Source organism: Triticum aestivum, chromosome 5A (assembly GCF_018294505.1).
Source record: "Triticum aestivum cultivar Chinese Spring chromosome 5A, IWGSC CS RefSeq v2.1, whole genome shotgun sequence".
Taxonomy (NCBI): Eukaryota; Viridiplantae; Streptophyta; class Magnoliopsida; order Poales; family Poaceae; genus Triticum; species Triticum aestivum.
The window spans coordinates 708,536,625-708,607,800 of record NC_057806.1 but is presented as its reverse complement, the minus strand read 5'-3'; the positions used below and the strand labels follow the sequence as shown (position 1 = coordinate 708,607,800).

Genomic DNA, 71,176 nt, shown 5'->3' with positions numbered 1-71,176 from the left:
CCTAAGATATGAAAATCCTACAGAGTGAAGAGCAAACCTCTCACTCGGGGACTTAGCTACAGCCCAGTGCTCGCCTAAGATATGAAAATCCTACCGAGTGAAGAGCAGACCTCTCACTCGGGGGCTTAGCTGCAGTCCAAGTGCTCGCCTAAGATATAAAAATCCTACCGAGTGAAGAGCAAACCTCTCACTCGGGGGCTTAGCTGCAGCCCAGTGCTCGCCTAAGATATAGAAATCCTACCGAGTGAAGAGCAAACCTCTCACTCGGGGGCTTAGCTGCAGTCCAAGTACTCGCCTAAGTTATGAAAATCATACCGAGTAAAGAGCAAACCTCTCACTCGAGGGCTTAGCTGCAGCCCAGTGCTCGCCTAAGTGGATTAAGGAATAAGTCGACTGCAGTGAGCGTCTTGCTTTGAGCCTGCAAAAGACATTTCGAGCCAAAAGCAATCATATTCAAACACCAAGTTCAAGTTGGGATCGATTCCAAAAGGAACCGAAAGTGCTCAGGCACTAAGCCTGTTAAAGTTTATCGGTTACAACTCCACTCGGCATACCGAGGCAAATTTAAAGCGTCAAGCTTAGAAGAAGTTTTTTACCCCTCCTGTGGAGGGCTGGAAGGTGCAACAAACTCATCAAGATCAATTCCATCTGCGATCCGAGTGGCAGCAGCAAGGAAAGTTTCCATAAAGGACCTGAAGTCGTGTTTCTTGGTGTTGGCCACCTGGAGGGCCGCCAGCTTGTCTTCTCGCGCATCTTTGCAGTGGACTCGGGCCAGACACAGAGCAACATCTGCACCGCACCGAGCCGAGGACTTTTTCCACTCTTGCACTCGACCAGGGACTGTGTTCAAGCGAGCCATCAGCGACTCGAGGTCGTTCTGGAGTGTCTCCCCAGGCCAGAGCGTCGAGTCGATGCGAGATGTGGCGACCTTCAGCCTTTGCAAGATAGTCCACGACAGCTGCAACACGGGACTCCAGTCGGAAAACATTCATGGCAACTTCGTCGTTCACCGGAGAATTGACGGGGTCAAGGTTTGGTTCCAGCCGGCTAGTTTCTTCTTCAAAGTTTTGACAAAATTCTACAAGGACGATCACCGAGTCAAAGCAAGGGTCGAATGGAAAAACCACGGTTGGAAATGATTGCCGAGCATAGAGATTTACCTTCAAGCATAAGAAACAGCTTCTTGGCAAGACCATTCAGGAAGGCCTCCAGATCTTTTTTCTTCCCAAGAGCAGCTTTCAGATTGGTATTTTCTTGCTCAAGCTTTGCAACTGAAGCTAACTTCTCGTCAACAAGCTTGATCTTCTCAGCTAGTTCAAGGTCTTTCTTCCGTTGGGCCTCCCTCACTTTACCTGCAAGTTACAGCAAGATCAGATTTTGAAACAAATGAAGGGAAAAAGCAGTCGTCAAGGTCTCACCAAACATACCTTCGGTCTCCTCCTTTGCCTTCGTCAGATTCTCCTGAACCAGTTTCAAATTCAGCTCGAGCTGAATGTGCTTGTTTTCCAGCTCAGAGTAGCAAGCCACAAGATCATAGGAGTTCTGCGAAGAACCAATCGACTAAATGTCAAATATAATTCACTTCCGAGTGAAAAAGGAAAAATCACGCGTTTCTAAGACTACAGCCGAATACAAGCATTCGACCGTAGTCTCGGGGACTACACCCAGTGGGTGCACTCAGCGTGCCTCCACTAATCCTATTGAAGATAAAGTCGACCAGTCGACCTCAAAAAAGAGATATATTCTTTAAGACTGTAATCGACTGCCAGCAGTCGACCATAGTCTCGGGGACTACACCCAGTGGGTGCACTCAGCGTGCCCCCACCGGTTTGCGAAATCCATTCGACATAGTCGAATGACGGAAAGACTGAACTTATGAAGCCTAAGACCGACTGCCAGCAGTCGACCTTAGCCTTGGAAACAGAGTCGACCAGTCGACCGGTTTGCGAAATCCAGTCGCCATAGTCGAATGACGGAAAGACTGAAATTATAAAGCCTAAGGCCGACTGCCAGCAGTCGACCTTAGCCTTGGGGACTACACCCAGCGGGTGCACTCAGCGTGCCCCCGCTAACACGGAGTTTAACTCGACACACCACTGGGTGACTACTATAAATTCTGGAAAGAAAAGTTTTTAATAGCATATCCTAACAGAACAAACGGTGGTCGACTGACCTGAACATTGCTTTGGAGGGCGGAACTGGCGTCGTAAGCTGCCTGGCTCGCATCCCGGATGGTCTTCAACTGCTCCATCATGATACCTGCCTGGCGTATCGCCTCCTTCGCTGCGCCAGCTTGGTCCTCTGGGACGTGGTGCGTCGTGAAGAGGGAGGGCTGCGGAGCACTCGTTAGTGGATCTGCGAAGGACACGGTGTGTCGAGTGGTGTTCTCCTCCTCCGCGACCAGAGTCTCAGGCACCGTCACATCCTGGGTCACCCTGCTGGCAGACGCTTTCCTACTACTTCTGTACTTCAGCGGTTCCTCATCTTCATCATCATCAGGGAGAGTGATAACAACATTGGATGGAGCTACAGAAAAGAATCAGGATTAGATCATGAGTCAGTCGACTAAAGACGGTGTTAAGAGTATAGTACCAGGTTTTGAGGTTGCTGCGTCCTCCATCTCATGGTCGTCAGCCCGGGCCGAGGTCTCAGAAGTAGCAGCACTGCAACTCCAAAGAGTCAGTCGACTAACTCCAGCGCCAACCAGAGATAAAGTTCACACAAAACAAGAAGACTTAAGCAACACGATTACCCTGATATGGTGGGGATGGACACCTTCATCTTCGGCAGGTGCTTGGTCGGCTTCGACGGGGCCGCCCTGGGCTGCTTCGACGCCTTTTCAGTCGGCGCCGGAGAGGTGGTCCGAGGGCGCTTGGTCGACCGTGTAACAGTCGCAACCCCCTCGCCGCGTTCGGTCGCAGGGTCATGGACAAGTCTCGACCGCCTTTCCGAGCGCGGTGGTGCGACCTCCTCCTCCTCCTCCTCTTCCTCGTCCTCATCGTCATCATCATCATCATCATCATCATCGTCGTCGTCATCATCATCATCATCAGCCTCAGCGGCATCCGAGTCCCACTCCTCCTCCTGGCTCTCGCCCCCGCTCGCTTCTCCCTCCTCGGTCGGAGCCTGTGCTCCATTGGGCATCGAGTACAGCTCAGTGAGGGCCTGATAGACATCAAGACAAAGATCAGTCGACCGATCAGCAGAGAAAACAGAAATAAATGTGACGAGAATATGGGAAGTGGAGCAGACATACCTTGTTTGGATCACTGTGGCAGTCGAGTGGAGGGATCCTTCTGGCTCCGCGAGGGTTATCTTTGTTCCCAGTAACAGCGGCCATCCAACTTTTCAGAGTGGTATCGTCGACTGTTTCTGGATTGACCCGAGTCACATCCTCAGTCCCGCAGTACAACCACATGCAATGGCTCCGGAACTGAAGAGGCTGGATTCGACGCCTAAGGAAAACCTCCAGGAGATCCATACCCGTCACTCCCTCCCGAACCAACTGAACTACGCGCTCCATCAGCATCTTAACGTCAGCTTTCTCCTCCGGAATCAACTTCGGAGAGGAGGGCTTGTTCACTCGGTCCATGGTAAATTGAGGGAGTCCACTCGACTGCCCCAGCGTCGACTGAGCCTGGCAGTAGAACCAGGTCAACTGCCAGCCTCTGACTGACTCGGGAAATGTCATGGCTGGGAAGGTGCTCTTGTTCCTCACCTGGATCCCCAGACCTCCGCACATTTGGACAACTCGGGTTCTTTCGTCGCCTGGGCTCGCCTTCTTCACGGTTTGAGAGCGACACGTGAATATGTGCTTGAACAAGCCCCAATGCGGTCGACAGCCCAGAAAACTCTCACACATGGACACAAACGCGGCAAGATAGGCGATAGAATTCGGGGTGAAGTGGTGGAGTTGCGCTCCAAAGAAGTTCAAGAAACCACGGAAGAAAATGCTCAGCGGCAAAGAGAATCCACGGTCGACATGGGTAGCCAGAAGCACACACTCACCCTCTTCCGGCTGGGGCTGCCACTCTTTCCCCGGAAGCCTCGCAGCTCCATGAGGGATCAGGCCCTCGTTGGCCATGTCGAGGAGATCCTTCTCCGTGATGGTCGACTGGATCCAATCTCCCTGGACCCAGCCTTTCGGCAGGCGAGATCTAGACGAAGACCCGCCGCGGCTGGTGGATCTCCCCTTCGCCTTCTCCATCGCCGACGCCTTCTTCGCGCGCTCCAGTGCCGCCGTCTTCTCCTTGACCATGGCTACCGGCGAGGCGCGTGAGGAGAAGTTGTGCGGAGGCGAGAGCGTGCGCGTTGGGCGGAGACGAAGGGGGCAGAGAGAGAATGCCGAGGCACTGTTCAAAAAACCCTCGCCGGGCGCATTTATAAGATCCCTTCCGAGTGGATGACAGGTGGGCCCGGTCGATCTAATCATATCCTGTAACAGTTGTGCAAGCGTGATACGTGGCAAAAAAAGCGGCGCGGGAATCAAGGCGTCTATGCCCCGTCCCATCCGAGCGCCGCGGTCCGCTCCGCTTCGCGCGCTCCCCCAAATTCCGTATCCCGCGGAATCCGCGAACGGCAGATCAGTCTGCCAGACGCGGGATTTCCTGCGATCTGTCGCTCGGAAATCAGCGAAGTCCAAAAAGATCACTCGACGAAGAAGAAGAATGGATCGAGTCGACTGAACAAAAGTTGTTCACTATCAACAGAGAGAATTTTTTGGTTCAAAAACAACACACAACCAGTATGCAAAAGCTAATCGGAAACAACATCAACTCCTTCATCACTCAAGCCTCAATCCATTCGGGGGCTAATGATGGAGTCACGTACCTAGGGTAGGGTCACGGACCTGATCTAAGTACCCTGCCCGAGGACACCCTTAGAAGAGATCACCTTCCAGTCGACCTACGAGGGATTCACTCGACTGACTTGAAGGACTCGACCACGAAGACTCACTCGACCACCAGAAGGTCAAGAAGCACTCTGCACTGCAACGGCCTGTAATTAAGTAGACTTTATGATAGTAAATACACTTTATGTGGGGCGTTACCTGTAACGCCCCGGACTTAATACACCTTAAACCCTTCATTACGTGGGCTGGCTGGGGTCCTGGCGCACTCTATATAAGCCACCCCCCTCCACAGGCAGAAGGGTTCGGCACCTTGTAATCCATATACACATAATCCACTCGACCGCCTCCGGGCTCCGAGACGTAGGGCTTTTACTTCCTCCGAGAAGGGCCTGAACTCGTACATCTCTTGTGTTTACAACCTCTCCATAGCTAGGACCTTGCCTCTCCATACCTACCCCCCCACTCTACTGTCAGACTTAGAACCACGACAGCCGCACCCAACCCCAAGGACCTGCAGTTGGTAGATATTTATTGGGGAAAACGACCAATAAAGCATGACTGAAGTTTAAACTTTGCATAACTAAAAAGTAATCAATGTATCAAAGGATTTGATCTGTGGGCATTTTCCATTTTCCCAAGTAACAACGTCAAACTTTTCAGGGGAAGGGTATATACAATATTTACAAAACTGAATTCTTTCCACGTGTTTTTAAATCAATGGATCCTTCATCTAGTCCTTTTGCTATCTCCTACAAATTCTTTAAAGAGTACTACTACATTGCAGCAAAATAATGCAATACCTAGAGTTAAATCTATCAATTTTGGCACATACGTACTTGCATGGTCTTCTCCTCCTCTGTTAGCATTTCTCAGTCCAAATCGTGCCTGCATGAACATGGTGGCGACAAGAACACCCAACCCCAAGGACCTGCAGCACAAGAACACACAACATACATGGTGGCGAGATGGCGTGCTTCAACTGCAGTGAGTCCCCGGCCGTGGCCGGGTGCCCCTTTGGTCGCGACGCAGCGCCTTCGGCGGTGGGCATCACGATGCGGTCATGGAGCCACAATCAGATCAACAAAACAATGTATCTACCTTGCCATGCATCCCAATACAGAATTGAGAGCTCCCGTGTGTATAATACCGACTGCTATAGTTGCTTGCCATCACAATTAATGAAGTAAAGCACATAGATAGAGGATAAGATTACATCAATAAACTAAACAAGTTCAGCTTCTATTGGTGAAAGGCAACTGATGACCCTAACCGCAATTCTACACGCAATGATAACCTAAATTTACATCAATTCAACAAGGTTTGGACCATTCAATTTTGCTTGGCTATCATGACAATTTGGATAAACATGAAACATACAGTTCCCATGACACCTATGAGCGCATCACATGTGCTTAAACATCAAGTTTATTGTAGATGGTCTAGAAGTACTACACACAGAGTGGTACATATATATGCATAGAACAAAAAACAGAGCAAGTAACCGAGGTTAGTCAGTGAGACTCACCCTGCAATCCGACGAACATGACGACGCTGGGCTTGCCCTTCTTGGGGGTGAAGGCCGGCTTCCCGGGATCCAGCATGTTGCAGAGCTCCGTGAAGACGACCTGCAGCGCGAAACAGAAACAAAGGCATCAACCTCTCGCGCAGCCGGCCGCCGCCCTCGTTGCCGCAGACGGAGGCTGCCTCCTCGCCAGATCGGGTCGGAGCGGCATCCCAAGAGACAAGACGCACACGACCAGGTGGCGGACGACGAGTCAGGGGCCCCGACCAGGTAGGCGTGCTGGATGAGGTCGATGCAGGCAGGTGGGGCGGAGGGGAAGCAACAGAGGAGGAAGAGGTGGATCCGTGACGACAGCAATGGATCCACGAAGGCGGAGGCGTCCGAGGGGTTCCGCGGCGACGGCGGCGGCGGATCCACAATGGCGGCGATGGATCCAAGAAGGCGGACGTGCGCGTCCAGATGGGGATCTATGGATCGGCTTTTGGCTCCAGAAGGGCGGCGGGTTCGTTGTGCGAGTGGGGCGCCTTTGATGTAAGACCGAGGGCGGCGGCGGCGAAGGGATGAAGGCGGCGACGAACGAGGGCAGGGAGTCTAGCGTGCGAGTCGTTCTCGCTCGAGGGCATGTGACGTCGCTCGTACGTGCGGGGTTTTTTCGCTGGTTATTTTTCGTAGGTTTTTTATCGCTGGTTAATTTTTGTAGATTTTTTTCCTCGCTTGTCTTGGGCGCGATCGGTGGTTACGACCTGAAGGGCGCGGGGGCTGGTGCAGGACTCGGTACGTGGTTTTGTCGGTTCGTGGCGGGTCAGCGGGAGGTGGGAGTAAGTACCAAAGAAGTACCAAAAAAGACCGGGTAAGGTGGGACGAAAATAAAACCTGGAACGCGACCTACCAACTAAGACATTAGGAGTAGAGATTGCTGCGAGGCCGGTGGTTGGTAAGGCGGATGCGTCCCACTCTATGGAGGTTGGTGGTCTGGAAGGGGAAAACCATGGTACGCAGGCAAGAGGGAATGAGATGGTGAAGATAGATGCAGTACAAGTGCAGGTAGCCAACAAAGCAGAAGAAATTCAGGTGGTGGACATGGGCTCAAAGCCAGGTTTTGATACAGAGAAAAAGGGGGGTAACAAAAGGAAAAAGGAGGCGTCCAAGGGCAATGGAAAAGGTTCTGTGATCGTTGGCTCGGTGCTGGGTAAAAGAGAGGCTCGTACACAGGAAGGGTCAGAGTATGCTGGTGCAGAGGAGGATGGGGCTGTTTCTGATCAGAACAAGAAGAAGAAAGAGACTGGGCAAGCGGATGGAATGAGCAACAACGACACAGATGGAGGTCAGGAAGCTACCGGGCCTGGGGCTCCCGGTCTACTGGTGGGTGCGACAGACAGCACCCGCCAGGAGCCATGACGATCATTAGCTGGAACTGTCGGGGCCTGGGGCAGCCCCGGACAGTTCAGGAGCTCGTGTGCCTAGTGTGCATGTACCGTCCTTCGATCGTCTTCATCTCTGAAACTAGGAAAAGCGAGGAGTATGTAAATAAACTTCGTAGGAGACTAGGTCTCAAGCACTGTATTTCCCATGTTGGAAAAGGGAAGGGTGCATGAATCACTCTCTTTTATGATGAGCAAGTTGAAATAAAAAAGCTCGTTGTTGGCCCCCGTTACATTGATGTGTTAATTCGTCTCAATCCCCATGGTCGTCAATGGCGGGGTACTTTTGTTTATGGTGAACCAAATGCCAATGAGAGGCACCACATGTGGGATCTCCTGCATAGAATCAAACCAGCATCCAATGAACCTTGGCTTATGATAGGAGATTTTAATGAAACTGCTTGGCAACATGAACACTTCTCCAAAACACATAGGAATGAAAGAAACATGGAGAATTTCAGAGAAGTTCTAGCTGATTGTAGGTTGCTGTACCTCGGTTTCAAAAGGCCTAAATGGGCATACGACAACAAGCAGGATGGAGGGAACAATGTAAAGGCAAGAATAGACAGGGGTGTGGCAGACCTGCAATGGAGTTCAATATTCCCGAATGCATCGATCGAGCATATATGCTCTTCCAGATCTGATCAACTCCCTTTGTTACTTAGGTTTGGACAGAGGAATGAATGGCGACCCCTAAACAAAGGTTTCCGCTACGAATATATGTGGGAAAGGATGGATTCGCTCACTGATGCGATTGTGAATTCATGGAAAGAGAAGAGGACTGTTGAGAACTTATCGGAAATAACAGAGAAACTGTCAGGTTTGCAAAGCTCGCTGAATGCTTGGGCAAAGAAGAATTTTGGCTCGATCATTAAACAAACTTCAGCGCTCAGGAAACAGTTGGAATACTTGTGGTCACAGCAAACCTCAGATGCTAGGGATAAGGAAATTAAAACAGTGGCAAAAAAGCTCGACGAGATGCTTCATCGCGAGGAAATGATGTGGAGGCAGCGGTCAAGAGCTCTCTGGTTGCGAGAGGGAGACAGAAATACGAAATATTTCCAGCGTAAGGCATCATGGAGGCGGAGGAAAAATACCATAAACAAGTTAAAGGATAAAGAAGGTAACTGGGTGGAGGACCGAACGAAGTTGCAGGATATGACCACAGACTTCTTCTTTGTACTCAAAATAAGAAGGTCTGGACCCCAAAGTTATTGTGGACTGTCTTACTGAAAGAGTGACCAATGATATGAACTCATCGCTGCTCAAGGAGTTCTCAGAGAAGGAGGTTAGTGATGCGTTGTTTCAAATTGGACCTCTGAGAGCTCCCGGACCTGATGGCTTCCCGGCTAGGTTTTTTCAAAGGAACTGGAGCACGGTAAAGAAGGACATGGTGAATTCGGTTCTGAAATTTTTCAGGGAGGGTATCATGTTGGAGGGAACCAATGACACGGTCATTGTGCTTATAGCCAAGAAAAACAACCCAGAGCATTTGAAATATTTTCGCCCCATAAGTCTGTGCAATGTAATCTACAAGGTAATCTCGAAATGCATGGTAAACCGTCTGAGACCCATCTTGGATGAAATCATTTCTGAGACACAAAGTGCCTTCATCCCAGGGCGTTTAATTACGGACAACGCTACCATTGCTTTTGAATGCTTCCATAAGATCCAGTATAGCAAACAGGCTGCTAATACCCACTGTGCGTTCAAGTTGGACTTGGCGAAAGTGTATGATAGGGTGGACTGGGGATTCATGGAAGAGGCCCTGTTGAAACTTGGTTTCGATCGCAAATGGGTGGATTGGGTTATGTGTTGTGTGGAATCTGTGAGGTATTCTATCAAATACAATGGTGAACTGCTCAAAACCTTTTCCCCTTCGAGGGGACTTCTTCAGGGTGACCCTTTGAGCCCTTACCTGTTTCTCTTCGTCGCGGAAGGACTCACCTGTCTGTTGGATAAGCAGATCTGCCTGGGAAATATAACTCCTATTAAGATTGCCCGGGGATGCCCTGGAATATCAAATCTTCTGTTCGCCGACGACTGCTTACTCTTTTTCAAAGCATCAAAAGAAGAGGCCGAAAGAGTGAAACAAGTCCTCATTGAATTCCAAAAGGGTTCGGGGTAGCTGCTCAGTTATAGCAAGTGTTCTGTTCTTTTCAGCGAGGTTTGCCCAGTGGAGGTCCAGCAAGACGTCAAAAGTGTGTTTGATATCACAGCCTCAACCTTTGAAAGCAAGTACTTAGGACTTCCCACGCCATAAGGACGAATGAAAGACTCCATGTTCCAGCCAATAATGGAGAGATTTATTAAGAGATGTTCGGATTGGTCAGAGAGGTTTATGTCTCATGCAGCGAAAGAGGTCCTAATTAAGTCTATCCTCCAAGCCCTTCCCACCTACTGTATGGGGGTTTTCAAAATGACCCAGGGTTTCTGCGATAGATACGAGAAACTGATTCGAGACTTTTGGTGGGGCAATGAAAATGGTCACATGAAGGTGCATTGGATGTCCTGGGAACGCATGATCAAGCCAAAAAGAGGTGGTGGTATTGGTTTTAAAGATATGAAGCTCTTCAACCAAGCTCTGCTCGCACGACAAGCCTGGAGATTGATTCAAAGACCGAATAGCTTGTGTGCCAGAATTCTGAAATCCAAATACTACCCCAATGGCGAGCTTTTGGACACGGTATTTGCATCAAATGCTTCTCCGGCCTGGCGGGGAATCGAGCACGGGCTTGAGCTTCTTAAGGCGAGCCTTGTTTGGAGGATCAGTAATGGAAGAAAGGTTAATATTCAACGTGATCAATGGATCCCGCGTGAGGAAGGACTGAAACCTGCACAATTTATTCGCCGCTCTAGATTAAGATGGATTAATCAGTTGATGAATACTGACGGCAATGGTTGGAATTCGGAATTGATCCACCAACTGTTCTATCGCTTTGATGCTGAAGCGATTTGCAGTATTAAACTTCCAATTTCGAAGGCGGAGGACACGGTGGCGTGGCACTTTGAGAAATCGGGCAAGTTCACGGTCTGGAGCGCGTACAGACTGGCGGCTTCCCTTCAAAACCAGGAAAACCGGCCAGCTTCGAGCTCCGCAAATGCAGCCAATGACCGGTGCATCTGGGATATTATTTGGAAAGCAAAGGTTCCTGAAAAAATTAAGATTTTTGGGTGGAGAATCGCGACAGACACCCTGCCAACCAAAATGAACAAATGGAAACGTACCCTGGAAGTTGACAGCACCTGCAATATTTGTGGCAACGGAGATGAAGATGAATATCATGCAGTGATTTCCTGTACAAAAAGCAAGGCTCAAAGGAGTGAAATGCGTAAAATCTGGGATCTTCCTAGCGAGTTGCAGTTTAGATACACTGGGGTGGACTGGCTTCAGAATCTCCTAGGAACTTGCAATATGGAAATGAGGGTCAAAACCTTACTGCTGCTGTGGAGGTGTTGGTTCCTACGTGATGACTGCATCCATAGTACATGGAAGGAATTAATCAGCAGATCAGTTCATTTTTTGGAGCAATATGAGGACGAACTGAACATCTGCTACATGGTGCTTTCATCAGGTCCAAAGGACAAACATGCCTTAGGGCATACTGAGGTTTCTTTGGCTGGGAAAGTTCGGACTGAAGTTGAAGCTTTTGCGGCAATGCAGCAGGAAAATGGTTCGGATCCTGCTTCGGGTGCTGCAATTCAGTGGATTCCCCCTGACGGCGATACTGTCAAACTGAATACCGATGCTTCCTTCTTAGCTGACAGCGGAGTGTCTCATGTGGGCGCTGTTGCTCGTGATCACAGAGGACTTATTTTATTCTCGATGTCCAAAGGAATTGATCGCTGCTCTTCAGTGGAGGAAGCTGAGGCTCGGGCTCTGCTCTGTGGTCTGCAGACCTTGGCGGCGCTATATAGAGGGCCTATTATTGCTGAAACTGACTGCTCTTTTCTGATGAAGGAACTTCAGCCTGATTCTTGTAACCGCTCTGCTTGCTTTTCGGTGCTTCATGACATCAAAGAGGAGCTAAAGAAATTCCAAGGAGCTCAGGTGAGATACACAAATCGAAAGCAAAACAAGCTGGCGCACTGTCTCGCAGGCCGAGCTAGAAGTAAAGGGGACACACAATGGATGGCTAACGTCCCGGATGACCTGAGAGCAGTGCTGGCTGCCGACTGTTTGCTTGGCCCAAGAGTAATGTAATTTTACTCTTTCTCCTAAAAAAATTCACAACGAAATGAGGACAAGTTGAAATATCTTTAGTTAGTTTGTCTTGGAGTTGATCATGAGACTCCAAGAGTTTCGAGCGAGCACTCCTCAGGACTTTGTGGGCCTTTTCAAGTATCTCATAATCCTCAAGGAGTCTAGCATGGCCAACAACAAGCTCATTATTTTTAATTTTAAAATCAACAACAAGAGAATTAGCATGATCATGATATTTTCTTAATTTAGCAAGGCCAATAGTTTGTGTCTCCTCAACAGCCAAAATAAGGCCTTGCTCTTCCTCAAGAGCAAGAGAAAGACACGTGATATCATCGGCACACTCATGACTATGCCCTTCCAACTCATGATTGTCTCATCTTCAGATTCAAGAAGAGCATTTGCTTTGCCTAGTTGTTCCAAGAGGTCCACAAAGTGCTTATTTGGCTCACCTTTAACTTTGGCCATGAACTTGTCAAACTCATTCCCTTTTTCTGGTGCCTCGACAGAATCCATCAAAGATGGGTTAGATGAAATGATTGGATTGATGGGAGGAGTTACTAGGGGCGGTAGTGCTGCTCTGAACAGGGGATTAGTACCATCGGTTAGGTGAGCGGTACTACCTATCTGGTAGTGCTGGTCAGAGCATTGCTCCCATAGGGGAGCGTACTACCCCCTAGCACAACGTACTATCGTGTGTACTTTTTTTAGATCTTGTGCCATTGGACTATGCACGTGTAGATCAAGCACCCGGTTAGTCTTCAGCACCAAAAAATCTAGGATAAGAAAAGCCCTTTCATGTGTAGCCATGTATACGTACTCCATCTGTAAAGAAATAGAAATTGTGCATACAAATCATCAGGGTCAGTTTTGCATGGAAGATTTTTCTAGTGGGTCTAGTTTGCCAGGAGGGCTTGGAGCGTGTGCGGCAAGGATGACGACGTGCGTATAAGGCTCAGAGGAGTTTGAAGTGCGTCATGGCGGGATCGTGCATACACAGGGCGTCAAAGAAATGCATGAAGATGTGCGGGCGGACACGATGTAGGGTGGAGCATGGTTGCAGCCGGATAATTTTGGTTGGGTCGGACTGGACAGTCTGATGGATCGACGTGGATGTCGTTCAAAGCAGAAGACAACATTGATTTCAGCGATGACGACATAGGAGCGTGGTGCTGATGGTGGCCGACTTCTGGGGCGTGGGAACACGTGGTGCATGTTGGGGAACGTTGCAGAAAACAAAAATTTTCCTACGATTTCACCAAGATCCATCTATGAGTTCATCTAGCAACGAGTGATCGGATTGCATCTACATACCTTTGTAGATCACGCGCGGAAGCATTCAAAGAACAGATATGAGGAAGTCGTACTCGACGTGATCCAAATCGCCGGAGATCCTAGCGCCGAACGGACGGCACCTCCGCGTTCAACACACGTACGGTTAGCGTGACGTCTCCTCCTTCTTGATCCAGCAAGGGAAAGGAGAGGTTGATGAAGATCCAGCAGCACGACGGCGTGGTGGTGGATGCAGGGGTCACCGCAGCAGGGCTTCGCCGTTCTACTACGAGAGGGAGAGGTGTAGCAGGGGAGAGGGAGGCGCCAAGACTCAAGGGTGTGGCTGCCCCTCCCTCCCCCCCTTTATATAGGCTCCCCAAGGGGGGGCGCCGGCCCTAGGAGATGGGATCTCCTAGGGGGGCGGCGGCCAAGGGTGGAGTGACCCCCAAGGCAAATGGGGCGCCCCCCACCCCACCCTAGGGTTCCCAACCCTAGGAGCATGGGGTGGGCCAAGGGGGGCGCACCATCCCACTATGGGCTGGTTCCCCTCCCCACTTTAGCCCATGGGGCCCTCCGGGATGGGTGGCCCCACCCTGTGGACCCCCGAGACCCTTCTGGTGGTCCCGGTACAATACCGGTGACCCCCGAAACTCTCCCGATGGCCAAAACTGCACTTCCTATATATAATTCTTCACCTCCGGACCATTCCGGAACTCCTCATGACGTCCGGGATCTCATCCGGGACTCCGAACAACTTTTGGGTTACTGCATATTCATATCTCTACAACCCTAGCGTCACCGAACCTTAAGTGTGTAGACCCTACGGGTTCGGGAGACATGTAGACTTGACCGAGATGGCTCTCTGGTCAATAACCAACAGCGGGATCTGGATACCCATGTTGTCTCCCACATGCTCCTCGATGATCTCATCGGATGAACCACGATGTCGAGGATTCAAGCAACCCCGTATACAATTCCCTTTGTCAATCGGTATGTTACTTGCCTGAGATTCGATCATCGGTATCCCAATACCTCGTTCAATCTCGTTACCGGCAAGTCACTTTACTCGTACCGTAATGCATGATCCCGTGACCATACACTTGGTCACTTTGAGCTCATTATGATGATGCATTACCGAGTGGGCCCAGAGATACCTCTCTGTTATACGGAGTGACAAATCCCAGTCTTGATCTGTGTCAACCCAACAGACACTTTCGGAGATACCCGTAGTATACCTTTATAGTCACCCAGTTACGTTGTGACGTTTGGTACACCCAAAGCACTCCTACGGTATCCGGGAGTTACACGATCTCATGGTCTAAGGAAAAGATACTTGACATTTGGAAAACTCTAGAAAATGAACTATACGATCTTGTGCTATGTTTAGGACTGGGTCTTGTCCATCACATCATTCTCCTAATGATGTGATCTCGTTATCAATGACATCCAATGTCCATAGTCAGGAAACGATGACTATCTGTTGATCAACGAGCTAGTCAACTAGAGGCTTACTAGGGATATGTTGGTGTCTATGTATTCACACAGGTATTACGATTTCCGGATAACACAATTATAGCATGAATAAATGACAATTATCATGAACAAGGAAATATAATAATAATCCTTTTATTATTGCCTCTAGGGCATATTTCCAACAGTCTCCCACTTGCACTAGAGTCAATAATCTAGTTACATTGTGATGAATCGAACACCCATGGAATTCTGGTGTTGATCATGTTTTTCTCTAGGGAGAGGTTTAGTCAACGGATCTGCTACATTCAGGTCCGTATGTACTTTACAAATATCTATGTCTCCATCTTGAACATTTTCACGAATGGAGTTGAAGCGACGCTTGATGTGCCTGGTCTTCTTGTGAAACCTGGGCTCCTTGGCAAGTGCAATAGCTCCAGTGTTGTCACAGAAGAGTTTGATCGGCCCCGACGCATTGGGTATGACTCCTAGGTCGGTGATGAACCCCTTCACCCAAATTGCTACATGCGCTGCCTCCGAGGCTGCCATGTACTCCGCTTCACATGTAGATCCCGCCACGACGCTCTGCTTGCAACTACACCAGCTTACTGCCCCACCATTCAAAATATACACGTATCCGGTTTGTGACTTAGAGTCATCCAGATCTGTGTCGAAGCTAGCGTCGACGTAACCCTTTACGACGAGCTCTTCGTCACCTACATAAACGAGAAACATTTCCTTAGTCCTTTTCAGGTACTTCAGGATATTCTTGACCGCTGTCCAGTGTTCCTTGCCGGGAGTACTTTGGTACCTACCTACCAAACTTACGGCAAGGTTTACATCAGGTCTGGTACACAGCATGGCATACATAATAGAACCTATGGCTGAGGCATAGGGGATGACACTCATCTCTTCTATATCTTCTGCCGTGGTCAGACATTGAGCTGAGCTCAATTTCACACCTTGCAACACAGGCAAGAACCCCTTCTTAGACTGATCCATATTGAACTTCTTCAATATCTTATCAAGGTATGTGCTTTGTGAAAGACCTATGAGGCGTCTTGATCTATCTCTATAGATCTTGATGCCTAATATATAAGCAGCTTCTCCAAGGTCCTTCGTTGGAAAACTCTTATTCAAGTAGGTCTTAATGCTGTCCAAAAGCTCTATATCATTTCCCATCAAAAGTATGTCATCTACATATAATATGAGAAATGCTACAGAGCTCCCACTCACTTTCTTGTAAACGCAGGCTTCTCCATAAGTCCGCATAAACCCAAACGCTTTGATCATCTCATCAAAGCGAATGTTCCAACTCCGAGATGCTTGCACCAGCCCATAAATCGAGCGTTGGAGCTTGCACACCTTGTCAGCATTTTTAGGATCGACAAAACCTTCCGGCTGCATCATATACAATTCTTCCTTAAGGAAACCATTAAGGAATGCCGTTTTGACGTCCATTTGCCATATCTCATAATCATAGAATGCAGCAATTGCTAACATGATTCGGACGGACTTCAGCTTCGCTACCGGTTAGAAAGTCTCATCGTAGTCAACCCCTTGAACTTGTCGTTAACCCTTAGCGACAAGACGAGCTTTATAGATGGTCACATTACCATCCGCGTCTGTCTTCTTCTTAAAGATCCATTTATTTTCTATGGCTCGCCACTCAACGCGCAAGTCAGTCAAAGTCCATACTTCGTTTTCATACATGGATCCTATCTCGGATTTCATGGCTTCCAGCCATTTGTCGAAATCCGGGCCCGCCATTGCTTCTTCATAGTTCGAAGGTTCACCATTGTCTAACAACATGATTTCCAAGACAGGGTTGCCGTACCATTCTGGTGCGGAACATGTCCTTGTGGACCTTCGAATTTCAGTAGGAGCTTGATCAGAAGTATCTTGATCATCATCATTAACTTCCTCTCTAATTGGTGCAGGCACCATAGGAACATCTTCCTGAGTTGCGCCACTTTCCGGTTCAAGAGGTAATACTTCATCAAGTTCTACTTTCCTCCCACTTACTTCTTTCGAGAGAAACTCCTTCTCTAGAAAGGATCCATTCTTGGAAATAAAGATCTTGCCTTCGGATCTGAGGTAGAAGGTATACCCAATAGTTTCTTTAGGGTATCCTATGAAGACGCATTTTTCTGACTTGGGTTCGAGCTTTTCAGGTTGAAGTTTCTTGACATAAGCATCGCATCCCCAAACTTTTAGAAACGACAGCTTAGGTTTCTTCCCAAACCATAGTTCATACGGTGTCGTCTCAACGGATTTCGACGGAGCCCTATTTAAAGTGAATGCGGCAGTCTCTAAAGCATAGCCCCAAAATGATAGTGGTAAATTGGTAAGAGACATCATAGATCGCACCATATCTAATAGAGTGCGATTATGACGTTCGGACACACCATTACGCTGAGGTGTTCCAGGCGGCGTGAGTTGTGAAACTATTCCACATTTTCTTAAGTGTGTGCCAAATTCGTGACTCAAGTATTCTCCTCCACGATCTGATCGCGGGAACTTGATTTTCCTGTCAGGTTGATTCTCAACCTCACTCTAAAATTCCTTGAACCTTTCAAAGGTCTCAGACTTGTGTTTCATTAAATAGACATACCCATATCAACTCAAGTCATCAGTGAGGGTGAGAACATAACAATAGCCACCGCGAGCCTCAACACTCATTGGACCGCACACATCAGTATGTATGATTTCTAATAAGTTGGTTGCTCGCTCCATTGTTCCTGAGAATGGAGTCTTGGTCATTTTACCCATGAGGCATGGTTCGCACGTGTCAAATGATTCGTAATCAAGAGACTCTAAAAGTCCATCTGCATGGAGCTTCTTCATGCGTTTGACACCTATGTGACCAAGGCGGCAGTGCCACAAGTATGTGGGACTATCATTATCAACCTTACATCTTTTGGTACTCACACTATGAATATGTGTAGTATTACGCTCGAGATTCATTAAGAATAAACCATTCACCATCGGAGCATGACCATAAAACATATCTCTCATATAAATAGAACAACCATTATTCTCGGATTTAAATGAGTAGCCATCTCGTATTAAACGAGATCCTGATACAATGTTCATGCTCAAACTTGGCACTAAATAACAATTATTGAGGTTCAAAACTAATCCCGTAGGTAAATGTAGAGGTAGCATGCCGACGGCGATCACATCGACCTTGGGACCATTCCCGACGCGCATCGTCACCTCGTCCTTCGCCAGTCTCCGCTTATTCCGCAGCTCCTGCTTTGAGTTACAAATGTGAGCAACTGCACCGGTATCAAATACCCAGGAGCTACTACGAGTACTGGTAAGGTACACATCAATTACATGTATATCACATATACCTTTCGTTTTGCCGGCCTTCTTGTCCGCTAAGTATTTGGGGCTGTTCCGCTTCCAGTGACCACTTTCCTTGCAATAAAAGCACTCAGTCTCGGGCTTGGGTCCATTCTTTGGCTTCTTCCCGGCAGCTTGCTTGCCGGGCGCGGCAACTCCCTTGCCATCCTTCTTGAAGTTCTTCTTACCCTTGCCTTTCTTGAACTTAGTGGTTTTATTCACCATCAACACTTGATGTTCCTTTTTGACTTCTACCTCTGCTGATTTCAGCATTGCAAATACTTCAGGAATGGTCTTTTCCATCCCCTGCATATTGAAGTTCATCACAAAGCTCTTGTAGCTCGGTGGAAGCGACTGAAGGATTCTGTCAATGACCGCGTCATCCGGGAGATTAACTCCCAGCTGAGTCAAGCGGTTATGTAACCCAGACATAGTGAGTATGTGCTCACTGACAGAACTGTTTCCCTCCATCTTACAGCTGAAAAACTTGTCGGAGACTTCATATCTCTCGACCCGGGCATGAGCTTGAAAAACCATTTTCAGCTCTTCGAACATCTCATATGCTCCGTGTCTCTCAAAACTCTTTTGGAGCCCCGGCTATAAGCTGTAAAGCATGCCACACTGAACGAGGGAGTAATCATCGGTACGTGTCCGCCAAGCGTTCATAACGTCTTGTTCTGCAGGGAGAACAGGTGCATCACCTAGCGGTGCTTCTAGGATATAATCTTTCTTTGCAGCTATGAGGATGATCCTCAGGTTCCGGACCCAGTCTGTATAATTGCTGCCATCGTCTTTCAGCTTGGTTTTCTCTAGGAACGCGTTGAAGTTGAGGACAACATTGGCCATTTGATCTACAATACATGTTGTAAATATTTTAGACTAAGTTCATTATAATTAAGTTCATCTAAATCAAATTATTCAATGAACTCCCACTCAGATAGACATCCCTCCAGTCATCTAAGTATAACATGATCCGAGTTAACTAGGTCGTGTCCGATCATCACGTGAGACGGACTAGTCAACATCGGTGAACATCTTCATGTTGATCGTATCTTCTATACGACTCATGCTCGACCTTTCGGTCTTCTGTGTTCCGAGGCCATGTCTGTACATGCTAGGCTCGTCAAGTCAACCTAAGTGTTTGCATGTGTAAATCTGTCTTACACCCGTTGTATGTGAACGTTGGAATCTATCACACCCGATCATCACGTGGTGCTTCAAAACAACGAACTGTCGCAACGGCGCACAGTTAGGGGCAACACTTTCTTGAAATTATTATGAGGGATCATCTTATTTACTACCGTCATTCTAAGTAAACAAGATGCAAAAACATGATAAACATCACATGCAATCAAATAATAATAGTGACATGATATGGCCAATAGCACATAGCTCCTTTGATCTCCATCTTGGGGCTCCATGATCATCTTGTCACCGGCATGACACCATGATCTCCATTATCATGATCTCCATCATCGTGTCTCCATGAAGTTGCTCGCCAACTATTACTTCTACTACTATGGCTAACACGTTTAGCAATAAAGTAAAGTAATTTACATGGCATTTCTCAATGACACGCAGGTCATACAAAAATAAACACAACTCCTATGGCTCCTGCCGGTTGTCATACTCATCGACATGCAAGTCGTGATTCCTATTACAATAGCATGAACATCTCATACATCACATATATATCATTCATCATTCATCACAACTTTGGCCATATCACATCACAAAACACTTGCTGCAAAAACAAGTTAGACGTCCTCTAATTGTTGTTGCAAGTTTTACGTGGATGCAATAGGGTTCTAGCAAGAACGTTTTCTTACCTACGTGAAAGCCACAACGTGATTTGTCAACTTCTATTTACCCTTCATAAGGACCCTTTTCATCGAATCCGCTCCAACTAAAGTGGGAGAGACAGACACCCGCCAGCCACCTTATGCAACTAGTGCATGTCAGTCGGTGGAACCGGTCTCACGTAAGCGTACGTGTAAGGTTGGTCCGGGCCGCTTCATCCCACAATACTGCTGAAGCAAAATAAGACTAGTAGCGGCAAGAAAGTTGACAACATCTACGCCCACAACAAATTGTGTTCTACTCGTGCAAAGAGAACTACACATAGACCTAGCTCATGATGCCACTGTTGGGGAACGTTGCAAAAAACAAAATTTTTCCTACGGTTTCACCAAGATCCATCTATGAGTTCATCTAGCAACGAGTGATCGGATTGCATCTACATACCTTTGTAGATCACGCGCGGAAGCATTCAAAGAACGGAGATGAGGAAGTCGTACTCGACGTGATCCAAATCACCGGAGATCCTAGCGCCGAACGGACGGCACCTCCGTGTTCAACACACGTACGGTCAGCGTGACGTGTCCTCCTTCTTGATCCAGCAAGGGGAAGGAGAGGTTGATGAAGATCCAGCAGCACGACGGCGTGGTGGTGGATGCAGGGGTCACCGCAGCAGGGCTTCACCGTTCTACTACAAGAGGGAGAGGTGTAGCAGGGGAGAGGAAGGCGCCAAGACTCAAGGGTGCGGCTGCCCCTCCCTCCCCCCCTTTATATAGGCTCCCCAAGGGGGGGCGCCGGCCCTAGGAGATGGGATCTCCTAGGGGGGCGGCGGCCAAGGGTGGAGTGACCCCCAAGGCAAGTGGGGCGCCCCCCCCCCCACCCTAGGGTTCCCAACCCTAGGCGCATGGGGTGGGCCAATGGGGGCGCACCAGCCCACTATGGGCTGGTTCCCCTCCCCACTTTAGCCCATGGGGCCCTTCGGGATGGGTGGCCCCACCCGGTGGACCCCCGGGACCCTTCTGGTGGTCCCGGTACAATACCGGTGACCCCCGAAACTCCCCCGATGGCCGAAACTGCACTTCCTATATATAATTCTTCACCTGCGGACCATTCCGGAACTCCTCATGACATCCGGGATCTCATCCGGGACTCTGAACAACTTTCGGGTTACTGCATATTCATATCTCCACAACCCTAGCGTCACCGAACCTTAAGTGTGTAGACCCTACGGGTTCGGGAGACATGTAGACATGACCGAGATGGCTCTCCGGTCAATAACCAACAGCGGGATCTGGATACCCATGTTGGCTCCCACATGCTCCTCGATGATCTCATCGGATGAACCACGATGTCGAGGATTCAAGCAACCCCATATACAATTCCCTTTGTCAATCGGTATGTTACTTGCCTGAGATTCGATCGTCGGTATCCCAATACCTCGTTCAATCTCGTTACCGGTAAGTCACTTTACTCGTACCGTAATGCATGATCCCGTGACCAGACACTTGGTCACTTTGAGCTCATTATGATGATGCATTACCGAGTGGGCCCAGAGATACCTCTCTGTTATATGGAGTGACAAATCCCAGTCTTGATCCGTGTCAACCCAACAGACACTTTCGGAGATACCCGTAGTATACCTTTATAGTCACCCAGTTACGTTGTGACGTTTGGTACACCCAAAGCACTCCTACGGTATCCGGGAGTTACACGATCTCATGGTCTAAGGAAAAGATACTTGACATTGGGAAAACTCTAGCAAACGAACTATACGATCTTGTGCTATGTTTAGGATTGGGTCTTGTCCATCACATGATTCTCCTAATGATGTGATCTCGTTATCAATGACATCAAATGTCCATAGTCAGGAAACCATGACTATCTGTTGATCAACGAGCTAGTCAACTAGAGGCTTACTAGGGACATGTTGGTGTCTATGTATTCACACATGTATTACGATTTTCGGATAACATAATTATAGCATGAATAAAAGACAATTATCATGAACAAGGAAATATAATAATAATTCTTTTATTATTGCCTCTAGGGCATATTTCCAACAGTGCATGCCTAAGGGCTTGTGCGTCTTCGACAAAGACTATGGCGCGGGGTTGATTCAACGTAGTGTACACATGAGAGAGCTTGAAGTCGACAAAGCGCGGGTAGCATAGCGCAACTACATGGAGTCATCTTGAAGGTGGGCCTGGATTTTGATGGACAACTACACTTTGTGCTGATGGAGGGGCTACGGCGTAAATGCATGGAGAGTCGAAGCCTATTTCAGTGGGAAAAGCGAGAGACACGTGGATCGGACTGGGGCCCAATGGTCTGATGGGGGCGTGATACTCGGCGTCGGTCGGTGATGATCGGTGGTTCTCTGCAGTAGGGGTTTGAGTGGTGTGGGTTCGCGACCCAGGAGACTCGACCAAGACAGCAGAGGCTCGACAAGGTGATAGCGGCGAGACGTGCGATAAGCATGGGACACAGCGACAGGCCAAGGCACCGGTGCTCAGACATGTGGCCAAACAAATTGTGCAAGGGGTGCTGAAGCAGTGTTGACGAGTACCGGATTCAAGTTGGTGACTGGGTCTATCGGTGCCGGAAGATGGACAGGAGTTGACCATGGAGAATCTGAGAAGTGGCGGAGAGTGAAATTGTCAAAAGCTGGGAGAGTACATGGCTGTATATTCTGTGGTGTTCAGTGCACATGAAAAAGTGCGGATGACAAATACAGAAGGAGGCAGAGTGCTATAGTTGTGGGACATGCCAGGGGACTATCTGGAAGAAGAGTGAGACAACTGCGAATTTGATTCAGGGTGACACAGGGCGACAGTGAAATTCCTTCAAGTTTCAGACAAGCAGTCAAGAAAGAGCGGGGGCGTTGAGTTCAGGTAACTCTTATATGTGGCGCCCAATATATGAGTTGTTCACTTTCACGCAGACAGTGGTCGATGTGTGATGATGTTGAACAGATTCTCTGAAAGTTTGGAGCACAAAGTAGAGTAATGAGGAACTTAATTTTGCTCGAGTGTTGACTGTGAAGAAGACGAGAAGGGACTACAGTTGCAAGTGGAGTCACATGGAGTCTGGGAGTAGCTGTGGTGCTCATGACTTATCTCAAGTCCAATGTACATGAAGGTTCGACGCATGGATGAATTCAAGGTGGTGAAGAATATTCGTCAAGGTGAAGTTTGTTAGAGTTGTGTCAAATATTATTGTATAAGGTAGGTTACAGTTGGATTTGGTTTTGGACCGTGTGTAAACAAGGTAGAAGTTGTGTCACAATAGAACACTTGTATCCTAGACCTTTCATATATATCGAGACTAGACACACGATGTAATCTATGCCAACATAATAGCATAGGCACGCAGGAGGAGCCGGCCGCATGTGCCGGCGCCCGGACGGCCAGGGTGCGGTATTGTAGCAGTGTCATGGGGAGGAGCGCCCGTCGTCAGGCCCCGGCGATGTAACCATATCGTTGAACCTTGTTAACAAATCTCGGTGGCATGCCTCGTGTGATTGCTTGGTCCTTGGATAATCGACGGTGGCCTCGGATTAATTCTAACATAATTGATTCGTCTGTTTTTGCCTGCTCACACTCGATTACGATATGCTTATATTATGGGCACATATACTATCTTGAAGAATTACCAATCGAGAAGAATCAACATGTCAATCCGAATATAAATACATGTGTTGTCATTTTGGGGAGCATGTCGATATACCCGAGTCCACATTGCTTTGCACTAGAGAGAGTTCCATAATCTGAACCCAGTGACGCTATTTGGCCTTAGCTATTTTCAAGGAGTTCTTAATATATGTACCGTAGTATACATAGTCGAAGCTTTGAGTATTGATATAGTGATCTAAGTGTTCTTATATTTTTTCATGGGGAGAGTATTATTCTTTGAGCTTACATGAGCAGTTTGACAGCCTCCTTCGTTAGTTCGTTAGCGCGGGCCAGGGCCCGTGATTCCCCACTTGCGTCCGATCATAACATGTAATGTGGCTTACACATTTTGGAGATTTTTATATTTCTCTTATAATCTTCACTTAAATTAAGCAATATTTCTTTTTCTTGCCAGGTAGAACTATTTGTTAACCAGTTTTCCCTCTTTCGTCACATCTGTCAATCAATTTTTTTCCATCTAGTCGGTTTTTTTCCACCACACCATATTGACCGCACCTCTCAAGTACATTGCTGAATCACATTAATTTAGTTACTTTTTGCAGTAACGTAGGAAGGTAACCGCTCGTCAGAGAGGGCGACTCAGTTTCCAACCCGATTCCACAGCGCCGCTGTGGGTTCCCCTCCCCTTTCTCCGACTGCTCTGGCAGCGAAAGGATGGGGGAACCCTGGATCTATGCTTCTGGTGTGTATATAGGATCCTATGAGCCGTCCGATTATATTAATTTACTTACCGTGCAACACATGCTACCAAATTTATTGAGATGGCATAATATTTTGGCCCTCGTGACAACCTATATAAAATATACATAAGGTTATATAATGTTCGTTCCAATTTTACCTATATTCCTTACAAAAGTTTTTTATGAGCTTTTTGGGCTTTTAGAATATCCCGCCCCTACCCAACTTATTTTAAAAGCCCAACCAAATTTATTTTTAGAAACCTACTAAATAAAAGCTTGACTAGTAGCCTTTTAAAAATTAATTTTGGTTGGGCTTCTAGAATAAACTGGACACAACTTATTCGAGAAGCCAATAAAAGAACTGGCCCTTCCTCCATCTCCTCCTTTCGATGGCCTATGGATCTGAAGCGTGAGTAGTTTACCACAGACCTACGGATTCATAGCTAGTAGCTAGATGTCTTCTTCTCTCTCTTTGATTCTTCATACCATGTTCTCCTCGATGTTTTTGGAGATCTATCCGATGTAATCTTCTTTTGCGGTGCGTTTGTCGAGATCCTATGAGTTGTGGATTTATGATCAGATTGTCTATGAATATTATTTGAATCTTCTCTGAATTCTTATATGCATGATTTGATATCTTTGTATTTCTTTTCGAACTATCAGTTTGGTTTTGCCAACTAGATTGATTTTTCTTGCAATGGAAAAAGTGCTTAGCTTTAGGTTCAATCTTGCGGTGTCCTCACACAATGACAAAGTAGGGGTAGCGAGGCACGTATTGTATTGTTGCCATCGAGGATAAAATGATGGGGTTTACATCATATTGCTTGAGTTTATTCCTCTACATCATGTCATCTTACTTAAATTGTTACTTTATTCTTTATGAACTTAATACTCTAGATGCAGGCAGGAGTCAGGGCGATGTGTGGAGTAATAGTAGTAGATGCAGACAGGAGTCGGTCTACTTGACACGAACGTGATGCCTATATTACATAATCATTGCCTTGGATATCGTCATAACTTTGCGCTTTTCTATCAATTTCTCGACAGTAATTTGTTCACCGCCGTATTACTTGCCTTCATGAGAGAATCCTCTAGTGAAACCTATGGCCCCCGGGTCTATTTTCCATCATATTAGCTTCCGGTTTTACTATTCTTGCAATCTTTTATTTTCATACCTATAAACCAAAAAATCCAAAAAATATCTTTTTTTTTATTTTTATTTATCTCTATCATATCTCACCTTTGCAAGTGACCGTGAAGGGATTGACAACCCCTTTATCGCGTTGGGTGCAAGTGTTTGATTGTGTGTGTGCAGGTATTGGTGATTTGCGCGTTCTTCTCCTACTGGATTAATACCTTGATTCTTAACCGAGGGAAATACTTATCTCTACTTTGCTGCATCACCCTTTCCTCTATAAGGAAAAAATCAACGCAAACTCAAGAATTAGCAGTTGGCTTCGTTGTATGTTTATGAGTGATTGCTGGACTCTCGATCTATGTGCTCTCGTCGGTGTTTGTCCGACGCAAGTGGTGACGAAGTACTGGTTTGGCTCAGCAGTTGGCTTCATTGTATGTTTAGGAGTGATTGCTAGACTCTGGATCTATGTGCTCTCGTCGACATTTGTCCGGCGCAAGTGCTGACACAATACTAGTTTGGCTCCTTTCCGGCATGCTGGTCCTTTGGACCGAAGGTGGAGACTTCCTGCCGTCAACAATCCACGCGCACAACCAAGGATTTCGCTAGCTCCAAAGGGAGCGGTAGCCGCGGCGATGGCGGCGCGCCCTCATCTCGCGTAGGGGTCGATGCTGGATCGGTTACTCAGGGACTTGGATGTAATCTGCTTTTTTGGGTTGTGTTGCATCACTGCTTAATTTTAATATAGTTTTGGGGTTTTCTTGCAAAAATATGTGGGATTATAAAGCTCAATTTCATGTCATATTTTACTGCACCTTGGCATGCGCCGTCCAATTATATTAATTTACTTACCATGCACAACACATGCTACCAAATTGATTGAGATAAAATAATATTTGGCCCTCGTGACAACCTAAATAAAATATACATAAGGTTATGTCCACTGTATGTTGTTCGTCCAATTTTACCTATATTCTTTACAAAAGTTTTTTAATGACTTTTTTGAGCTTTTAGAATATCCTGCCCCTACTCAACTTATTCAAGAAGCTCAACCAGTTCTTTTTAGAAACCTACTAAATAAAACTTGACTAGTAGGCTTCTAAAAAATAATTTTGGTTTGGACTTCTAGAATAAATTGAGCAGGGCCAGACTATTCCATCTTATTCTAGAAGCCAACAGAAGAACTGGCCCTTCCTCCATCTCCTCCTTTTGATTTTTCTCTCATCTCAGGGTTTTACTTAAAAAGTGACTCAACTGTCTCACCTCACATTGACTTACCAAATAAAATAATACTTTTTGATAAGTCAATAAATGCTTACCAAATAAAATTATACTTTTGCACAATCGCATTGATATAGACATGCAATTATTTAGTATTATGTATAAATGAAGACTATTAAAATTAATGGTACTTCCTTTGTTTCTAAATATAAGACCTTTTATAGATTTTAATATGCACTAAGTATAGAGCAAAACGAGTGAATCTACACTCTAAAATATGTCTATATACATCTGCATGTATGTAGTCCATATAAAATGTCTAAAATGACTTATATTTAGAAACAAAGAAAGTAGTAAATATCACATTAATTATGATATTAATTATCATGCCAGGACCGGTCAAAGCTATCAAACAGCCTGACACCAACCCTAACTAGCGTCGTTATTGCAATCGCCAATACACCTCCCCTAGTTCCCATCTTCTTTTTTCTCTCCCTCTTTATTGGGATGTGCGTTGCGCACAAAACTGTGTGGCCAGTTTTGTGTGCGGCCGCACATCCCATAGAATCAGAGGAAGCACCCCACCAGGGCCCACACGTCGGAGACACATTCCCGCCCGCGTGTGCCCCTTCTCTTCTACAAAACCACGCGCCCGCATACACGCCGCGGCAGAGCAGCGGAGCAGCAGCACACTCGGCCGCAGTCGCGTCCCCTCCTCCTCCTCGTCCGGGCCAGCGAGGGCCGGACCAGCCCGCCGCCGCTCACCGTCGCGATCCGCTCCTCCTCGGCCGCCTCTGCCCCCGCTCCTCCTCGAGCTCTCGTCCTCCTCTTCCTCCTCCTGGCGGCAGGGAGAAAGACAGCGGGGGCGCCTCTTCTTCCGGCACCAACAATGGCGGTGGGCTCCCTCTCCTTCCTCACCTCCTTTTCGTTTTCACAGCCTCTCCGATTCCAAGTTTTTCCGAGGAATCATGGATAATCTGCTGTGCGGGGATTGTGTTCCGCAGAATCTTCGGCGATTACTCTGCACCGCGTCCGTACGAGGAATTTCCACTTACTGGAAACTCCGGGAAGATTCTTTTTCCCCTGCCGCTCTCCGTTCCGATGCAGGGGCAAACTCTCGTGTTTGTTCAAGAAAGATGCGTGTGATTTAGTTTTGCATATGAGGGTTTTGGGGGTTTTCTCGCTCGCTTAAAAAATGGTTTTTTTCCCCAACTTGCTGGATGCGTTACAGACACTAGAATCGGATGCAGTCAACTTGTTGATTTTAGCAGTCACCGGATTTTATGTTGCATAGATAGCGTGGGATTTGTCACCTCCTCTCCGTTTCTCATAGTGTGGGATCAGTTTTAGTAGTTGTCATTGTCTGCATTTACCTGTCAGATTGTCAAAATACAGAGCTGTATAGCAGAATCTCATCTGAATCCTTTTTCTTAACTTCCTTTTGATCTAATATATATGTTTTCTTTAATTTTACTGGATGTATTCTGGACCGCAGAGCAATGAGAATGCTGATTCCGTGATGCGCATTTTTACTGTTGCATTGTACTTCATTTCATATGCTGTTCATGTCGACATGTTGGCTCTCCCTGTGGTCAGACATGGCTTTAACAAGTCAGACACATTGACTCTCTTGTGACCACGCATCATGTTGCATTGGCTGTTAACCACTCAACCTGTTTGTCTTTCTCTGCATTTTCTTATATTGTTCGTGTATTGGGATGGCGCCGAATAAGATGCTTGCAGTAGTTTGTCAATTTGGTAAAAGCATCATCAAATGGTACTGCAGCAGTGCTTGTTTAGTTAATCTTACTCTAGGCATGATAATGAGCAACCCTGGTCAATCTGCTTTCCTTTTTTAGATTTACCTACTTGATCGCTTTAGTTTACTCTCATAAAGTCTCTTTAGCCCTGATATGCATGTCGTGTCCTACTTCCCAGTGATCTATCCTTCCTAGTATCTGAAACATAACATACTTCAGTTAGTTAGGCATCCCCAAAACTACAAATCAAACTGTTTCAAATTGAGCTGATGTATATTCTCCGGGCATTAGCTGAATTTCTTCTCGTGACGGTGGTCTAGGGGAGTTTGTTCAATAAAAAAAAGGGTTTTCCCTTCTTCCTTTTCGATGCATTCTAAACTCTAGAGTCAAATGCAGCTATACTGACTTCATGCTGGAGATTTTAACTGCGATGTCTTGTGGCTGTTGTGGACTTGTGGCATAATAAAATTATTATTATTCTCTCGCATCATTTTTTTCTCTATAATTGCTTTTCTGGTGGTTTGCTTTCAATATTAATCGAGTTGTGCTTAACTCATGTCACAGGGCTGGACCAGTGATAGTGATGACAGTGATAAGTTTGAGTGGGACAATGATGGTGTGGCTGAGCCCTCATCGGCTCCGGCTATGAGGAACTTCGATTCTCCTGGCCCATCCACGCTTGTAAGCCATATATAATTTTTTGTATTTCAGCACAAGTGCTATCCATGATTTGTTATAATTATGATCATGGTCTGATATTTGTTCATGTAACTGTGCAAAGGGTTCTAATGAGTGGATCAACGGGGAAGTGCTGCCTACTTCTTTGATCGAGCGATATGTGGTAATGGGCTTCCCCAAAGAGATGGTCATGAAGAGTATTAAGGAGATTGGTAATATAAAAGTAATCATTTCCATTTTATTTAGTTGTTTGTGTTTGTACCATTTGTTAACACCTTTTGATTTCAGGACATAGTGATGCAGATGCACTGCTCGAGCTACTGCTCACATATAAGGTATTTCACTATTTATCCATGTGCTTTATTACCGAATTTATTCTATAGTGCTCTTGATTCATGGCAAGGATTGTTTATTCCAATTGAGATGTGAAATGCAGGCACTAGATGACGATGATGCAGGGGGTAATAATCACTCTACTTCTGGCTGCATCCTCCCTGTTGTTGAAGATGACGATGATCTTGATTTTGAGAACTGGGATGGCGATGATGATGCTGGTGGTAGAGAGTCAAGCTCTGATGATTCTGGTTATGAGATAGATGATTACTTATCTTCAGTTCAGTAGCCAAGAATTCTTTGATCATATGCTGATATATGTGAAATCTTTGCCATGCACACCTTGAACACCCCTGTTACTGTTTTGAGATTTCATCAGTGTAGTTTGAGCACTTCATTTTTTTACATAGAATTTTCACCATGTTACAATTTTACCATTTTAACAGCGTAATATAAGGAGTGAGTTGAATAACATTAGACAATATCTCCCGCGTAGTGTATTATTGTTCTGCTTGTGTGTGATTTTCATGATCTGAAAATTTATTTTTGTTAGACACCACTCGTTTTCTCTTCGGTTCTTATGCATTTGAGTATTAGTAACAAGGCTTGCGACTTGTGGAGTTATGTTGGTACAAGAAAATTATATTACAGGCGCTTTAACATGCAGAAATCCAAATTCATGCACCGGTTATGGTTTTTGATACATTTTGTAGTCCAAGATATAGTATACAATCATACTGAGCTCAGAAGAGTTTGGAAGAAATAGAAGCTAAACTTGAATGCTGAACACTGACCTAAATAATTCAATCCTGCACTGTTGTAAAGTTTTTGCTGCAACCCAGCTCATCACTTCTCCATAAAGGAGTGTTGAGAACTAGCATGCAGGTTAGGACGAACAAGCTCTTCAAGAATTAAATGGCATAGCTCAAGATTCTTCTTTTGACTTTCAGCTACGCAAAATGATCATAATACTGGAGAAGAGCATCACTTACCATATTAGTTGCATCAAACTGCTCTCCAAGACTTTTACCTGTTAGAGCTTAGGAAAATTAGGGATTCAATCCATTACTGTTCAGCTAGAAATGCATACACAAAGTAACTAGTTTAGAAATCTCATAATGTTATATATGATGTGATAGTCGATTTTTGTATTAGTTATACAAATAAAATTATGAAGATAATTATTGTATGGTTTAAACCTGTTCATGGCAAGATATATGTAAAGACTAAAAACAGCAAGTAGGGAAACAGTATGGAGTGTCTGATATGTACTACACCTGCTCAGCAAAAAAATATCGTGATTGCTAGCGAAGCGATGAATCTGAAATAGGATGGGATGTGAATATCATCATCTTCTCCTGAAGATGCACGCATTTGCCTCACCATCCATCCATCAGTATTTAAAGTTCTGTCACGAAAGCAGCATGGAGTGACCAGATGATTGTGTTTCACCATTGCTATGCATCCAGCACAACCTGCACAACTTTACCTGTACGTTTGGTTTATTCCAGTCCATCACAACCGGTACTTCATATTGCTACTTGCTACTGTATTAATGTCATTCTCAAACAGCACCTTAGAAAGTTGAGTTCCTAAATTATTTCGTTAATTTAATTTTTTTGTCAGTTTTGTTCGCTTATTTCTTGGGTAGTCTGTGCTATTCATCTCTTGACCACTGATTATCATAGGCCCCCTTCTTTTCTCTGGCCATATACATGTCACTTCATGGTTGTATTTTCCTATCAGCAGCCACTTAGTTTGGCATTAAGAAATCAGTGAGATACATATATCAAGTATTTTCTAATCTCGGTTTTCGTGGTACTTTTGTGCAGGATTTTCTGCGAGAGATGTCAGAGAGGGATGAGAAGATCAAGTCATTGGTAAACATGGGCTTTTCTGAAGATGAAGCAAATGAGGCTATTATAAGATGTGGTATGCCTCTTTTTGAAATTGTTGCCTTGATGGTCATTCTTTCAAGGAAAGAGCACCTTATTATATATATTTCTGTTTAAATTCTCCTAGGTGTGGATGCTGATATCTGTGTATTAGTTGATTCGGTTAGTGCATCTCGGGTCGCAGAAGATTGTCATTCCAGAAACTTATCTGACCATCAGGTACCGTGTGGTTTGACGTACACTGGAATAAGAAGCCACTTTCGCTCTTCTAATTTGATGTAAGGACACTACAATTTGTGTACATTTGGCAGGTTACAGACAGATGCTTCAATTCCTTTGGAGGCAGAAAGAAAGCAAGATTGATGGAAGAGAGCAGGAAAAAGAGGAAGAGGTATGGGGGTGGAGGACAAGGCAATCGACCTTCCTTGGATGGCAGCGATGAGGATTCAATGCCTCTACCAAATCCAATGGTTGGATTTAACCTGCCTGGTTACAGTGGACCATCAGTGACCCGAATGCTTTCTAAACTAGATACCGGACCACCTTTTTTCTATTACGAAAATGTGGCCCGAGCTCCAAAAGGTGAATGGGCGAAAATTTCAAGAAATCTGTTTGACATTCAGCCAGAGTTTGTGGATTCTCTTCATCTGTGTGCAGCTGCAAGGAAAAGGGGTTACATCCACAATTTGCCAATTGAGAACAGATCGCCTCTTCTTCCTCTGCCCCCAAAGACAATATTTGAGGCATTTCCTCATTACAAGAAGTGGTGGCCTTCCTGGGACACGAGAACACATCTCAATTGCTTACAAACATGTGTAGCAAGTGCAAAGCTGACAGACCGGATCCAGCGTGCTCTTGTAAGCTCAAGCAATCCGCCGACAAAAAGTGTTCAAAAATATGTCATGGACGAGTGCAAAAAATGGAATCTTGTCTGGGTTGGGAAAAACAAGGTTGCCCCATTGGAGCCTGATGAGATGGAATATATACTTGGTTTCCCTAGGGACCACACAAGGGGGGTTGGCAAGACACAGCGATACAAGTCTCTCGGCAACTCATTTCAAGTTGATACAGTTGCTTACCACTTGTCAGTGCTGAGGCGCATGTTTCCCAATGGTGTTCGTGTGCTGTCCTTATTCACCGGTATTGGAGGAGGAGAGGTAGCTCTGCACAAGCTTGGGATCCACATGAGGGTAGTGGTTTCGGTTGAGATAGGTGAAGCTAGTAAGAAGATTTTCAAAAGTTGGTGGGATCAGACCCAGACAGGCACATTGATTGAGATTACTGATGTGAAATCTCTCACAAATGATAGAGTTGCATCATTTATTAGTCAATTTGGTGGCTTTGACTTGGTGATTGGGGGCAGCCCATGTAACAATCTTGCCGGAAGCAACCGACACCACCGTGATGGCTTGGAGGGCAAGCACTCAGCTTTGTTTTATGACTATGTCAGAATCTTGAATTTCGTCAAGTCGGCCATGGGAGGACGTAGGATGTAGCCTAATCATTGTACACTACCTATGTTATCGTTTAATGCTTATATCTAGGAACTGTGACTTATCTGTGTTTAAACGTTGAATTGACGTGGAGGATTTATTTTGGAGAAAGCGCACATTAACATTTAGGCATATGGTTTATTGTTGCTAATTAATTTAGAGCCTGTTCATCTTTATTTGAAAAAAAATATTATTGCAGCCCCCAAATTATTGTTTGCTAGTGCCCTCAATGTGGAAGAAGGTTTAAATTTAAGGACATTATCACTATCTGTGCACCCGAGGTTGATGTCCCAAATAATGATCTTGAGAAGGTTGGGTTTGTTTGTGCACTTTGTATATTTTGGTTGGCCATGAACTGAACATTGTTGCATATCTGCAGCAGTTATGTCTTTCAGGGAAAAGGTCGAATCCCTGGAGGAAGTGAAGTAAATTTCCTTGTGCCATCTGTGAGCTTCTTTAGTTTCTTACCATGTATTCCCTTTCAGTTACTAGAGTTAAAAACAAAATACTACTCTTGCTAGCAGAGCCAATACAAGCTAGCAGTTACCAATACAAGCTAGCAGTTACCAATACATGGATATTGTATCTTGCCTGCTGGATCTGCTCTTTTCTGCATCCCTGGGCAGAAGGCTATCACCTTGAAGTCTTCTTTAGTTTGTCTCGAATTTATGGCAAATGGTGGTTCCTTCTTTTTACTGTCGCTGTCTAGTTTGTTTTATCACTATCTCTCTTCAAGTCTCGTCGTTATATCTGAGTCCAGCATGACGGCCGACAGTGTTGTTCTTCAGTCTAATTTAGCGATAGTCATCTGAACTTGCAAATCTACAACACTTGCGACTAATGCTACTGTCTCTTTATTATTCCAAGAGTTTAGCAGTGAAATATGTTGTTTGGTATATAATCTTGTTGTTAGCCTGTTTGGAAGTTTGATAAAATGCATGGAGCTTGTAGTGTAGTGCTGCTTGGTTATGTTGTCACAACTCACAACACGAGTATGCATACAACTGATCTTCTTGCGCCAACTTGCAATGAGAAGCTGTTTTAAGCTGTACTGTACTTCTTTGTTTCAGAATGTACTTGTTCCATTCATAAGTTTGGTGTAGAAAGCAGTATTTTATTACTACTGGCAAAATATTCCTTTTTTGTGCAACTCGGCCTAAAAATGTCAGATAAAGAAATAAGTTTTCCCAAAAGGATTTTAACTATGACCTGCTTGACAACTTATAATTTGCACAAACATTATCCTGCATAGTTTGTCCTTGGTCTGAAAACGTAAATCCTGATGTTGTATTTCGAATCAGGTTGTTGTCTGTATCATATGGATAATATGCACAGGCAAGATGCTGTTATCCGTTTTACATCAAGTAAGTTTTCACTGCATTTTGTTTTTGTTGCTTTTCAGAATCCCTAAACCATCTAGATGTAGAGCAAAGCTAGGATGATGAAGTAAGATCTTCAGCAATCACCAAGGCTGATCACTATCTTTTTTTGATGACTTCAAATTTTTCAAGGAGTGCACAGCGTACAAGGATGTAAGGTTTCTGCACTTGTATCCATAGGAATTTGGGTGTCGGTAAATTCTGTTTTCGATGGATTTTGAAGGGGAACTTTTCTTTACCAAGGATCAGACAATACTAAGAGACTAACAAGAGTACGGTAAATTACTAGATCATCCGTAGTTCGAGACACTAGAACTTGCTGTGGCTACTTTCTTGGGGCTCTGAAAATAATTCCTCTGAAACAGAATCATTCAGTCATACCTTCAGTTGAGTAAATAATGGCTCTGAAAACTGGGATCTCTCATCTTGGTTACCTTTACCTACTGCACTGCAAAACCGGAAGCTCAAGCTCATGCTAGGTTAGGCTCAAAGAATAATGGTGATGATTAGTTAGCTAAAATCTGGAAACCCCTGCCCATTTGCTCTAGCTGACAGCAAGAATAATAAATAGCAAGCACTATGCCTGATTGTGTCCTGAATGCCTAATCGTGTTCCACATGAATATAATTTCATTGTGTTTGACTTGTGAAATCGTGCAGATGTGGGCGTCAAAGTTTTGTCTGGCTGCGGAGAGATGCCTGGAGTTCCATTACAGTGCAGGTAATCTCAAGTATGACGAAAACGGGTCTCTTTTGCTTCTGCCATGACTCTGAATCTCCACTGCACTTGACTGCACCCTCTATCTTGATCTGCTTGACGACTTATAATTTGCACAAACATTCCCCTGCATAATTTGTCCTCGGTCTGAAAGAACAATTCCTGATGATATATTTGAAATCAGGTTGTTGCCAGGATCATATGGACAATATGTAGAGTCACACTGCCGTTATATGTTTTCCTTCCAGTAAGGTTTCACTACATTTTGTTCCTGTTCCATTTGAGAATCCCTAAACCATGTAGATTGTAGAGCAAAGATAGATGATGGACATCTTCACTAATCACCAGGGCTGATTACTACTACCTTTTTCTTCTTTCCTGCAGTTGACGACTTCAAATTATTCAAGGAAAGCATGGCGTACAAGGATGTAAGGCTTCTGTGCTTGCATCCATGTAAATCTGGGAGTCAGTCAATTTTGTTTTGAATTAAGGGGAGATTTATTTTTCATCAAGGACAAGACAATAATAAGATGTTAACAAAATGCTCAGAAAAATCGCTTCGCTTTTGTGCCACTTCAGTTCAGTAAGTTGGATCATTCTTACCCAACGAAATTAGATAATTTATACCTTCAGCTCAGAACCAATTGCGGTTACTTTCCTGGGGCTCTGAAAACAGTGGCTCTGAATTTTGATCATTCAGTCATGACTTTAGTTCATTAAACGTACAATTGCTCCGAGAACTGGGATCTCTCATCTTAGTTACCTGTACCTAGTGCATTGCAAAACCAGAACCTCAAGCTAGGCTCACATAAGGGTGATGACGATTAGTAGTTAAGATCAGGAGATACTATGCTCTACCCATTGCTGTAGCTGACAGCAAGAATGTACAGCAAGCACATTATGCTCGATTGTGTTGCGGATGTCTAACCAAGCTCCATCTCACTGTTCTTTCTTTGTGTTTGCCTTGTGGGATGCAGATGTGGGCATCCAAGTTTCATCCAATGGTGGAGAGATGCCTCGAGTCGCATTTGGTTGGTCGTCAACCCTGTCCTCGTGGGCAACCAGCTGATGTAGACCTCTGAGCCGTCGTGCTCTGAACCTGAACCTGGACTGGATCGGTCTGTATATTTTTTGAGTTGTTCAAAGAAAGAGATGCTGAAACGGAACCTCCGTCAGTCAGTGTGCTTACAGGGCTTGGTTTCTGTAGATTTTGAACCGGAGGTGGAAGATGACATTATCCCTCTCTTTTCGGAGGGGCGAGGTAATGTAATCTGCACATCTCTCTAGCGGACAGCAAGCGCTATGCTTGATTGTGTCGCGGTCCGATATGTGTTTGCCTTGTGAGATGCAGGTGTTGTGTCGAAGTTTCATCCGGCCGTGGCCGCGGAGAGATGATGTCTTTGCAGATTAATTTTTTTTATGTGGTTTGTCCACAAGCAAGTAATACTCACAAAGGACAACTTACTTAAGAGGCGATGGGTACGCAACTCGCGGTGTTGTTTTTGTGCTCCGGATGAGACAATACAACATTTATTCATTAAATGCCCACTTGCCAAGTTACTTTGGAGAACGATTCATATAGCTTTTAATATTAATCTCCCAGTAGATATTGCGTCTTTGTTTGGGACGTGGTTAGTTGGGTTTGAACAGATCACGGCAGCTCGTATTCGGATTGGAATATGTGCGTTACTGTGGGCTATATGGAACTGCAGAAATAATATGATTTTTAACAGACAAAACAACTTAACTTTTTTGCAGGTTATCTTCAGAGCTACAGTTTTGGATCCGTACGTGGTCCTTACTCACTCTTATGGACTCCAGGGAGCCTTTGGTTACTGGGTGCAACCAATGGGAGATGGTGGCTCGGACTATATTCAACCGGTTCAGATGGCGTTCGCATAACAGGATATGGGGCTAGAGAGCTTGTCCTTGTTATCACCATATCGGTTGTTTTTAGGCCCTTTGTATTTTTCAGATTTATGTGCTATGACTTTAAGTGTTCGAACAAGTGATGTCGACACCGATGACTTCCCGATTAAGATAGGACTGCATCAGGGGTCAGCTTTGAGCCCTTATCTTTTTGCATTGGTGATGGATGAGGTCACAAGGGGTATACAAGGAGATATCCCATGGTGTATGCTCTTTGCGGATGATGTGGTGCTAGTTGACAATAGTCGGACGGGGGTAAATAGGAAGTTAGAGTTATGGAGACAAACCTTGGAATCGAAAGGGTTTAGGCTTAGTAGAACTAAAACCGAGTACATGATGTGCGGTTTCAGTACTACTAGCTGTGAGGAGGAGGAGGTTAGCCTTGATGGCCGGGTGGTACCTCGGAAGGACACCTTTCGGTATTTGGGGTCAATGTTGCAGGAGGATGGGGGTATTGATGAAGATGTGAACCATCGAATCAAAGCCGGGTGGATGAAGTGGCGCCAAGCTTCTGGCATTCTTTGTGACAAGAGAGTGCCACAAAAGCTAAAAGGCAAGTTCTACAGGACGGCGGTTCGACCCGCAATGTTGTATGGCGCGGAGTGTTGGCCGACTAAAAGGCGACATGTTCAACAGTTAGGTGTGGCGGAGATGCGTATGTTGAGATGGATGTGTGGCCACACGAGGAAGGATCGAGTCCGGAATGATGATATATGAGATAGAGTTGGGGTAGCACCAATTGAGGAGAAGCTTGTCCAACATCGTTTGAGATGGTTTGGGCATATTCAGCGCAGGCCTTCAGAAGCTCCAGTGCATAGCGGACGGCTAAAGCGTGCGGAGAATGTCAAGAGAGGGCGGGGTCGACCGATTTTGACATGGGAGGAGTCCGTTAAGAGAGACCTGAAGGATTGGAGTATCGACAAAGAGCTAGCTATGGACAGGGGTGCGTGGAAGCTTGCTATCCATGTGCCAGAGCCATGAGTTGGTTGCGAGATCTTATGGGTTTCACCTCTAGCCTACCCCAACTTGTTTGGGACTAAAGGCTTTGTTGTTGTTGTTGTTGTTGTTGTTGTTGTTATGTGCTATGACTTTGCTCCGTTTGTGAGCTGTAAGACCTTTATGTTGATATTTTCTAAATTTTTAATAAAAGGGCCGCATGCATCATCATGATGCAGAGGACGGGGGTATACCTCCATTTCTAAAAAAAACCGAGCTGATCAACATAGGTAGATCCTGAGCCGTCGTGCTCTGAACCTGAACCTGAACCTGAATCTGAATTCTGAACTAGGTGGGTGGGTCGTGCTTTGCCAGTGTGGGTGCATGTATATTCAGTGTTCTTTGCCTGTCTACTACAGTACAAATTCCTTTATCTAATAATAAATAAACATGTGCTGAGGTCAGAAACTTGACAAATGTTAACAGCAAGCTACCGAATTAACTTTTGCCGAGTTCTGAGCTCGGCATATGTTTCAGGACAATGGTTCGCTGAATTTCGGCACTCGTACAAAATCTGACCACCTGAGCGTGACGGAAAGTAGCGGGCAGAGGTAGGACACTAGTACGTTTCAACCGCCAAAATGAATGACAACTGTGAATGATGCGGCCCTCAGGTTGCCTTCCCCACACAAACAGTAACAATGGCACAATTAGGATGTTATATACTTAATTTCATGAAATTAAAAAAAATCACACTCTGTTTCTTGTACTTCGAAGGTGTATTTTATTTATTAAAAAAATAAATTTCTATCTTTGGCCAAGTTTATAAGAAGAATCATCAATATCTATAAAAAACTAATTAAAATATAACCAATGATGCTTTGATATTGTAGATTTTGATAGTATTTTTTCCTATGTACTTGGTCAGAGATGTAAAATTTGGACTCTAAGAAAAGTAAATGTATCATATAAACAGACAGGAGGCGATTAAATATTGTTATATATACTCTTTTTGGGAATTAAATACTGCTATATCTTGTGCACCTTGCCGCGGTATTGAACCCAATGGTGAGTGTACACCTTGCTGCCATGTAAAAGAAACTAGATCATTGATGGCGCGCGTTGCTGTGCCTATCCATTTTTACACTTTAATGTTAGGGGTTGATGTAATTATATGGAGCCATAGACAAATACTTATCATGTTGAATTAAGTTAACAGCGCTACTTCCATGCCGTAGCCTTACGATGCCAAATTTCAAAATCGTAATGCTATTTATAGAGAACTTCCCCTTGAATTGAAGATAGAATAGACCAATGAAATCAGGAAAGTAAATCAATTATCAATATGATTATTTACTCCGATAACAAACTTGATGGCATTACTTGTGATACAATTTGCAATAGGTTAGAAATCAAATGCCTAACTCAAACAGAAATTTCTCATGCCCTATATCATACATTGGTAGCTTTATGTCACACATGAGCATATTTTCCACAACTACATGATACGCAGGGCAGGGAAGCAGATTTATTAGTGGGAATTCACTGTGTTGAGACTCTATGTATATGCATGCATGTATATGTGTCTGTAATGATATATTTCCATATGTTAATGGTGGAGACATTAGCTACTTGGGCAAAGAATTGCAGTTCAACAGTTATGGTGAGCGTTGAGTAAACACAAGATACATGTGCGTAGATATACTTCTGGCAACATATGTATGTTGTAGGTATATTTGAAAACCAAAACTATTACCTCTAGCGACTCCATGTTTGAACATAGATATGATAATAGCCCTCTCAGTGTGGTTTCTGAGCATCTCAACAAACATGGGAGTAAGTAAGTCTCTTCTTGTATTGAAAGCTAGATCGTTTGAATAAGTGGAAATTGAACGTGCCATTGTGGCCATTATATATACTAACGCATTCGAAGAAGATATGGATTTATAATGAAATTTAAATCATCATGCCCATTCATGTTTACAATATTAAATTATCTAAATTGCTATGCTTAAAAGCTAAAGAGAACAAATGGGAGACATGACCTGCCAAGATAATTTTTTTTTTGCAAATTACTGTTGCAGAAATGAAAAGGTAACACATCTGTTCTCGATGTCCTTGAATAAACCGACAAATGAGATGAGTTAGTGACATGTATACAAATTTTACAATTTTCTACAAGCAATATTAGAAACATTCAAGAGGCAGACGGAAAAAAAATAAAGGTATCTTCTCTTTGTAACTAATTCATGATGTGCAACGTGTGCCATATCATGATGATCAGATGATAAATAGAAAAAATAACCTGAATGTCAGGACCTGCACAAGAGTGGGTCATTCAGAATCTTGTGCGGAGGAGCAAGTCACTGATAAGTTAGCATGAAGAAAGTGAGGTTCTAACATAGATGTAAAGGAAATCAGTCGACGAAAAGTAGAGAACTATCTTTTATTTTTGATAACACGAAAAGTAGATAAGTAAATTCAAAGCCTTCACCTTATTTTGTTCAATTTATAGGAAAAGCTGAACCAGTTGACCTATTGATAGTAATAGTGCAATTCTATAATGACCGACAAGAATACCAAAAACATATACTCTCTTTTTTGTGAACATAATATCCTCTTATATATTATAATCTCTTCAATAAAAAAGATCCATCTTCATTACTCATTATATATTGATAGATCCACTATAGTAGTTGGACATAATAATTTTCCTATAAAGAACACACGTCTGTGATTTTGTGCTCAAAATTCCAATCAACTGGGTGACATCCTGATTGTTGTGGAATGCTAGTCCTAGGCACTCTGAAAGGACAAATCCAAACCAGCAGAGAACATTGATTATATGCAAGATAAAGGGAAGGGAATGATCTGTACCAGCGGACTCCATCGAATGTTGACATGTACCCCCATTTCCCTTGTTGAATTGTTCTTGTAGAGGCAAACCTAGGTCGCTGCCAATGATCATTCGTTAAGGCTCGAGCCCCGTGCAGCCACAAAGTGGAGACCATTCTTGCTGCACCGGTCTGAAAGCCAAGTAGTTGACGATCATGCCGCTAGATCTAGGAGAATTCAGATGCTAAAGTAAACAATATCAACTTTACTATAGGATCCCGCCTCAAGGAGACAAGAAGGAACATATTATTTTATTTATCTGAGGATGCTGATTGCTGAAGGAGCTGTACGTACCCTTGAGGGATAGAACCAGTAGAGGATTGATTCGCTGAATTGATCAGCGTTGGCATGGGAGTCGCTGCTGCCCCATCGCCACCTGCAGCGCTGTCCACCGCCCGAACACCAACCCGATGGCCTCTCCAAGCGCCGCCTCCGGATCGGTGGAGATCTGGGCCATGGCGCTGTCGGATGTGGCAATGGTGTCACGCCTCACTGGTCTAAGAGTTGAGCCCCTCTCTGCTGCAACTGGAGAAGGAAGACAGACGGTGGCTGGTCAACATCGTGGAGGCGCGATGATTCGTCGGCGGCCGCGAGGGAGAATGAAGGGAGGGATTGCCGCCCCTTTGATGTCCTTGACCTGACCTGAACTGAAGCGACGTCGCACACCATCTAATTGGTGGGCTGTTCTTTCACCAACCGCTAAACGGGCTGCCTGGCCCAATCAACCAGAGGCCACCGATTTTTCCACTGGAATAGCCTCCCTAGGTCACCCGGCCCATTGGTTAATTACGGGATTAGATAGTCATCTGATGGCCAGCAACGACCCGGAACAAACATCCGACGGCCAGAAATCTTGATGGTCTGGGAGGGCAGGGAATGTGCTCAGTTTTAATGTATCTAAATTATGAAACAGAGAATGAATATCCGATGGTGAGCAACCTTTATTGTCACGGATTATCACAATGCACAATAATTGGCTTGCTTACACTTTCCTCAATCTTCAGAGTTCAAATAAATTCCTTTGGATAATGTTCTAGGAAAAACTGGAATCACGTCCTAAGTCCGTGAATAATTTTGCCCCGTAACAGAACAAAAAATACAACTCAGAAATAAAAATCAGAATTTTCAACCAAGATGGTCTATTTATTCAGAGAAGTCGACCATGCTCAGTAATTGTAGTTGCATATTTGTCTTTATCAATCCTGCTGCAATGATTTTTTCTTGTCTTCCCACATGGCAATCCTCTCATGCGCCTTCTCCACCTTCAAATTACACATATGACACATAAACAATGAGAAATATGTGCAACATCATTAATTAATTGCTTCACATAAATTTTATTGTCACCTTCCCTTCTATTTTCTCCCTCATTTCTAAATTCATATATATATTTTTCAAATTCATACTTTGTAAAGTTACCAAAATTATAGATATAAATATAAACATCTAAAGCACAGCATAAAGACAATATAAAGATATGCTGATTTAATATCATAGATCTTTCTTTTTGCATAACTCCCCCATTCCCAAGTAAGTGGCTTAGAAACTGAGTAAGAAAGTCAATAATTTCTAAGTTTGGCCAAGTATATATACAAAAATTATGAATATTTATAAAACAAAAGCAATAATACTCCCTCTGTCCCATAATATAAGATGTAGTTACCTCGAATATACACATATTGGATGTAATAACATCTTATATTATGTGATGGAGGGAGTACATCATAAAATATATTTTTATAATGTATTTATTCAAAATTGTAGTTGTTGATATTCCCTTTTACATATTTGGTCAAAGTTTGAACGGATTGACTTTCAGAATTTATATTCTACCTATGTAGGGACTAAAGGAGTAGATTGGTAGACAATTCATAAACTTCGTCCTTGAACGTAATCCCTCTCCCTTTCTCACTCATACATCCTACAGCCCGGTGGTAGTTAACCTCATGTCTCATATACTACCATGTGGTAGTACATATACTACTTTATCATTATAAATATGTTCATATACTATATCTAAGATTTTTCAAAATGAGCTATATAAAAAATTGCATGTGAGTCCATAATGTTTTTTGTATATTTTAAAAATACCTTCACATTTGTACGTATAGAACAATATACCAAAAAATAGTACAAACTACCTACATAGTGGGATATACACCTAACCAAATATTCTTATATACAACATACTATACATACATACTCTTGGTTTTGGCACATACTATATACAAGACACAAAACACACGTGGTGGTAACTATCACTGGGTGGCAGAAAACATTTGTATAGGAAAATCCTTCTTACTCCTAGGTACACCGACGTCTCATATACAACCATGGGGGATTATATGTAATATTTTATAGGTTTGAGTATGTTCATATACAATATTAAACATACTTCAAAGTGAAGTACATGAAAAAAATGCAAGTCGGAGCATAATTTGTACTGTATTTTTGTAATATCTTCATTTTTGTACATATAGAATGAGTATGCAAAAAACTGATACATATAGTACATAAAAAGTAGTATATATTGTACCGCAATAAATTTATAAACCGCATACCATCTATACGTACTCTCATGTATGATAGGTACTACCTAGATTGTGTGGAACATGCAGGGGTGTAACTACACCCAGAAGCAGAAGCAGTTAATATAGGTTAGGTTCGTACTCCCTTCGTCCGGAAATACTTGTCGCAGAGATTCATGTATCTAGACATATTTAAGTTCTAGATACATCTATTTTTATCCATTTCTGCGACAAGTATTTTCGAACGGAGGGAGTACTTACCTCATGTTGCCAGTCAGTCCTGAAGGTCACCCATAATAGGATGAGTGTTTGTAGTAGTGTTCCGCCGATTACCATGCCACTCCAAACCCCCTTTGCGCCCAGACCAAGATAGAAACCAAGGAATAAGCCAAGCGGCATGCCAACGAAATAGTAGCACCCAACATTCACGTACGCCACAAACACCTGCCAACCGCACCCCACGGCCACACCTGTAATTAATAAAAAAAATCCTTATAGTCTCATATTACCATAAATTGCACACTTCCCTCCTTATATCAAGGATTTGCAAAACATAAACTTAAATTACACACTTCTCTTCTAAACTTAAGCTCTAGATAGTTTACGTAGAACTCAAATTACACACTTCCCTCCTAAACTGCACCCCATGGCCACACCTGTAGTTCCGCCGATTGTTTCTTTGTTGCGGAATTGATGAGCTTCTTATAAACTCTAGTTATTTTCATAAACTTTAATTACACACTTCCTCCTTTTATGAAGGCTTTGCAAAACATAAACTTGCTCCTATAACCATATAAACCTCAGATGTCCCTATTTACATGAAAGTAAAATTTAACATTTGTTGCTTTCTCTGATTTTTTACTATAAAATTCTTTGGGCTGAATCGTAAAATTCGAAAATCAATACGCATAAATCCTATCTATCTTTTAAGCAGTGTTTTTTTGGATTTCAAGAGTTCAACAACAGTGTAAAAACAGATATGCGGAGAACACTATGAAATAATAAGATGAAAATTTTCAGGAAATAAGGCACATCATCGTCAATGCTTAAGATTGTAGTCTCACATATTAATCCTGCTATACATATTACATTCTGTGGGCAGTTTAATTATTTCATCATAGACTTTTTGTTAATAGTCTGATAGACTACATTATGCAATATGAAAACAACTATGATATTGTATAGAGGATTTTAGAACCTAGCAATGTATGTTCTCTATGTCTCAGCCATTGTACCACTTTCCAATGTGGGAACGTTTTTCTAGAACCAAGGTACACCGGAACCCTCATCTAAAACTTACCAACAAACATATAATATGGGAGTGCTGGAATTTAACTTTTGGAGCTTAAACTGTACATTCTCATCTTCTCATTTTCATTAAACTTTGCAAATTATCAAATTATTTGATGATGATTTTCGTTGGTAAGTTTTCAAGTCATTATATATGTGTGCTAGTTGTTTTCAATGGATTTTACAAAAATTTCAAAAATATTTTTACTGAGATCTACATAATGCACACAGGAAACCTACATGACTGTACAAATTTTGAGATCGGGCTTGGCTCAATACGAACTAATATTTTCTTGTGATATTGGCCATGATTTTTAGAACGAGCTTGGCTCAGTACAAACATGAGTCGTGGAAACTGGCACGCAGTTCACTATTACGGCTTGGTGCCAACTTCTTTCTTGATTCACCACGACTTTTCAAAACTACTGTATCTTGTGGATAGACATCACTTAAGATAATGTGGGAAGGGGGGCACTTGGAGAAACATGCACTCAACTGGGGAGCATGAGCGGACATGTGTGAGAATGCCATGTGTCTCACGAGGCAGCTCACGTGTCTTGTTTGCTCTTATTTCGGTCAATTTTGTCTTCTTATCGTGTCTTCATCTGGAATTTTTTATTTGTCAGAGTATTATGTATGTTTGACCTGTTCGGTAGCTAGGCTTCTGTGGATTATTTTGAAATATGCTTTCAATCTCAAAGATATACCAGACGATTTGGATCTGGTGATGAGGGGCTGGGCTAAAACTTTTGGAAAAGAGGAAAGGGGTTTAGTTTGGATCGGTATTTCTGCTATTTGTTGGACTATTTGGAAATTGAGAAACAGTGTGATTTTTGATAATAACAGGGTAAATGATCCCTGTGTGCCTGTCAACTTGTTACTTAAAACTTACATGATTGGAATCTCTTGCAGAAAAATCCCATAAGAAATAAAATGATGGAGGCTGGACTAAAGCAGATCGGTGTGGTGGCTGAAGAAGTGTTTCGAGCAGCTCATGGGTGGCGACTGGCGACTAGAAGGATCATGGGGTGAAAAGCTTCAAGGGTCTTCTGGATTCGCTGACGCTGCAAAGAACTCTACTGCCTCAAGCCTTCCCACTGTTTTTTCTGCTTTTGTCTTTGTCCTTCAGAGAAGACTAGTGTGTTGAGGTTGTTTCCGTTATCGTTGTTTAGTTGCTGTTCTAAAGACTTCTTAAACTCTGTAATGCTGGTGCTGGGAACGGTTTTGAGCCCAGGCCTTAAGTCTCTCCCTTGGGAAGTGTGTTGAGGTTGTTTCCGTTATCGTTGTTTAGTTGCTGTTCTAAAGACTTCTTAAACTCTGTAATGCTGGTGCTGGGAACGGTTTTGAGCCCAGGCCTTAAGTCTCTCCCTTGGGAAGCTCTGCACTTTTTGAGGACATGTGGGCAGGGCAAGGGATGGCTTCCCTCCTACCTCAATGCAGTGCTGACAGGGACCAGGGGGGAGACAGCTTAGTTTCTTTGCTTTTATTTTCTGCTAGTTGTAAGACTTGGTGATTTCTATTAATGGAAATCAGAGAGGAGAGCTCTCTTTTATCAAAAAAATAATAATCAAAAGCATGACCTTCACATCAAAGTTGTTGGAATCAACGGCTAGAGAAGATGATATAATGAGCATTGAAATCCACAATACTCAAGGGGTTGGTCCGATCTAATGATCTTTGTCACTGAGCCTACCAGGAATATAGATTAGGAGCATAATAGAGTCAAGCAAGACCAAAGTGGAGAAGCTTATCATCATGTGGTTTGGAGGTGGAACTACTCGCATATTTGTGTGTTGGAGTGCAAAGTGAGCCCTCTCACATGGTTTACTCATTATGTATTTTGCACACGGAACTCGAAGATCCACTTGATGATTGTTCCCCGAGATTGGTTTTCTACTCGCTTGGTGCTTTCATGTCAAGTTTGGATTGAGATGAAGCCTTGGTCTTTTAAAGCATCGGACATGCATACTCTTGGAAAAAGTTCAAGGCCATAAGCCTCCATTGTTGTAGGGCGTAGTCTCATCCGACCTTCTCCCTAACTAGCACAATGGCCCTCTCAATGCGAGGGCATCACTTTAGTGTATTCAAAGTAGGTTCATGATATAGATCTGCTTGATAGTGTTTCTCTTTTTATTCCATGATGTTAATTGTATTTTTTTAAGGCAAAATCTAATTTGTTAGGTTTATTTTTTTCTTTCCCCTGAATTATCGATTCTACCCTCCCTATCTTGGTTACCACGCCCAAGAAATGCAACTACAATTAAGGAACATAGGGAAGTATTTGGATCACAATCTATAGTGTTCATGACTATGAACTTTGTGTGGGTGTTGCTTCATGGAATCTAATTATTAATAGACGTCAACACATAAATATTCATATTTTTACATCTAATGTTGTGTAGGAACTATATCAAACATAAGTTGAGTTGTAGCTGCACCTACTGATCTAATATGTGTCACATACAAAATATCAGCTAGGTCACTTTTTAAAGTTCAATTCTCTGCATTAAAGTAGTATCATGCACACACAACACATAGAGCTATTAATTAATATGGTGTATCCAACAATCACGGGTATGGAATTATTTATGTCATTCGACTCCGATATGTATTCCACATATGGGATGGTTATAGAATGCCCTCGCAAATAATCACCAGACCTATAACATGAACTCTACTTTGAATACACTAAAGTGATGCCCTTCTCCACCTATGTTTTTTATGAAAATAAACATATTTATTGATAGTTGGTGAAATTAAAAGGTTTCATGATACACCTTTTAGGATTTCCTCTATTTTCTTAATGTGGTAAAGCACGTAGTACTATTTTTATCGATTTCCTTTAAATTCAATGCTATTTAACCCGCCAATTCAATTCACACACAGTATGCTCTCTCGAGGATGTATTTGTTGCTCATGTGGCATGATTTTACTATGTGTTTTTTTCCTTCATAATCATTTACATTGGACCAAGGTATGGACAATTGCCATCCAAATTTCATCTATAGAACTTCAAAAGACTAATTCAACTTTCTCCTTTACGTAGCCAGCCGTATGCACCATATTATAATGATTCTTTAATTAATTAATACCAATACCTTATAATGATCCTTTGTTTAACAAATTGTAATCCTTCCCGTTCTATAAATTTTCCACTTTGTTGTCAATTGACATCTATTAGACATCACTTTAAGCATTTTTAGGGGTTAACTTTAAGTAGTTATTTTTGTTGTAAAATACTTACAATATCCAAAATAGGACAATTGAACACACTCCTTAAAAATTATATCATATATTTCGATTGTTCGAGTTCAAGGTTCAATCAGATTCATACTTGTCAAATCAATCCTGAAGGAACATTTTTGTGAGCTACATGTAGTACACACCTTTTGAATATGTTATGTCTCCTTGAACTGCACAATACATAATAAAATTCAAATATCGAGAAATTATTGGCGAAGGTCCAGCATTCAGAACACTTTTTGGCGGACTTTATTCGGCGCGGTTTGTACACGAATTTATTAGGCATGTAGAATGCTTTCTGCGGTCAGATACAATATAGTACAAAGCTAGCTGCCCCGTGTACACAATCGGCTTGTTGCACAAGCTAGCTAGCGGCCTGGTGGATTGATCATCATTGCTAGTTGTGTACATGTACATACATTGCTAGCTAGCGGCCTGGTGGACTGATCATGCATCGCTAGTTTTGTACGTGCGTGTGATTCTTCAGCCAATAATATTCAGGAAAATGCATGTATGTTTTCTTATGAAGCGCCCATTATGGTGGAATGAATGTGTGCATGCATAAGGCATCAGCCCACGCTAATAATATTATGACCGGCACATCTTTTTTTGCCAGATAGCGACACGTCCGTATAATCCTTTTTTGACCGCCACGTTTTAGCCTCACACTGTTTTTTTTTTGACGTGGATTGTTTTGAGGGAACTTAGTCCCTGTTATGGCGCTGCTAGAAGGAGGGCGCGAGAGGGCCGGCCGGGGGCCTTTTGCCCACGGCCGGGCAAGATGGAAGGGATTTCCTTCTTAATTCTTGCTTGATTAGATTTATACATCTCCTCTCTTTATATAGAGAGGTTTACTTGACTCCCAAGTAAGGCTTACTTGACCCCTAAGAAAGCGACCCTTATCTCTAATTAACCCTAAGACTAACGGGCTATACCGCCGGCCCAGGCTATTAGGCCCATTACGTACTCTAACAGTCCCACACTAGGTTTTTTTCTGAGGGAATAGTCCGTTATTTTTTTCTACATCCTATTTTTTTCAGTTAGTATTAGTACAAGGTATATAGCTGAACAAAACAGTTTTTCATTAGTAATGGCATTGGTGGGTAATTATTCCACTTAAGTATATCTAATGGCTCTAAAATCTTGGTCTATTATATAAACGGTCAGATGTTTCTATATTTTGTGATAATTTCTAGATTTCCAGATTATTTCTCTTTTTTGTGGTGAGTCCGTATATTACTTCTAATATATAATAGATAGATAAAAAGTCAGATGATTCTAATGTTGTGATAATTTCTAGATAATTTCTCTTTTTTCTGGTGAGTCCGTATATTACTTCTAATATATAGTAGACGTGACACGAAGTTGCAGCACACCGATAACACATTCCATGGCCTTCTCAAGGGAATCATGGATGGTGCAATGAGTTTGTGTCCTGGTATCTTTATTGCATATAGGTATGGTTCTGTATAGGCAAGAACAACGTCATATGCAGTCGCCCGATAACATGGAACACATTGCCCGAAAGTAGTTCTTTTTGGGAGAATTTTATATTTTCCTTATAAACTGAGTACAAACTAGTTCATAGAAAAGTTTTCTAAGATTTATAGTTGTATAAATGAAAAAACTTTAAAGAATACTCCATCCGAACCAAAAATGTGGCGTGCCTTTAGTTTAAATTTGAACTAAAGCTGAACTAAAGCCAGAACACTTTTTTCTTTTGGATTGGAGGGAGTAAGTTAGAAAGAAAAAAGTATTATCAAATGAATTATTTGAATAAAAAACGTTTTCCAAGTATGGGCTAGTAATAACGAAGATGAAGTAATGCAAGGGACTTCTAAAATGGTTGATTTGTTCACTGACTCCCTCATTCCTTTACCTCCTCTCTCTCTCTCTCTCTCTCTCTCTCTCTCTCTCTCTCTCTCTCTCCATGCCTAATAACAAATTATCGCGCCTTCACCTTCATGTATCCTATCAATTCTTCTCATTCAGCACTAGGTCTGCAAATGGGCTATGGCATGCCAAGCTCTGCTTTGGGAATGAAAATCGAAAGATGGACCTATGGTTGGACTCGTCATCATTGACGCAAGTGCGACGATTCATTCTTGAAGGCTTAGACTACGAGTTGTGTATGTTTTGTTTGTTTTAGCCTGTTAGCATATGGTCAGTGGTTGCTTGGTGGTGTTATTGTCACAACGCATACGATGTCGCGTTTTCTTTTCTCGGTCGACTTTGTATGCACTGCGACATTTTGAATAATGAATAATATATGGCTGTGTGCATCAATCATTGCAGAGGCTTGTGGCTATCCTCCTTTTTGAAAAACAAATTCAGCACCAGATGTGTATATAGGCTATGTCACAGCATCTCAATGTGTCTCCTTGGAGTCGTTTAGGACTTTGCCAATCGCCAAATCCACTCTAAGTCGTACGACATAAACTTGCCCATAGTTTGACTGGTCTTTTTTATTAGCTAGTAACATACATGTGTTTCTACTTCTCTTCTAAGAAAAAAAAGAGATATCATGTTTTTGAGTAAAAAAAATCATTTCCTGTCTAGTGGCTCAAGAATACTTCATGAGTTGAGATAAAAATTAGTGTACACCACTACAACGTTTGACCAGGAACAATGACTAACTTATGCTGCTTATCAAAATAGATTAGATTGGTTAAAAATGCTTTTTTAAATAATTATACATCGAATTAAGATGGTATTTTTATCAAAGGATAGATTGCTATCACAATGCATATTATGTAGCCACGTAGCTAACAATTGTGTTATATATTCTTCCAGAAGAGATTTCTACTAGTTTATAGTTCAATCAACATTTCTTGTGGCAGGAAAAAACATGTGCTATCGTTCCCCATTGGTGCCCGCCACTGGTGCTGCCATTGGTTGATATGTGGGTTGGCTAGATTTTGAACTTGAGGTCTCTTATACTTAATTAATGAGAGTCTCTTAGCTATCACGACAAATAGGTTGTCACGACGGTTCAGCATGCCACAAGACGATAGCAAGTTAGTTACCATCGACCAGTTCTTACCTTTTGCCAAAAGGAAACCAACAGACATGGTTCTTACCAGAAAGCACGGGTTGAACGCCATTGAGGATGAGGGTGATGGCAAGCAGCGGGCAGAGGTCGGACACTGCTTCCGCAACGTTTTTGCCACCTGTGAAGACGTAGGCAATGCGATCACGGAGGCACAACACAATGACTGCCGCGACAACAGCCAGAATGAACGACATTGTTGTCGACATGACGACTGAGAAAGCTGCCGCCCTCGGGTTGCCGGCACCAAGCTCGTTCCCCACGCGAACGCTAAGAATGAAACATGAAACAGATGCTATATAAATTCACACTGCTTATTTTACTTTGAAGGTGAATATTTTATTGGAATAAAAAAAATCAACTTTTCTATCTTCGATCAAGTTTATAAGAAGAACCATCAATATCTGTAAAACTAAATAAATAAAAATATATGAGGTTAATGATTTCGCTTTCATACTGTAGATTTTGGTACGCAGTATTTTTTTTTTTTTTGCATCTACTCCCTCTGTAACATAATATAAAAGACGTTTTTTTGACACAGACATGAAATGTAACAACGTCTTATAAAATGTTAGACAGTGAGTACTAGCTAGCCTGGTCTGACATGGAAATCTTTGACACTAGGAAAATAAAGGTACTATCTTATAAGGACAACAGCCAGGACATGATCGGAGGTGAGTAAATAAATATTGTTATACTCCCGTATGTATGTAGTGTACGTAGTACCTTGCTGCCGCGTTGAACCCGATGGAGATGGTGTAGACCCATCCGAATATGGCCATGCTGGCAAATTAATTAAGATGTCAACAAAGAATGAATACCAGATGGTGATCGATGAGGAAATCAAAGTAGTAAATACTGCTGTATAAGAGTAGTGGTCTAAAACGCTTTTATATTTCTTTACGGAGGGAGAGAGCAGTAGTTACCAGACGGAGAGGGAATCGAGAGAGAGCTCAGGGTTGGGGAGAAGACCGGCGATAAGCACCATGACCTGGAAGTACCACGTCTCTAGGCAGAGCATGACCGCAGACGCGGCGGAGAGCTTGGCGAAGCCGCACAAGCCGGCGAAAGCCTGCGTGGTGAACCCTGTCCAGGTCTCCCTGCACCTAGGGGCGGCCAAGATGTAGGCGAACTGGGCAAGCGCGATGAGCCACCAGCTGAGGCTAAGCACCAGGGAGGCGCCCAGGAGGCCGAGGCCGAGCTTGTAGACCGCCAGCCAGCTTAGCGCCAGGTGGAGCAGCAGCGTGGCGGCCGCTATGCAGGCGCTGGGCGCCACGATGCTCTGCGCCTGGAGGAACTTCTGGATCGGGAAGTTGGTCGCGTAGGCGAAGATCTGTGGGATGAGGCCGTAGACAAAGACGGCAGCGGCCGCGGCGATGCGCTCTGACTCACCGAGGAGGAGGAGGATGGGGCGCGAGTAGACGTATATGATGGCGAGGGGGACGCCGGTGGCAGCAAGGAGGATCGTGGAGCGCTGCAGGTACACGCCCAGCATCTCGTACTTGTGCGCGCCGTAGGCTTGTCCACATAGAGTCTCCACCGCGCTGCCCATCCCAAGTTGCACATGAACATTTATTTTCTTTAATTTTGCCCATCTTCTTATTATTAAGCTATTCTAGCATTGAAATACGTTTAGATACAGGCATACATTTAAGCGATAAATTTCTTCAGACGAAAGTACTCCCTCCATCCCATAATATAAAAGCGTTTCAGACGAAAGTAGCATTTTAACGAACGAATGAATCGCGTGGAAATCATACAGTAACCGAAATCACAAGGAAGTGTTTGTTGCTCACGGGCAAACGTATGAGACTCCTGTCTAGACTCGATCAATAAGTGGCACATGCCACGGGCGGCCGGGTAGGTTGGCCAGTGGTTGGTCGTGATAAGCGCCATGCATGCATGCATGCATCTCTCTAGCTACTCTACTACTGGATCGGTGTGGTACGTACCATGAGGCCGTATGAGAAGACCTGGATGCCCGTGTTCCCCAGCGACGCCGCCGCGAGCTCCAGGTTGCCGAGCTGCCCACAGAATATCTGCGTGGACATGGACATGAGGTAGTTGATGAGGTACACAGCCACGGCCGGCAGCGCCAGCCGCAGCAGGAGCGGCAGCTCCACCGCGGCGCCCGCCCATGCCCGACGCCCCCACGATGCCGCCGTGTTGCTCAGAATCACCTCCAGCTCACGACTCCCGGCATGGCTGCTGCTGCTAGGTGACCCGAGGAGTGGGCTGGAGCACTCCATAATGCCTGCCTTGGCTATGAGTCGCATGCCTGCCTGCCAACTATATATGCATAGGTGTGTGGTAGGTACGTACCACTTGATGGCCAGAGTTACTTCTTTCAGCTGGGCGTTTGGGTTTACCTGAAATAAATTCGGGTTTTCAAAAACAATACTCCCTCCGTAAACTAATATAAGAGCGTTTAGATTACTATTTTAGTGATCTAAACACTCTTATATTAGTTTACAGAGGGAGTACCTGATATAATTTGTCCCTTTTTTTAGTTTGTCGATAACTTAAAATGAATTATTAACACTGGTGGAAAAAAGGCCTTTGGTCGCGGTTCGCAACTGCCATTAGTCGCGGTTGCGCAACCGCGACCAAATAAGCGCGACTAAAGCCCCCCACCTTTAGTCGCGGCTGCTTAAGAACCGCGACTAACGGCCCGTCCACGTGGGCGCCAGGCGGCCGTCGGGGCGGAGGACCTTTAGTCGCGGTTCTTCTGGCCAACCGCGACTAAAGGCCGCCACAGGTTTAGGGTTTTAGCCCCCCCCCCCCTAAACCTGTTTTCTGTTTAATTTGTATTGTTTTATTTCTTTTGTGCTTTATTTTAATTTTGAAGGAGTTTCATATATTCTACGGTACTACATACATGCATATGAATGTACAATTTCAAATAAATTTGAAATTAGAACCAAAAAGAATTCAAGAGGAATATACAATATATATTCAATATCATCGGATGACCATATACAATTTTGAACAAGTTTCCATACATGATTTAATGCATATAAAGTTCTACGTCCTCGTAATAGTGTTCTCCTTTAGGATGGAGGACTTCCCTGCTGAACCATCCAGCTAGTTCCTCTTGAAGTGGTCGGAAGCGAGCTTCTGGACTAAGCATCCACCGGAGGTTATTCCTCTGAGCATTGATATCACTCGGAACCCGCTCAGAGGTGTATCTCCGGATCATCTCACAGACATAGTATCCACATAGATTGGTCTCCGGTGGCTGAATATCCCCAGCATTCTTAGCCTTTAACATTTTGAATTCTAGCTCTTTTTTGAATTCACCGACCTTTGTATCTACGAACCGTCTCCAAACCCTACGAGGCAAAGAAAATTAAATGAACAAGAGAGTTATTAATTAGTTACTTGATATTAGGAAATGAACGAAATAGGCCGATCGATATAGAGCGCAAATGAATGAAAATAATTACTTCTGCAAGCATTCTTCTCATGCCGCCCCAAAGCTTTGGATCCATATTCACAGAGTCGTGGACGAGACATTATGAGGTGTTAACTTTAATTACTAGCAGAATCCAGTGGAACCTGCGGACACGATACATGCACAGTACGTCATGCATAACTCATCGATTAGCCGGCCACATACCATGCATGGAGTAAACAAAAGAGAATGTGCTCAAGACAGAAACACTCACTCAAAATGGTAAGGAAATAGAATATCACTTTTGAGTTCCTGCTTTGTAAGAAAGTGCCACAGGTCTGCCTCCACGTCGGCGGGGTGACGCTCCAACACATGTCCATTAACGATGTGTGGGTCAATGAACCCAACATCATGGATGTTCCTTACTCTGCATTCCTTAATCTTCATTCTGCATGTATAATAGCGGACACAACAATATAGTTAGGACATATATATAGTGCAGGCAATATGAACGAGATGGGGTAGAAATTAATAAATCACTTACAGAACGTAGCAACTGATGATAGATTTATCGAGCTCGCGCAGATTGAAAAGCTGGAACAATTCACTCAGTTAAATTTGTACATAGTAATGTTTGAAGTGATGCTCATGTCTAACTTCCGCATAAATATATTCTTTGGCGTTTTTATTTTTTATGTAACCCTTGTACCATTTCAGCAGACCTTTCATTTGTGGAGGTAGATCCTTTTCCTGCGCAGGCTCGACGAGAGGCCCATTCTTGACATATGTAATTACTACCTCCTTCACTGGCGCCTCATCAAGGCCTAACAGTTCACGAAGAGTAATACCTAAGTTGGCCGCTTGTTCTCTGGCACTCGTTACAGTCAATCCCTGTGCTGCCGCAGCTTGTATGATCTCGGGTGCATCCGGACAGAAGGCTTCCACTATAAGCGGGGCAATCGATTGTTTACTTTGTTCCCCGAGCTGGGCAACTTGTTTCCCGCTTTTTTTACTTTCGGCCTTCTCCCGCTCTTTGTTCTCCTTGAACATGAGTGCCTGCCTGCGAAGTTCACGTGCATAGTCGTTAGGCAGATTCTTCGCGGCTTGGGACGGTGTGCTCAAAAATGACTTAGCCCACTTCTTTTGCTCATCAGAAAATACTGGCTTGGGCTCGGGCTCTCTTTTCTTCTTGCAGTCCGCCTTCCATTTCTCCAAATCAGCAGCCGCGGCCGCATCGACTTCCTCGGCACTACGTTCCCAAGGCCTTGTGGGGAGAGGCTTCAGTGATGGCTCCGGTACCTTTGTGGTCTTAGGTACATAAGGGTCCGGGTTAATAATCCAGGACTGCTTCTGCTTCTTTGCCGGAGGTGGATTGGGGGGCGGCGTCTGATCACCCGCCGGACGAGGACTGGGGGGCGGCGGCTGATCACCCGCCGGACGTTGTGGACTGGGGGGCGGCGTCGGCTGACGTGACGGAGGTGTAGGTGAACCGCCACCACCACCACCACCACCGCCGCCGCCACCGCCACCACCACCACCGTAGGGGGGTGGACTTGTTGTCCTTGGCGCCTCGCCTGGAAACTTGATAAACTTCTTTTGCCATAGAATGAAATGGCGCTTGACATCTCCAAGTCTTTTCTCCCCTTCAGGTGTAGCAATGTCAATCTCCAGGTCCTCAAACCCTTGGACTATGTCCTCCACCGTGACACGAGCATAGCCATCTTGAATGGGGTTGTTGTGGTGGAGTGCTCCAGGTAAACATGGTAAAGCACTGCCGATGGCTACCTTCATGGACATGTTCCCGATAGGATAATACATATGACATTCTTTCATCTCCTTTATATCGTCCACGGGGTAGCGAGGAGGCTCCGGTGAATTAATTTCGACCACCAGAGGCTCCGGTGCAGTAATTTCGACCACCAGAGGCTCCGGTGCAGTAATTTCGATCGTCGGTGCATCTGCACCAGCCGGTGGGGCCTCCGTGGAAGCCACGCTGCTTCTCCGCTGCTGGCTTCCGAGATCCGCTGGATGATCTTCATGCTGCACCCGAGCTGCATCTCTTTCGGCTACTAGTACACTCATGGTTTTCTTCATCACATCCATTTCCGATGCCAACCGCGCCACAACATCTGCTTCCCGATCCATCTTTCTCTTACGGCTTCTGTAACCGTACGGGTCATGGTTCTGGGGGAACCCTATTTTCCACGGAATGTGCCCCATGCCTCGTACACGTCCTCCGTGTTCAGGATTCCCGAGGGCTTTTGTCAGCGCGTCGTTCTCTCTGTTGAACTTGATCTTCCCCTGTTGAGCATCCCTCATTGCGTTAATAAGGGCTTGGGTGGGTTTAATTAATTTGCCCCGGTAAACACACTCCCCTGTCTCCGGGTTCAGCGTTCCCCCATGCCCGTACCACCAGCTTTTGGCCCTTGGGTCCCATCCCTCCGTACCTGGACGGATTCCTCGCGCCCTCAGCTCGTTCTCCATCTTCTCCAACCTAGGCACCCAAATGCGATACCCTCCTGGCCCCATAACATGATTGTACTCCTTCTTAGCCGCATTTTCCTTATTTTTTTTCGATATTTGAATGAACTGCTCCGATTTCTTTTGCTTCACAAATTCTGGCCAATCATGTTTCAGTTTCTCATATTGTCCTTTGAAATCTGGAGTCTTGTTCTGCTTGACAAAGTCATGGGCTAGATTTTGCTTGAATTTCCGGAATGCGTCGGCCATCTTATGAAGAGCGAACTGTTTGACTAGCCTCCTCCTCTCCTTGTTTTCCTCAATCTTGTTACCCTCCTCATCGAATTTGTTGTATTCCGGAGGTAGAACGAAATGTTCCATAAGCTTCTTGAAGCAATCTTTTTTTGTTCTCTTATCGACAAAAGTGAAACCATCAATTCGTGCCTTCTTTGGCTCATTCCACTCCTGGACGGTGATCGAGACGTTGTCTCTAACAATGGCTCCGCATTGGCTGACAAACTTGGTGGCGTTCTTGCGGGGCTCCAGCGGCCTGCCGGTTGCACTGTCGACAACCTCGATGGTGCATGTTTCTCCTTGTTTCATCGTCTTGGTTGCGCCACGCTTTGACGACGTACTCGATTGTTTCGACGATCCGGCCGAGGGCTAAAATAAGAAAGAGTCGTGCGCGTTAGTACACACATATTTATTCAAATCAGTTAGTTTGTATCACCAGAGGCTCAATGTATATATATACCTCGGCGCCGGAGGTGGTTGCTACTTCCATTTGAAGATCGTCGTTTATCAACGTTTGTTCGGCATCATCTTGCTGACGGCGCCCTTCATCTTCACCGTCAAGGTTCAGATAAGAAGAGATATCATCTTCTTCTTCTCCGGTCGGCACATATAGAATATCGCCGTTTATGATGCCGAACATATGTGCTTCACCGTCCGGATCATAGTTGTCCATAATCGGGTCAGCTCTATCGTCCGCCATTATGTCAGTCCTGAAAACATGTAGTAAAAACAAATTAATTAAGTGAAGAAGGGGGGCGGTGGCGGTGGCGGTGGCGAAAGGGCGGTGGCGAAAGGAGGGGGCGAGGAAGGGGTGGGAGAGGGTGTCGCGGTAGAGCGCGAGACGGGGCGGCAGACGACGGCGTCACGGAGAGGGGAGGCGAGGACAACACATTTATAACCCTCGCCGTCCCCTCTCGATCCCTAAAAAAACACCGCGCGCATCGCCGCCCCCCTCGCCGCCCCTCTCCGTATAAACAAATTGTCCGAACAGAGCTTGGAGTAGAGTGGCTAGGGTTTGGCCAGGGATGCGGATGGAGACGAACATATGTGGGGTCGGGATGGCCCATGTGCAGGGCGGGGGGTTTGTTTTTCTTCTGTTTTTTTCTTATGTTTTTCTTCTGTTTGTTTTTTTCTTCTGTTTTTCCTTTTTTCTTCTGTTTTTTTCTTCTGTTTTTTTCTTCCTTTTTCCTTCTTTCTTCTTCTTCCTTTTTCCTTTTAAAATCAGAAAAATAAAACTAATTCATTTTAAAATCTTAAAAATACAATTATATATCAAAAAAATCAGAAAAATAAAACTAATTCATTTTAAAACCCCTTGAAGGTTTGACAAAAGGTTTGATACATCATTCAGTTCATCGACCAAATACAAAGTTTGGTACAATAAATTATTACACATCAATTCTTCCCTTGTGTCCCTGCTTGCTTACGATTGTGCCGTATCCATGGAGCATCCTCATCATTTAACTTAATGCTTGGGTCAATGTTCACTTTGAAGGGCGGAATTTCACCAAACATATTATAATCTTCTGACATGTCTGTCTTGCCCTTCACTCCCACGATGTTTCTTTTCCCTGAAAGAACAATGTGGCGCTTTGGATCATCGCATGATGTACTGATCGTTTTCTTATCTTTCCGTTTCCTCGGTTTGCTACTCATGTCCTTCAAATAAAAAACCTGAGCGACATCTTTGGCAAGGACGAATGGTTCGTCAAGGTAACCAAGATTGTTGAAATCCACCATTGTCATTCCGTATTGCTCGTCCACCTTTACCCCACCTCCTGTTAGCTTGAACCATTTGCACCGGAACAAAGGGACCTTAAAGGAGGGTCCATAGTCAAGTTCCCATATCTCCTCTATGTAACCATAATATGTGACCTTTTGCCCATTCTCGGTTGCTGCATCAAAGCGGACACCACTGTTTTGGTTGGTGCTCTTTTTATCTTGGACGATCGTGTAAAATGTATTCCCATTTATCTCGTACCCTTGGAAAGTCGTTATAGTCGAAGATGGTGTCTTGGCCAACATGTACAGCTGATCTACAACATCATTGTCATTTATTAAATGTTTTCTCAACCAACTGCCGAAAGTCTCCATGTGGGCCTTCCTAATCCAGGATTCAGGCTTCCCCGGGTTGTCCGAGCATAAAATATTCTTGTGTTTCTCAAAGTACGGAGCCACCAAGCTGGAATTGGTCAGTACAGTGTGGTGTGCTTCAGTCAGAGAATGGCCGTCCATACATATCGTTGATTTCCTTCCGATCGTGCCTTTTCCACTTAGTCTTCCCTCGTGCCGCGATCGAGGAAGACCAATCGGCTTAAGGTCAGGAACAAAGTCAACACAAAACTCAATTACCTCCTCATTTCCATAGCCCTTGGCGATGCTTCCTTCTGGCCTAGCACGGTTACGAACATATTTCTTTAATACTCCCATGAACCTCTCGAAGGGGAACATATTGTGTAGAAATACAGGACCGAGAACGAAAATCTCTTCGACTAGGTGAACCAGGAGGTGCGTCATAATATTGAAGAAGGATGGCGGGAACACCAACTCGAAACTGACAAGACATTGGATCACATCGTTCTGTAACCGTGGTAGAACTTCTGGATTGATTACCTTCTGAGAGATTGCATTGAGGAATGCACATAGCTTCACAATGGCTACTCGAACATTTTCCGGCAGGAGCCCCCTCAAAGCAATCGGAAGCAATTGCGTCATAATCACGTGGCCGTCGTGAGACTTCAGGTTTTGGAACTTTTTCTCCGCCATGTTTATTATTCCCTTTATATTGGACGAGAATCCAGACGGGACCTTCATACTGCTCAGGCATTCAAAAAAGATGACCTTCTCTTCTTTGGTCAGAGCGTAGCTGGCACGACCTTGAAACCATTCCGGATGCCGGTCATCAGGGTCTTTCAAACATTGCTGGTCCTGCCGTGCTTCCTTTGTATCATTTGTCTTCCCATACACGCCCAAGAAGCTTAGGAGGTTCACGCAAATATTCTTCGTAACGTGCATCACGTCGATTGCAGAGCGGACATCTAGGACTTTCCAATATTCTAGCTCCCAGAATATAGATTTCTTCTTCCACATGGCTGCGTGCCCGTCAGCTCCCTTCGGAACTGATTGTCCGCCAGGACCCTTTCCAAAGATGACTTTCAAATCCTTGACCATATCAAATACCTCAGCACCAGTGCGTTCCGCAGGCTTCGGCCGGTGATCTGCCTTGCCGTTGTAATGCTTGCCTTTCTTTCTTACTGGATGAATTTTCGGAAGAAATCGACAATGCCCAAGGTACACGTTCTTCTTACAATTTGGCAAATGTACACTTTCAGTCTCATGTAAGCAGTGCGTGCATGCATTGTATCCCTTATTTGACAGTCCCGAAAGGTTACTAAGAGCAGGCCAATCGTTGATGGTTACGAAAAGCAACGCTCGTAGGTCAAATTCCTCTTGTTTGTGCTCATCCCACACACGGACACCACCCCACAGCTGTAAAAGTTCATCAACTAATGGCCTTAGGTACACATCGATGTCGTTGCCGGGTTGCTTCGGACCTTGGATGAGCACTGGCATCATAATGAACTTCCGCTTCATGCACAACCAAGGAGGAAGGTTGTAGATGCATAGAGTCACGGGCCAGGTGCTATGGCTGGAGCTCTGCTCGCCAAAAGGATTCATGCCATCCGTACTTAGAGCAAATCTTATGTTCCTTGCGTCAGCTGCAAAATCTTTGAACCATCTGCCGATCTTTCTCCATTGCGTTCCATCTGCGGTGTGTCTCAACTCCCCGTCCGACTTACGGTCCTCTTTGTGCCATCGCAACAACTTGGCATGCTCTTTGTTCCTGAACAGACGTTTCAACCGTGGTATTATAGGAGCATACCACATCACCTTGGCGGGAACCCTCTTCCTGGGTTTCTGGCCCTCAACATCGTCACCAGGGGTCATCGCCTCTGATCTTATAACGCAATGCAGTGCATACCGGGCATTCATTCAAATTCTCGTATTCACCGCGGTAGAGGATGCAGTCGTTGATGCATGCATGTATCTTCAGAACCTCTAAACCTAGAGGGCAGACAACCTTCTTTGCTTCGTACGTACTGGCGGGCAACTCGTTATCCTTTGGAAACATATTCTTCAACATTTTCAGCAAGTTTTCAAATGCCGAGTGAGCTACACCTGCCTCTGCCTTCCATTTCAGCAAATCCAGTGTGCAGCCCAGCTTTTTCAGACCATCATCGCATCCGGGGTACAACGCCTTTCTGTGATCCTCTAACATGCGATCCAAATTCTCCCTCTCCTTTTCAGTTTCGCAGCGTCTCCGTGCATCAGCAATGGTCCGACCAAGATCATCAACGGGATCATCACGTGCCTCTTCTTCACCTTCCCCTTCACCTTCAGCATCCTCCATGAAAGTATCACCGAAATGAGCAAGATAGCTTTCATCGATGAAATCATCCCCTTCTTCATCTTCTTCCATTATAACCCCTCTTTCTCCATGCTTGGTCCAACAATTATAGCTTGGCATGAAACCGTGCCGAAGCAGATGCATGTGAACATCTCTTGAGGAAGAGTAACCCTTCTGATTCTTACAGATAACACATGGACAGATAACAAAACCCCCCCTGCTTGTTCGCATTAGCCACTACGAGGAAATCTTTCAAACCCGTAGTGAACTCGCCGGAGAGTCGGTTACCGTACATCCATTGCCGATTCATCTGCATTATTATAATATAAAATATATAATTAACCATCATGCATTTGTTAAACTAACTAGCTACAAACAATATAAATTAAACAATGAACTGCACACATGCATATTTTATCAATGACACATCAAAGGTTCATCAAGTTGCTAACCGCGATCGAGGAGTGTGGCTCCAACACTTCATGTCATGTTTGTTTCATGCTCTTGGGGCATTTCATCAAACACCTTATGTGCATAAGAGGAACCAAAAGCAAACCTACACCCACTTGTGAAGAGAATGGCTCCAAATGGCTAAGTGTTGGCTGCTGGATGGGTATATATAGGGGAGGGGCTTTAGTTGCGGTTGGCCTGGCAAACCGTGACTAAAGGTGCCCGAAGGCCTTTAGTCGCGGTTGTCCTGGCCAACCGCGACTAAAGACCCTCACGTGCGCCAGCTGGCCACCGAGCGCCCTGGGCCCAGGCCTTTGGTCGCGGTTCACCTCCAGAACCGCGACTAAAGGTCCCATTAGTCGCGGTTCCTACAGCTTCGCGACTTATGGGGCTGGACGGAAGCCTGTTTTTCCACCAGTGTAAATGGATACAAACAGAACGAGCACACATCCAACCTCGGCTCTGGATGAACATAATACCTTGAGATGCATGCTCGATAGGGGTCTTCGAGTGGAGTATTAGTTATAAATGCAGTTTAGTAACAATCTATATATCTTGGACGTAATGCCTATATGAATCATGCCATGAATAATGGGAAATCTGAAACAGTTCCAGAACTCCGCTATCTTGTGAATTACCATCGTCCTGATATCATATTCTTAATGGAGACAAAGATGAGCAAGGGGAAGTGTGAACAATTGCAATGGATGATGGGTTTTCCCCATGGACTGTGTGTTAAGTCTGACGGGCGAAGTGGTGGTATTGCACTGTGGTGGAAAAAAGAAATGTGTGTGAGCTTGAAATCTTTTGCTAAAGCCCATATAGATGTGTTTATCTCTTTGGATAATTCGGAATGGAAAGAATTCAGGCTTACAAGATTCTATGGAGAGCCTCGTCGCGAACATCGAAAAGATAGTTGGTACTTGCTGAAGTATTTAAAGAGACAGTTCAAAAGCCCCTGGTTATGTGTTGGGGACTTCAATGAAGTGATTTCCAATTCTGAATATTTTGGTTCTGAGGCAAGGGAGGAATGGCAAATGGATGGTTTTCGTGAGGCCGTCAACTACTGTGATTTCATTGATCTTGGTTATGTTGGAGTTCCATATACTTGGGATAATCGGCAACACGGAAACAAAAATGTTAAGATCCGTCTGGACCGAGCCTTAGCCAATGTTGAATTTGTAGATGCTTTTCCAAATTCATGGGTTCAGCATGTGCAGACCACTATGTCAGACCACTGTGCTCTGGTGATAGAAATTAAAAGAGGCCATAATCCAAGTGCTTATAAAAGGGCATCTAAACCCTTCAGGTATGAAAATATGTGGTGTTCATATGAGGACTATGAATATATTGTTAAGGGTGCATGGAAGAGGAACAATGTTCAGAATGATTTGAATGGTATTGCATCCACCTTACGGAGAGTTCAGAATGATTTGCAACACTGGAGTTATGATAAATTTGGTTCAGTCCGTAAAAGTATCAAGGTGATTCGGGAAAAATTGGAGGAGCTTCGTTCTGTATCTTCCTACCGAGGACCAACAGTGGAGGAGCATAACCTTATCCGTCAGCTAAATAATATGTTAAGCCGTGAGGAAACAATGATGAGGCAACGGTCTAGGGTGCAATGGCTTCGGGACGGAGACAGAAATACTGCATTTTTCATGCCAAAGCAAAAGAACGCAGCCGCCAAAACCATATTGGTCCTCTAACTAAAGAAGATGGTTCTCTCACTACTAATCAATCTGAACTTAAGGCAATGGCTGAGGATTTCTTTGCTCAACTTTTCCAAGCTCAAGAGGAACTGAACCCATCATTAGTCACTCGTTTTGTTCAGAAGAAAGTGACTACTGCCATGAACTTGATCCTGGATGCACCATTTACAGAGGATGAAATCTCAAAAGCTCTATTTAGTATGGGACCAAATAAGAGCCCAGGTGTAGATGGATTCACGGCCGGATTTTTTCAAAAACATTGGGATCTAGTCAAAGATGACGTGGTACCAGCTGTGCTAGATTTCTTGAATGGTGGAGTGATGCCCGAAGATATTAATAAGACGGTACTGGTTCTTATTCCTAAAGTTAAACACCCGCAATTTCTGTCACAGTATCGCCCTATTTCTTTATGCAATGTTTTATATAAAATCTGCTCAAAAGTGCTCGCTAATCGCTTGAGAATAATTATCGATGATATTATTGGGGAAGAACAGAGTGCCTTCATACCAGGAAGACTCATAGATGATAATGTTCTAACAGCATATGAATGTATTCACTACCTTAAAAGGAAGAAAGGAAAGACGGGTGGATGTGCTATCAAAATTGATATGGCCAAGGCCTATGACCGTGTAGAATGGCAATATCTTCAAGAAATAATGCTTGCGCTGGGTTTTAGAGAAGCTTGGACACAATGAATAATGGAATGTGTACGTACGGTCTCTTTTTCCGTGCGTGTGAATGGAGAATATTCAAGTTTCTTCAAGCCATCTAGAGGACTTCGACAAGGTGATCCTATATCACCGTATTTATTTCTATTATGCGTTGAAGGGTTGTCTTCTTTATTGAAGAATTCTGGTCCAAGATACTTAGCGAAAGGAATCAGAATTGGCATCCATGCCCCCCGGGTGTCACATCTTTTGTTCGCTGATGATTGCATTACTTTCTCTGAAGCTTCCAAGAAAGGAGCGGACAGAATTCAGACTGTGATCGAGAATTATAACCGAGCTTCAGGCCAACTAGTCAATAAACAAAAATCATCAGTTTTCTTCAGTCCAAATACAAAACATGATGTTAAGATGGAAGTGTGTAACGGTTTGGGTATCCAAAATGAAGCCCTTGGTGCTAAATACTTGGGTTTACCTACGGCTGTTGGTCGATCCAATAAGGAAGCCTTCAAGCATATTCCTGAACGTGTACGCTCATTGGTATCAGGTTGGTGCGAAAAGAAGCTAAATGCATCCGGTAGAGATGTTCTTCTCAAGTCAGTGGCGCAAGCCATGCCAATTTATTCAATGAATTGTTTCAAGCTTAGTTCGGTTACATGTAAGAAAATTACATCGTCAATAGCCAGCTACTATTGGGGGGGGATGTCCAGAGAAGAGGAAAATGCATTGGTTAAATTGGCCGGACATGACTCGCTCCAAACTGCATGGTGGTATGGGCTTTCGTGATATCCCTACATTCAATCTGGCGATGCTTGGGAAACAAGGACGGCGTTTAATGATGAAGCCACAATCATTATTTGCTAGGGTATTAAAAGGAAAATATTACCCGCATTGCGATTTTATGCAAGCTAAGAAAGGGAAACATTCATCGCATACTTGGCGAGCGATTATTAGTGGGCGAACTGTCCTAAACATGGGTCTCATCAAAAGGGTGGGAACGGGCACAGACATCAATATTTGGTAAGATAAATGGATCCCGTCTAATCTGTCACTACGCCCCTTGTGGAAACCTGATAATACTCACCTTACTCTAGCGTGTGACCTCATTCACGAAGATGGAACATGGGATGATCATCTCATAAGAAACTCTTTCCTCCCATCGGATGCTAATGCAATTCTCTCCATTCCTCTTGGTGGTTTGGACTGTGACACTTTAGCCTGGGCATTCGAGAAACATGGTATGTATTCAGTGCGCTCAGCTTATCACTGTTTATCGAGTAATGCAGCTGCACGCCGGCACATTGATCCAACATCATCATGAGGTTATGATCACCCTATGTGGAGGCTATGTTGGCAACTCAAAGTTCTCCCAAAGATAAAACATTTCTGGTGGAGAGTACTTCATGAGTTCATTCCTACCATGGGTATCTTAAAGAGAAGACATATTGAACATATTGGGGCATGTTCGTTCTGTGGAAATAATGACGAGTCTATCTTCCATGCGATTATATCGTGTCCATCTATTAAAGCAATATGGAAAGCTGTAAATGAGGCAACGGGCGTCAAACTCCCTCGTCTTCACCCGAAAACATGGGCATCAGATATCATCAGCGGGAAGGTATGTTCTGCGAAGGATGCTGAGACTATTACAACAGCGGCGTATGCCATATGGACCAGCCGAAACATGGAAAAAGGGGAGATCAGCACTTCTCACCAAGCAAAGTTGCCCGATGGGTAGCAGAGGTGCTACAGGAGGTATCTAGTGCCACTCATCCCACTGATCACCATGAGAAGAAACTAGTTAAGTGGAACCCTCCTCCTGAAAATATTATAAAGATAAATGTAGATGGAAGTTTTAATCCTACAACTGGTACTGGGGCTACTGGATGTGTGGCACGAGATAGTATGAGTCGAATCCTTGCTGCAAGAAGTCGCTGGTACAATTCTGTGGCCAATGCTCTGTCGGTGGAAGCGCTCGCATACCGTGATGGTGTTGATCTTGCAAATACTTTGAACTTCCAGCGGGTAACGGTCGAAACTGACTGTCATAATTTGGTGCAGCTTTGGGAGGCTCGTCAACATCAGCGGTCTGAAATTATGGGAATCCTTCATCAGATTCAAGAGATCGCTTCACAATTGCTACATTGTAATTTAATCTTTGTAAGACGTGAGGATAATTTTGCTGCCCACTTATGTGCGCAACATGCTAGTAGTGAGAACGTGTGTAGCTTGTGGACTGGTACTGCCCCTCCTTTCCTTGCAAGATGTATCCAAAACGATTGTAATATGTTGGCAGATGAATAATAGAATTATGAATGTTTCGCAAAAAAAATAATCATAGTAATAAAAGTAAAGATAAGTACTCCTTCCATCCGGAAATACTTGTAGTAGAAATGGATACAAATAGATGTATCTAGAACTAAAATACATCTAGATACATCCATTCCTCGGAAGAGTATTTCTGGACGGACGGAGTACAATTTAATCGCTGCCCAACTATAATTTGTTAACCCAACATTTGCTATGATTATTTTCAAAGATGCCTCTAGTGAACCTATGCCACCGCAGCCCATCTTTTCTTATCATTGCGTAGTTTCCATCCTCCTGTGCATATCATCTGCATATTAGTCAATTTACTTATTTACTCCCTCCGGTCCTTTTTACTCTGCATATTAGAATTTTCTGAAGTCAAACTTCACAAAGTTTGACCGTATTTATATGAAAAAATATCAACATCTACCATGCTAAAGTTATATAGTATGAAACTTTAAGCCATGAGACATCTAGTGGTATTGATTTCAGATTATGAATGCTGGCACTTTTTTCTATAAAGTTGGTCAAACTTTACGAGGCTTGACTTCAGTCAAATCTTATATGCGAACTAAAAAGGACCGGAGGGAGTACTTATTTATGGCAACTAGCAGCATGGGCAGTTTGAGATGCTGGGGACAAGATTGTTTGTGATTGTGTGCAGTTGTTGTTAACTTGGCCGACGTCTCACTAGTTCCTACTGGTTCAATAAACCTTAATTCTCAATCGAGGAAATACTTGTTAGAAGTCTACATCACCCCTCCCACTTGGGGGTACCAAATGAACTTCTTCGAAAGTAGGACTCTCATACATACAAACCCTAGCAACCTCTGAAGAATTCTTCTGGGGAATTTGGACCAAAATATATTCGACGATCAATATGTTGTGTTGATACATCTAAAACTTATCTACGCATTTTGAAGTTTATTGTATTAATTCCCCTATTATTTCCCAATGCTGTATTGTTCCCTTCAATGTTTTATTGATTTACGGGATTTTCCAAGAAATCTCACTATTTCATGATTAAATTCTAGAAGGCATGAACTCATCCATTTTTTTTTCTTTTTTTGCGTTTCAAAAATCTTCCTGGATCTAAATTGGTTGGGAAAAAAAATCACACAACTATATTTTGTAAATGAAGAGGAGAAAATAAGAACCACACAAGGAGTTGATCTGGTGGATGATAGGTCCAATCAATGCGGCCATCCCCCAGCCACCACATGGAGCGAATAAGTGCACTATATCAACGTTGAGCACTGCCCTAGCGCGACGAGTCTGTCTTAACCAAAAACCCAGTATATATATATATCCCTCAGGATTTTTTGCAAAATAGGTTGGGTAATATGAGACAAAAAACCTAGAAGGCTGCCGCCGAACGAAGATTAGACCGGAAACTGCAACCAGAAACTCTCTTGGTCACATCTCCGACCTCTCCATTAACTTCTCCGCTGCCTCCATGATGAATATGAAGTAATCCACCACCAAACTATGATTTTGTGTTAGTATCTTGATCTCAACTCTGTGATAACCACCAAGTGCAATTGATAGTTTTACCATGTAATGATAAGTACTGAGTGCCGGTCCGACGAGGAATTGAATGTAAACCATCTATTCTTTAAGCCCTATAACAAACTTGTACTGTCATTCATGCATTGATATATAAACAATGATTAATTTTACTACTAGACTGAAAGAGACTAAGTAGATTGCATGAATTAAAGTACGAAAACTGGAAAACAATAGAGAGAGCAAGTGTGGGAAAGTGTGAACATTTGTGAACAAGTGGTAGCCAACGGGAGAAATTCTTCTAGGAAAAGGGTTACTTGGTACGCTTAAGTTTCCTTTGAGTGAACCGCTATATACATAAGCTAAATGACGGAGTTCCAAAGATATAAGCTAAATGATAGTACATATTTATTCTTCTTCATATGGTGCATTTTTAGAATGGTGCGATCGTTCGTGCTGCGAGAAGATGGTGTGATCGTGCATGCTGCAAGAAGATGGTCGATACATGGCGTGATCGTCTGTGGTGGCGACATAGTTGGAGAAAAGAGATTCCTGGTTGATGATGGACCGTCGGAGCAACCTCAATCTAACTGGTTACCTTTGGTATGTAATAGAATCATCATGATCATCTTGTTAGAATAGTTGGATAGAGATAGGACTTGTGTTTAAACCTGTAATCCTATTCTATCTCTTCTTCTCTCTCCCATAGCAATTATTCTCTGTCTCCTGTAACGATCTATCAGATCGATCTCTCCTAAACTTGTACGCCAAGGCTTATGCCCAATATATATCAATGCGGCCCGAGACAAAGGGTTTAACGCTTCCAACCTATTTTACATGGTAGTCAGAGCCTCTTCCTCAAAGATCATAGATCGCATCTAGATACCTCCCAAAACTATACCAATCTTCCTCCTTCGACCGAGAGCATGTCGACCACCGCTGCCGCATCGTTGTCCACCACCGCTGGCGCGCTCATCACCTCGTCATCTTCCGCCTTCACGTCGTCTTCCTCCACCACCACCGCGGGGTCTCTCAGATCGCCACCACAGGAGAAGCTTACGAGGGGAAACTTCCTTCTATGGAAGGCCATTGTGCTGCCTCAGATCAAAGGCGCTCAGATGGAACACCACCTCGACGGGACGAGCCCGTCACCACCGGCCACCCTCACCGTTACCAAGGACTGCAAGGAAGAACAAGTCTTCAACTACGCCCGATCCCTCACATACGCACAACAGCAACAGCTTCAAGGGTATTTGATGGGATCTCTTTCCCGCGATATCCTCGCTCAGGTCGCGACGCTACAGGCGCCAGCCGAAGTTTGGAGCGCCATGCATGCCATGTTCGCTGCCTAGAGTCAAGCCCAGGCCATCAACACCCGCATCGAGCTCACCAATCTCAAAAAAGGTAACATGACCATGGCTGACTATCTTGGCAGGATCAAGAGCCTTACTGATAAAGTCGCGTACACTGCTGCGGCACTCTCCGATCCGGAAATCGTCTCCAAGATCCTCGCTGGTTTGGACATGGAGTACAATCCAGTGGTTTCTGCACTCACCGCTCATGTGGAACCCATCACCGTCCAGGAGTTGTACAATCAGCTTCCGAGTTTTGATGCCCGCCTCACCCTCCTTCATGGTGGCGATCTTCGGCAGTCGTCTGCGAACTCCGCGTCCCATGGCTGCCGCCATGGGCGCGGTCACCAGGGGCAGAGTCATGGCGGTGGGCACGGACGCGGTGCTCCTCAGGGCGACGGCGCTCGCTCTGGTGACACCTACGGCTACCACTGTTGGGGAACGTAGCAAAATTTTAAAATTTTCTACGCATCACCAAGATCAATCTATGGACTCATCTAGCAACGAGGGAGAGAGGAGTGCATCTACATACCCTTGTAGATCACGAGTGTAAGCGTTCAAGAGAACGGGGTTGATGGAGTCATACTCGACGTGATCCAATCACCGAAGATCCTAGTGCCGAACGGACGGCACCTCCGCGTTCAACACACGTACGGAGTGAGGACGTCTCCCGCGCCTTGATCCAGCAAGGAGGAGGGAGAGGTTGAGAAAGAGGGCTCCAACAGCAGCACGACGGTGTGGTGGTGATGAAGCTGTAGTACTCCGGCAGGGCTTCGCCAAGCTCTTATGGAGGAGGAGAGGTGTTGGGGAGGGGAGGGGCTGCGCCTTGGATGTTGTCTGCAGCCCTCCCCTCACCCCTCTATTTATAGGGGAAAGGGGAAGGGGGCCGGCCCCCTCTAGATGAGATCTAGAGGGGGGAGGGGGCAAGGGGAGGGAGGCTTGCCCCCCAAGCAAGGGGGAGCCCCCCTTTAGGGTTTCCCCCAACCCTAGGCGCATGGGCCCTAGGGGGGTGTGGCGCCCCAGCCCACTTGGGCTGGTTCCCTTCTCCATACAGCCCATAAGGCCCTCCGGAAGAGGTGGACCCTCCCGGTGGACCCCCGGAACCCCTCCGGTGGCCTCGGTACAATACCGATATGCCCCCGAAACTTTTCGGCGACCATATGACAACTTCCCATATATAAATCTTTACCTCCGGACCATTCCGGAACTCCTCGTGACGTCCGGGATCTCATCCGGGACTCCGAACAACATTCTATAATCACATACAAGTCTTCCTAACAACCCTAGCGTCACCGAACCTTAAGTGTGTAGACCCTACGGGTTCGGGAGACATGCAGACATGACCGAGACGACTCTCCGGTCAATAACCAACAGCGGGATCTGGATACCCATGTTGGCTCCCACATGCTCCACGATGATCTCATCGGATGAAACATGATGTCGAGGATTCAATCAATCCGTATACAATTCCCTTTGTCAATCGGTACATTACTTGTCCGAGACTCGATCGTCGGTATCCCAATACCTTGTTCAGTCTCGTTACCGGCAAGTCACTTTACTCGTACCGTAATGCATGATCCCGTGATCAACCACTTGATCACATTGAGCTCATTATGATGATGCATTACCGAGTGGGCCCAGAGATACCTCTCCGTCATACGGAGTGACAAATCCCAGTCTCGATTCGTGCCAACCCAACAGACACTTTCGGAGATACCTGTAATGTACCTTTATAGTCACCCAGTTACATTGTGACGTTTAGCACACCCAAGGCATTCCTACGGTATCCGGGAGTTACACAATCTCATGGTCTAAGGAAATGATACTTGACATTCAGAAAAGCTACAGCAAACGAACTACATGATCTTTGAGCTAAGCTTAGGATT

The 71,176-nt window shown here is 44.4% G+C and overlaps 3 protein-coding genes across 4 annotated transcripts; 2 read left to right on the top strand and 1 right to left on the bottom strand.

The window, feature by feature from the left end:
• Positions 1–27,113: 27,113 nt before the first annotated feature.
• Positions 27,114–32,876, top strand: LOC123106184 (DNA (cytosine-5)-methyltransferase DRM2). Of its 2 annotated transcripts, none has more exons than XM_044528409.1 (8): positions 27,114–27,509; positions 28,939–29,055; positions 29,156–29,264; positions 29,341–29,387; positions 29,489–29,665; positions 31,218–31,317; positions 31,408–31,499; positions 31,592–32,876. In XM_044528409.1, the coding sequence occupies exons 1-8, from the start codon at positions 27,504–27,506 to the stop codon at positions 32,774–32,776; spliced, it is 1,833 nt and encodes a 610-aa protein (XP_044384344.1). In that variant the 5' UTR covers positions 27,114–27,503; the 3' UTR covers positions 32,777–32,876. The 2 variants fall into 2 exon arrangements, with proteins under 2 accessions (XP_044384344.1, XP_044384345.1); XM_044528410.1 differs by having other exon boundaries at positions 27,117–27,509; positions 29,489–29,644.
• A 144-nt stretch (positions 32,877–33,020) lies between these two features.
• On the top strand, positions 33,021–36,545 carry LOC123106185 (uncharacterized). Its single transcript, XM_044528411.1, has 5 exons — positions 33,021–34,305; positions 34,812–34,872; positions 35,054–35,116; positions 35,254–35,297; positions 35,847–36,545. Exons 1-5 carry the CDS (start codon positions 34,265–34,267, stop codon positions 35,941–35,943), a joined length of 306 nt encoding a protein of 101 aa, XP_044384346.1. The 5' UTR covers positions 33,021–34,264; the 3' UTR covers positions 35,944–36,545.
• Positions 36,546–41,573: 5,028 nt separating this feature from the next.
• LOC123108575 (protein DETOXIFICATION 40-like) lies at positions 41,574–52,811 on the bottom strand. Its single transcript, XM_044530340.1, has 6 exons — positions 52,713–52,811; positions 51,666–52,318; positions 51,466–51,522; positions 50,771–51,009; positions 43,419–43,627; positions 41,574–41,891 (listed from the first exon to the last, which is right to left on the bottom strand). The coding sequence occupies exons 1-6, from the start codon at positions 52,794–52,796 to the stop codon at positions 41,826–41,828; spliced, it is 1,308 nt and encodes a 435-aa protein (XP_044386275.1). The 5' UTR covers positions 52,797–52,811; the 3' UTR covers positions 41,574–41,825.
• Positions 52,812–71,176: the final 18,365 nt, after the last annotated feature.

Bases quoted from the DNA above. Each gene is read 5' to 3' on its own strand.
- LOC123106184 (XM_044528409.1), top strand. The intron at 31,318-31,407 runs GTATGCCTCTTT...AAATTCTCCTAG, and splicing joins TGAGGCTATTATAAGATGTG to GTGTGGATGCTGATATCTGT. The intron at 31,500-31,591 runs GTACCGTGTGGT...TACATTTGGCAG, and splicing joins GAAACTTATCTGACCATCAG to GTTACAGACAGATGCTTCAA.
- LOC123106185 (XM_044528411.1), top strand. From the start codon at position 34,265: ATGACTTCAAATTTTTCAAGGAGTGCACAGCGTACAAGGAT. The intron at 34,306-34,811 runs GTAAGGTTTCTG...GAAATCGTGCAG, and splicing joins AGTGCACAGCGTACAAGGAT to ATGTGGGCGTCAAAGTTTTG. The intron at 35,298-35,846 runs GTAAGGCTTCTG...TGTGGGATGCAG, and splicing joins AAAGCATGGCGTACAAGGAT to ATGTGGGCATCCAAGTTTCA.
- LOC123108575 (XM_044530340.1), bottom strand. From the start codon at position 52,796: ATGTCCATGTCCACGCAGATATTCTGTGGGCAGCTCGGCAACCTGGAG. The intron at 52,319-52,712 runs GTCTTCTCATAC...GCAAAATTAAAG, and splicing joins TGGGGAACACGGGCATCCAG to AAAATAAATGTTCATGTGCA. The intron at 43,628-50,770 runs GTAAGAACCATG...TATTAATTACAG, and splicing joins CGTTCAACCCGTGCTTTCTG to GTGTGGCCGTGGGGTGCGGT.